Here is a 72089-nt window from a genome sequence, read left to right on the forward strand (position 1 = left end):
TTGGTGGAGAGATAAAGAGAGTTTAAGGTTGAAGACTCTTTATTGGAACTGGAGAAATGAGAAAACATGTTATTCTCAAGTGGTAGATAGGGTGGATAGAGATGGATAAGAGAAAGAGAATATCTTTGATAGGGTGAGGTTAGGGTTGCCATGGTGAAGCGCTGATTATGAAGCCAATTGGTTGATAGATTGGAAGAAAAGCTGTGAAATTCTGGTCAGAGCTGAAACCTAAAGGAAAATGTTGGAAATAGCCAGCAGATCAGGCAGTGTCTGCGAAGAGAGAAAAGTTGAGTTATTCTTACAGATTACAGTTAACTTTACAGCAATGTTGAGTCCAGTAGGCTGTGACATGCTCAGGCAGAAGTGCTGCATTGACTTATATTGACTCCCTCTGTTGTCATCAGTCTCTCAGTAACCAGGGCGGACCTCCTTATGACTGACATCTACCCCCTATTATGGACAGTGGGCTCCCAGTAATTTGTATCTGTTCCCATTGAAATTCCATAAGTATGTCAGGAGCAAATGGGTAGCCAGGGAGTGGGTTCCCTGAGGGATCAAATCTATGTGTGGGGCCAAGGAATGTTGACAAGTTCCTAACTGAATACTTCACACCTATGCTTCACATCTATTCTTGAAGAAGAACGTGAAAGATGGTGAGTTCAGGGAGGGGTGCCTGGATAATCTGGAGCAGGTCACTATTCTGAATGAGGAGATGTTAGTTGTCAAGGTTGAAAAAAATCCCCAGGGCCAGATGAGATCTATCCCAAGTTGCTACAGGAAGGGAGGAGATAGCTGGGGCCCTGACAGAGATTTTTGCATCCTTGTTATGTAGAGGGGTGGTGCCAGAAGATTTGAAGATAGCTAAAGTTGTTTCTTTATTTCAGAAGGGTAACAGAGATGACCCAGGTAATGACAGGCCCATCAGTTAGGGCTTATGTCAGTTGGAGGGAAACTATTGAAGAAAATCCCAACGGATAGGACTTATATACATTTGGAAAGGCAGAGGCTGATCGCAGAGAGTCAGCATGGCTTTGTGTGAGGGAAATCCTGTCTCACTAGTTTGATTGAGACACAAGAAATTCTGCAGATGCTGGAATCTGGAGCAACGCACAAAAAAGTGCTGGTCAGGCAGCATCCATGGAGGGAAATAAACAGTCGACGTTTCGGGCCGAGACCCTTCATCAGGACTGGAAAGGAAGAGGGCAGAAGTCGGAATGAGAAGGTGGGGGGAGGGGGAGCAGCACACGCAGGCAGGGGACAGGTGAGTTCAGGTGAAAGGGGGAAAGTCGTGGGTGGGGGAAGGGGAGAAGATGTAATAAGCTGAGAGGTGATAGGTAGAAGAGGCTGAGGGCTGAAGAAGGAGGAATCCGGTAGGAGAGGGCAGTGGACCATGGAATAAAGGATGGGGGAGAGGAGGAGAGGAGATGGGCAGGTCATTAAGGCGTGGGAAGGGAGCCATGGGAATAAGGCATGACAAAGGAGTTGGGGGGAGGGGGAAAGAAATAGAAGGGGTGGGGTTACCAAAAATTAGAGAAATCGATGTTAGGGCCATCAGTTTGATTGAGTGTTTTGAGGAGGTAATAAATAAAGTTGATGAAGGCAGGGCAGTAGACATTGTCAATATGAACTTTAGTGAGGCATGTGACAAAAGTTCCATATGGTAGGCTGGTCCAGAAGGTTAAGACACATGGGATCCAAGGTAAACTGGCTATCAGAAGGACCTTGAGGTTCAAGTCCATAGTTTCCTGGAAGTGGCAACACATGAAGATAAACTGGCAAAGAAGGCATATGACATGCTTGTCTTCATAGGTCAGGTCATAGAATATAAAAGTTGGAATGTTATGATGCAACTTTACAAAACCTGGATGATTGTGTGCCGTTCTGGTTGCCACACTATAGTAAGGGTGTGTTTGTGCTGGAGAGAGTGCAGAGGAGATTCACCAAGATGTTGTCTTGATTGGAGGACTTTAATTATGGGGAGAGATTTGTTGGGCTTCTTTTCCCTGGAGCGAAGGAGGTTGAGGGGGTGACCTGAGGGAGGTAGATAAAAGAGGCATACAATTATAAGACAGATACTCAGGGTCTCGACCTGAACTGTCGACAGTCCATTTCCCTCCACAGATATTGCCTGACCCACTGAGTTCCTCCAGCATCTTGTCTGTTGCTCCAGATTCCAGCATCTGCAGTGTCTTGTGTCTCCTCGATGCTCAGAATCTTTTTCCCATGCTGGGGTATCAGAACCAAGAAGGCATAGGTTTAAGGTGAGAGGAAGGAGTTTTAATCAGGATTTGAGGGGAGAGATTTTATTTTACACAGAGAGTGATTGACATCTGGAACTCGCTGCCAGAGGGGGTGGTGATGTCAGATAGAATCACTTACGTTGAAGAGACATCTAGGCAGATACTTAAATAGGCAAGGCATAGCAGGACTTAATGCAGGCACAGGGGATTAGTGCAGATGGGCGAAAAAGTCAGTATGAACATGGTGGGCCGAATGGCCCCTTTCTGTGCTGTATGCGCCATGATATTAATTCGTTACTGATATCGGGCCCTAACAGATAATCAATTCCCTGCTGCTGACAGAGGTCTCTCAGAAACAGGTTAACTTACTCCAGTGGCTGGTATCGATTACCAATATCGGTAGTTAAGTAACTGACACCATCCTACCACTGAGTGGCACCCATTTCCGATTATTGAAAGCGATTCCTCGGCGATGGGCATCGATTTCCAGTAACTGACGTCTCTCAGTAACTGATACGGCGATGCTGGGGACTGATATCGATTCCCAAACGCTGATATCGGTCTGTCAGCAGCCGATATCGGTTCCCAATGGCCGATATCGACCCCCGATTAAAGGTATCGGTTGCTCAGGGACAGGTACATCGGGCCACAACGCCTGATATCGGTGACCGATGACTGACATTACCTCAGTAACCGCTTCAATCGCAGCGAGCGATAACCGGCCGCAGTTGCCGATATCGAAGGCCCGGTATCGGCCCCGCCCCCGGACGTGACGTGACGCCACCGGCCCCGGAAGTGCGGTGCGGGCGATGGCGGTTCCCATGGCGATCGGGCCTGGCCCGGGCTGCCGCCTGCTCCTCGCCGCTGGGCTGCTGGCGGCCGCCCGCTCGGCCCTGCCGCCGGGCACCGGGCAGTGCGCGCAGCGGGACCGCTTCGAGGAGGAGCTGGTGCTGAAGCCGCTCAGCTCCGGCGACGTGGCGGCCGGTTTCCAGTTCCGCACCCGCTGGGACGTGGAGCTGGGGCCGGGGGACGGCAGCGGGAGCCGGGGTGAGAGCCGGGGGGCGGGGCAGGAGGGGGGAGGGCACCCACGGGGGGGGGGGGGGGGGGAGGTGGGGGACGGGCACCCACGGGGGGGAGGTGGGGGACGGGCACCCACGGGGGGGAGGTGGGAGGTGGGGGACGGGCACCCACGGGGGGGAGGTGGGAGGTGGGGGACGGGCACCCACGGGGGGGGGCGGTGGGGGACGGGCACCCACGGGGGGGGGCGGTGGGAGGTGGGGGACGGGCACCCACGGCGGGGAGGTGGGGGACGGGCACCCACGGGGGGGAGGTGGGAGGTGGGGGACGGGCACCCACGGGGGGGAGGTGGGAGGTGGGGGACGGGCACCCACGGGGTGGGGGGTGGGAGGTGGGGGACGGGCACCCACGGGGGGGAGGTGGGAGGTGGGGGACGGGCACCCACGGGGGGGAGGTGGGAGGTGGGGGACGGGCACCTACGGGGGGCTGGGAGGTTGGGGATAGGCAAGGTCTGGGGTGCAGGGAAGGACACTTGAGTGTTGTGGAGGGACGGGTACGGGAGGGTCTGGGGTGGAGGGATGGGGTGTTGGGCAGGGTCTGGGGTGGAGGGACGGGTATGGGAGTGTCTGGGGTGGAGGGACGGGGTGTTGGGGGATGGTCTGGGGTGGGGGGACGGGCAGGGTCTGGGGTAGAGGGACGGGTATGGGAGGGTCTGGGGTGGAAGGATAGGGTTTTGGGGAGGATCTAGGGTGGAGGGATGGGTATGGGAGGGTCTGGGGTGGAGGGATGGGGTGTTGGGGAGGGTTTGGGGTGGAGGGATGGGCACTGGAGTGTTGGGTTGCTGACGTAGGCAAGGGTCTAGGGTGGGGGGTGAGTGTTGGGGGAGTGGGAAAGGAGGGTGACAATGGATGAAGGTGGAAGCTTGGTGCTACTCCCACCTCTGTCACTGGAATGGACTACTGGGCTGACAGAGGAACAGATTCAAAGATGTAAACATGGAGAGATAAAAGCCGCCACCCCCCCCCCCCCCCCCCCCCCCCCCCGACAATACTACTCAGCTATATGCTAGGGTAATTCACAATGGCCAATTAACCAACCAGCCCGCACATCTTTAGAGATGCAGGAGGAAATCAGCACCCACAGGAAGCCCACGCAGTCACTAGGAGAGTGTGCTGGAAACTCCACACAGAACCTGGGTCTCTGGTGCTGTGAGGTAGTGGCTCTGCTTGCTGAACCACTGTGCTGCTCGTATGCTCAAAGCCTCCTTGAAGAAATGCAGCGTCCCCACTGACTCCTGGGCACCGCTGACCCGTGACCACTCAAAGTGAAGAGGGAGCTTTTGGTGTGGTATTGGGAACCTTGAGGCCATGCACCAGGAACATATAGGCCTTGTGTAAGTGGTGATAAGAGTGCACCACTCACAAAATACCCACCTGTAGCCACCACTGCTCCATCAGATAAAGAATCTGTGATTTCCCCTCATCAGTCACTTCAGAACCCAAAAAAACCAGAGTGGAACCAAGTTATTCTTGATCCTGAGGGACTGCCTAAAATAATAATTACTAATGGTTACACCATTGCCCCTACTGGTGGGTTGTTCATTTAACTGGCTAAATAAAGATGTTTTCAGTTTGATTTTGTTTCTCCACCTTCCTCTTGTAGGTATATCATAACATTGCACGAAGTGATAATGCTGCATTGCTGTGGTTTTATACTTGTGCACCTGATAATAATATCCGGGTTGTGTCTGCAGTCTCTCATTACAGACTTTTTCCAAAGTCACTGGGGCAAGTACTCTCCAAATTCGCTGTGCGTGAGCTGCACCTTTCTTTCACTCATGGTTTCTGGAGGTGGGCAGTGTGGGGGCAGCCTTTCCTACAGGCCCCACCAGGGGCAGAGCTCTGGGTCTGGTTCCAGCCATCAGTTACAGAGTAAGTGACAAGCTCCTTTCATTTGATAATGTGTTAAACTCTCATGTTTCTGTGTACTTCCTGTTGATTTTCCTTTTTTTTTAAATTTTAAAGTTCAAGTTTGTAATGCAAATTATTAGACTCTTGACCTTTTTGGAGGGACTGTAGTGCCCTCACTAGCTGGAGAATGTCATTTTCACTTCAACTGTTTTCAAAGGAATTTATAATGGGGCTAAAAGAGTAAGGATAGAGTGTTTGAACGAATGCTGAATTCTGTCCATTACCCCGACCTCTAACCCTACTTCAGCTGAAGGTAGTGTCGCTGTCTCCCAGCTCCATTGACCTGGGTTTGATTCTGACTTCCAGTGCTGTCTGTGCGGAGTTTGCACTTTTTTCATGTGACCATGCAAGTTTCCCATATATGTTCCAATTTCCTTCCACTTTTGTATGTTAAATGGCCACTAGTGTACATGGCTGGTGGGGAAATTCTGGAGTTTAAATGGGTTATAGGGAAATAAATGGCTGAGAGCCAGATAAACTCTTAAGTCATATGGAAATGTACAAGTGTATAATGTGTATCCTCAAAAATACATGTATGGGTAAAGCTGCAAATGCAGCTTGTGGCCACAGACAATATTGTAATCCTACTGAATCCATTGACAAGCTATTAGGACCGCCATACAAAATCTGCAGATGTGTATAGTCCTCTTTGCTCGACTAGTTCCTTTCCTCCAGATGTTAACCATCACTGGAAGAACTCAGGCAATCAAGTAGCATATGTGGAGAGAGAAACCAGTTAAGTTTTAGGCTGAAGACCTTCATCAGACCCTTGTTAACCATCACTGAATGTTGATGTGCTCTGATAACTTGCCCAACTAGGTAATTGTCATTGAATAGTCATAACCTATTTTAGGATGGAATTATCAGAAATGAATTTGGTTTTCAATTAGTTGCAGTTGGATATTTAAAATAACAAATTAGGAGCAGAATTGCTGTGTTACTTTTTGAACTCCTTTCACTTGGCCCAGAGATCCTAATTGCAGGAAGCTTTCTTTGACTTAACAGTGTTTTAAAGTTCTAAGCAGTGGTTCATGCTAAATTGAATATTGGTATAACACTGAATAGTACACCAGGACTGCAAATTGTCCTTTTGTTTCTGAATATCAGTTTTGAATTTAGTGCAAATTGATGCATGAATATTTTGACACTTTAAGAGTATGATGTGACATCATTTTGTCTGTTCTTGATGGGCAGAAGCCTGAAGTACGGAGTTTGGTATAAATTGACACTCCTGGTTTGTGCACCATTGGTTTGGCTGTGCATTAAATGTGGTTGTAAGTGGTGTACACAGTAGGGTTTCACTACATACATCATTGCACCCTTAAAATTAATGCCTTAACTTCAAGGGAGTTTAAAAATTAAATGATTTGCAAATGCACTCAAAGGTTCGATTGCAATTTCTTTTCATATGCATTAAGAATTAAATGTACAATTTTAGACCAGTTATATTTAAACCTTTTTCTTACAGTGTTGACACTACCTGGAAGGAACTGACTAATGTTCTCTCAGGCTTATTCTGTGCATCTCTTAATTTCATTGATTCAACGAACACTGTTACTCCAACGGCTTCTTTCAAACCTCTTGGCATCATTAATGGTAAGCTTTAGATTATATTGGCAGGGTATGTATAGTTATTCACTTTTTCTAGGATTCTTTTGTGAATTCCGATAGTTCTTGTCAGCTGTCACATCTTGTAGAACAGCAGTTAAATTACCAGATTAGTAATCCAGTGGCCGGGGCTAATAATTAAGAGACCTGAATTCAAGTCTCACCAAAGCAGCTATGGAATTTAAATTCAATCATCAATCTGGGTGGGGGTGGGGGGGGATGTGGTGGAAACAAGTTGTCTTAGTAACGTTGATTGCAAAAAGTACTAGATTATCTTAATAGTGCATCGGATTCATTAATACACTGCAGGAGATGAACTGTGCCATCTTTTTCCAGTTTGATTTATGTACCATTCCGGTAGCCCCTCCCCTCTTCTCCCCCACTTTTTTACATAGAAAACATAGAAAACCTACAGCATAATTCAGGCCCTTCGGCCCACAAAGCTGTGCCGAACATGTCCCTACCTTAGAAGTTACTAGGCTTACCCATAGCCCTCTATTTCCGTACCAAGGCAGAGGGCTATGGGTAAGCCCTCTTGGTACGATAACTCTGGAAGGTGGAAGCTTTATCTTCCCTCATTCCTGTGGCCCCCTCCCTCCTTCTCTTTCCCCTTCCCCCGCCCTCATGACCTGCCCATCTATTCTCTACCTCCTTCCCTTTATTCCATGGTCCACTGCCCTCTCCTACTGGATTCCTCCTCCTCCAGCCCTTTGCCTCTTCTACCTATCCCCTCTCAGCTTCTTACATCTCCCCCTCCCTTCCCCACCCTCCTACCTTCCCCCTCTCACCTGGATTCGCCTCTCACTTCCCGCACGTGCTCCTCCCCCTCCCCTGACTTTCTTGTTCCGGCCTCTGCCCTCTTCCTTCCCAGTCCTGATGAAGGGTCTCAACCCGAAACGTCGACTGTTTATTTTCCTCCATAGATGCTGCCTGACCTGCTGAGTTCCTCCAGCATTTTGAGTGTGGTGCTCCAGATTTCCAGTGTCTGCAGAATCTCTTGTATCTCCATTTTTTGTTTAAAGAAAGCTGCCCTCTTACTGCACTCTGTTTGTGATTCTCTGCACACACTGGTCTTGCCCTTCTTCCAACACACCAAAGAGTGAAAGTATGTCTCAGGGAATGTGTGGAAGATGGCATTATGTTTTTTTTGGGAGCTGGCACCAGTGGTCAGGATCATGAAAACATAAGCAGCAGGAGCAGGCCAGTTGGCCTTTAGAGCTTACTTCATTCAAAAAAAGTCATCACTGATCCAGCCTCGACCTTGGCACCTTTTTTCAGCACCCTCCCCATATCCGGTGAGTCTCTTGAAGTTTAGGTGCCTGTCAATCTGTGCAGTGAATGTATTCAATGACTCCTCTACAGCTATCTGGAATAGAGGATTCCAGAGATTCATGACCCTCAGAGAAGCAATTCCTTCTTCCATTTCTATGGGCGACTTCTTATTCTGAAACTATGCTCCCTAGTTCTAGATAGGCCTACTTAGGGGAAACATCCTCTCAGCAACCACCTTGTCAATCCTGTTCAGAATCTTATGTTTCAATAAGATCCCCTCTCATTCTAAATTCCAATGAGTACAGGGCCAACCTGCCTTCATTCATCAACTCCTGCATCCCTGAATCTACCTCGTAAAGCTTCTCTGCACTGCCTCCAGTGCTTAAGTATGGAGACCAAACTGTACACAGTACTCGGGTATGGTTTCACCAGCACCCTGTAAACTTGCATCAAAACTACCTTACTTCTATACTCCACACCCCTTGCAATAAAGGCCAGCATCCCATATTGAATAACTAGTGGCACAAATTACATAAATGGATTTTAATTAATTGTCATTGTAGCGACATGGTTGCAAGAGGACTAAGGTTGGGAACTAAGTGTGTAAGGATATGAGATGTTCTGAAAAGACAGGAATAATGTTAGGGGTAGGTGGGTGGTTGGTGGTGTTCTAACCCTGATAATAAAGGGATTATCAAGGGTAATAGGATCATGAACTGTGGGGGAAGGAGGAAAATGATAAAGGGCAGATAACACACGTGGGAATATTTCACAGATATCCAAATAATAGCAATACATTGACCAGTAACAAAAACTTGTAACAAAGTTAATCCAGTAATCTTGAAGAATTACAGCGCCAGCGATCGGGGTTTGATTCCCGTCGCTGTCTGTAAGGAGTTTGTACGTCCTCCCGTGTCTGCGTGGGTTTCCGCCGGGTGCTCCGGTTTCCTCCCACATTCTAAAGACGTACGGGTAGGTTAATTTGGGGATTAAAATGGGCAGTGCGGACTCGTTGGGCCGGAAGGGCCTGTAACCACACTGTAAATAAAATTATAAAAAATTATGAAATTATAAATTTTGTGGTGAGTAGCCAAAACAATTTACTTGGAGAATGCAGTCACATTCCTGGAATGTGTACTAGAACCAAGAAGTGAGCTGGATGTATCTGGCATATAGGGAAATTGAAGGATATGGAGATGAGGCTGTTGAATAGCGAAACAAACCTGAGTGGCCTGCATCTGCTTCTGTTTCTTGTTAGGTAAAAATGACTTGGAAGGCAAACTAGCTTACATGTTTTCCCCTAATTTGCTTTCCTAATTGCTTGCAATACCTACATGTTACCCTTGGTCAATGTACAATGGCCCTCAAATCTCTCACATTTACTAGTGTTGCCTTTTCCAAAATAAATTGTTCTTACCATAGTGGATAATTTCACACTTGCTATCATTATCCTGTATCTGGCACCTTCTTACCCACTTGTAGAATTGACATATGTGTGTATATTGCTTTTCTGTTGAGCTTTGCACCACCTATTTATTCGCACACTTGTCATCTTTTGGTTAACCAGTTCTCTTGACATGCTAATATATTACTCCTAATCCCACAAATCCATGCCTTTTGTGGATGGCCTTCTGAAAATTGAAAAATACTACATCCAATAGTGCTAGTTTATCTTCAATGTTGTTCAAATCCTCAAAAAAAAATTCTTTCAGTTACCATTTCAAAAAACTGTATTGACTCTGCCTGATTATATTTTGATTTGCTAATTTCCTGTCACCAGGTCCTTAGTAATAAATTTTAGCAAAAGAGTATAATTCTGTACCTGGTTGAGGTATCCTTTGGTAAAATAATGGTCTCACTCCATTGTCATCTTTTATCTTGCCTGCTTTACATCTTGCACTGTTCATGGCACAGTATCTTGCTCTGTTTCCCTACAGAAACCAATCATAACTACCTAAGGTATGCGGCACTGCCAAGAGAGATTGTGTGCACTGAAAATCTTACTCCATGGAAAAAGCTCCTGCCTTGTGGTTCAAAGGTAAATCTTGTTAGAGTGAAAATGATGAACAACATTGAAGATACAGAAAATAAAATGACTATGGAAATCCAGACTCAGGAAGAATTAGAAATAATTCAATTGTGGAATAAAAAATGAATTTTCTATGTATACCAATAGAAGTAATTTGAGGTAGACATCGTGTGATAATTCGTAATCATTTATTAAAGCTACTCTGAAGGTGATTGCATTATGAGCATCTGCCTTGTGTAGCTGGTTATCCAGAGGCAGGATAGTATAGTAAGCACAGAATTGAGATGTGAATGGGTTTGGATTTGCTGATGGTTAGCAACAGCAATATCCAGGTTCTAGAGTAGGTGCTGTTTTTTGTCAGACTATGGATGACTATTGATTTGGGAGCTCAGGAAGGGGGCAGGAGCTGCAGAGTTATTTTGGGAATTGAGGGTTATTGGGAGTATTGCTATTGTAATATAGTTGGAGGCTGCACACTGTTGGACAAGTCCCATTATACCAAGCTGTATCTCCATTGATTAGATTTTGATAATATTTAATTGGGTAACCTTCACAAATGTAATTTGGTTATTTTGTTTGGATTGTAATGGTTGATAATAAGTACAAAGGAAAATAACATAAAACTATATTAAAGGTGAAATCTAGTAATCTAGATATTATAAGTTGAACACTTGGGTTATGTTCTAAGTTGACTAGTGATGGAAGATGCAGGGATTATGACGTTTGTGTGACAGACGTGCGCAAAGTTTGATATCTGATGTGTGACAAATGCATGTCAGATGCAGAGTGAGATCTGGGGCATGACAGGCATCTGTTACATTGAACAAATAATATTGAGCGTGTGCTTGATGTGAAGAGTAAGATCCAGTGGGCAGTAGGTTTGTGTGAGATGCACACATCTGTCCCCCCACCAGATACTGGGAGAACAGGTGTGTGCAAGGCGTTATAAATGATAGAGTGTAGAGGTTATGTACTAGATACAATGTGATGTTTGGTGTGTGAGAGGCATGTGTTGACACAGTGAGATAGGTGTGAGGAACAGTATCTATTGAACAATATCTATGCAGAACGCGTATTTGGAGTGTGATATGCATGCTGCTTTAATGTGTGATACCTAGCTTGTTTAATTGTGTTAATTAATAGGTCAAAAATGTTGAGCTTTTTCTCTGCTGCCTCACGTTTTCTTTGCTCTTTAGTAAGGAGGTATTTTGTCTTCAGGCAGGGTTGGGAGTGCTGCTGAAAGCTGAGCGGTTATTTCACACCAGTTATCATTCACAGGCTGTCCACGTCAGACCTGTTTGCCGGGTGAGTGTTAAAAGCTGTCTTGTATTTCGTCTGTCTTGGCACACCCATTTCTGAATTAAGCAGGGTCTTATCTGTTGTGTTTATGTAGAATACATTCATACTCGTTGTGCCAGACATCACCTGCTGCAAGTAGAGTACACCAGTCACCTCCTAGAATATTCAGCGTTGAAAATCTGTATTTCTTCCTGAGGTTGTTTTATTATTATCCAATGTGCTCTGAACTATTTATCAAGCAGTAGAAATTTCACAGAGCATATAGTGATAGAATTTTACACCAGAGGATGACATTTCATTGTATTGGTCCAGCAGTTCGCTGGATCAATCCATAAGTGTCCACACTGTCTTGTTCTTTCCCAGCAGCCATTGATCTTACACTGCCCCTACTATTTATGCAGCTTTTCTACAGGGGGAATACTGGTGCAGTCACATCCAGTGGCAATTCATTCCATTCTTGGTTAGGAAGCTGATTTAACCTCACTTACTCAATTTATGAACATTTAAATTTGACTCCATTGTCACTGACTGCCCAATGAGGGAACTAATCTTTCTCTGTCAAAGCCCAGACGACATTATTATTATGTAAACCTTGTTGATAAGCGGGGTGGAGCTTTTAGTTTGAGGGTTTGACTAGTAGGCTTTGTGGGACAGTGATGATAAATGGGTACAGTGATTAATATTTTGTCATAATTGAGTCAAAAAGTCAAAGGACCCAGTGTGAGTGTGTTTTATGAACTGATCTCAATCTGGGCAGTGATTGGAATGTCCCAAACAGTTGAGCCTTTGACCTGTACTCTTTGTCTGTTACTGTATGTGATGGGCATTAATCTCAGACAGGTCTTTGCCTGGACTGCTTAAACCGCCCTTAGCTCCTGAACTGTATTTTTATTTCCAAAGTTGAAAGTGACAGATAACAAATAGAATTCAATTTGGACCTGAAGGAACCCAATAGCATGTGATTGGTACCACAGTATTTTCAGATTATATGTGCACGGAACATTTCAACCAATTATTTTAAAGCCTGCTGATGCTACATATGCAAATTTGTGTAATTATAAGGGATTTCTCCTGTTTTGATATTTTATACTACCAGCATTTGAATTAGGGTGGCAACATCAGATTTATGGGGCTACAAATATTAAATATTGTCATTCTAATTGCTAGTAATTCATAAAATGCCCTTCAGTGTCTCCCTCTGTACTGCCCTGACCCTGGAGTAGGACCTGAACCTATGATGTTCTGTCTTGGAGATGAGTGTTGCCACTGAGTCAGTGTTAACATCTGAAACATTAGCTTGCCCTTTCTAACAAAGGTATTGGACTAATCTGCTACAGTTTCCAAATTGTTCACATTTTCCACTTGTACTATACAGAATATATTTTTATGCTGTCTGCCTAGGATCAGCTGTGCACCAGTATCTCCTGGGAGCTGACACTGAGCCTGTCTGTCGTGTTTGACCTTCATGCTGCCGGCTCTGGGAAAAGAGGCAAGTATATTAAACATGAAATGAGAAAAGGAAATGCAGGAGCAACAACAGACAGAGCACCATATGAAGAGAATGCAAAGGTTATTGCTTTATGTGTAGACCTTTCATTAAAGGGCCGACTTTATATAATGTATTCCATGAAATGCAGACGCGGTTTTTAACGTCAGAAATGTGGGAGATAGTTGTGCAGAGCTACTCTGTCAGCTCCAGTACAGGTTCCCACTCCAGTCTTCCTCCATCACCAAGACTGCTGAATTCTACCTTGAGAACTCAGCCCATTCCAGCGTTATCAGTTCACTTGCAGCTCATCTGTATCCCATGTCTTTGTCAACCCCTGACCCAACTGTTCTATCTTCCTCTCATCCCGCATCGACCTCAGCTCTTCTAAATTACTGCTGATGATTTTTTTTAGTTCCTCACCGATTCCCATGGCCCCATCACCACTGGTCAGCATTAATTTCTATTTCTCTGATCTTTCCAATTTAATATTCTCGTCGTCATGTTTAAATTCCTTTGTGGCCTTGCTTTGCTCTATCACAGTCCTACCCCAGCATAAAACAATTACCTGCACCCTAGAATAGATGGTAAGGTTAATAGTCATTGATCATCAACCTCTTTCCTTTGATAGTTCACCACAGTGGTCTTCAAGGAACAGATTACTCTATCATTGTCATTTTGCTGTTGAGCTTGCTGAGCGAAAATTGATTGTCATGTTTTGCACATTACAACAGTGTTACATTTAAGAAGTATTTTCTTGGCCTTATAAAGATGTTGGGGTTACCTGAGGTGCTTTCTTTTGAGACTTTAAATAATGGAGTATTTGGAACAGACTTTTTTCAATACTGCTTGAGTGGCCTTCACTTTTTGGTTGTATCTTCCAAATCATGCTGGTGTATGTTGAAGGCAGACCTATGGTAAAGGTGGCTGTCACAGATAAGACTTAATGATAGCTAGTCAACAACAACATCTTGAATTTCTGCCACCACAACTCCCACTGCCACCTGCATAACGTCACTGATGTTACTTCTGCCTCAGCTGATGCTGCAGAAACTCTCATCAATGCCTTTATTTCTTATGGGCCTGACCATTCCAAAGCTCAGCTGCCTATCCTCCATCCATCCTCTGTAAACATTAACTCATCCAAAACTCCACGATCTCTATTGTGATGCTGACTTCAAATCCTGTTCACATGTTCTCCCAGTATTTAATGACCTGCATTTGCTTCGGATCCATCAATGCCCCAGATTAAAAATTTTCAGCCTTGTGTTCAAGTTCTTCCATAGCCTCGTCCCTCCTCTCACTGACCTCCTCCTGCCCTGTCCTGCAATCCGCAATCCCTGTATCCCTCTAGCTTTGGCCTCTTGTTCATCATGCAGTTGTGGGCCGTACCTTCAGCTGGCTTGGCCTTGGGCTCTGGATTTCTCTGCCTTTCCACCTACTGCTCCCTCTGTTAAAGGGTGTGGGGTAATGCCATGTTGTGGATGTTACGTCACAGATCAGCCATGATTTTATTCAATGGTAGAAGAGGCATAAAGGCTATAAAGCTGACTCCTGCTTCTATGTTGCTCCTTCCATTAAGACTGCTGCTAAAACATACCACTTTCACAAACTTTTGAGCATCATTTCTCTAATTTCTTGGCCTGTGTCCATTTTTGTCTGTTTATGCCTTTGTGAAATAGAACCATACAGCACAAAACACCCACCATGTTGTGCCGTCCATCAAACCACCCTCACACTATCTAACCCTTTCCTCCCGCATATCCCTCTATCTCACATTCCTCTATGTGCCTATCCAACAAACTCTTGAACCTGTCCAATGTATCTGCCTCCACCACCACCCCAGGCAGCGCATTCCATGCACCAACCACTCTCTGGGTGAAAAACCTCCCCCTGACATCTCCCCTGAACCTCCCACCCATAACCTTAAAGCCATGCCCTCTCGTCTTGAGCATTGGTGCCCTGGGAAGGAGGCGCTGGCCATCTACTCTATCTATTCCTCTCAATATTTTATATACCTCTATCATGTCTCCTCTCATCCTCCTCCTTTCCAGTGAATAAAGCCCTAGCACCTTAAGCCTGTGCTCATATTCCATACATTCTAATCCAGGCAGCATCCTGGTAAATCTCCTCTGCACCCTCTCCAACGCCTCCACATCCTTCCTATAATGCGGCGACCAAAACTGAACACAGTACTCCAAGTGTGGTCTAACTAGAGTTTTGTAAAGCTGGGATGGGATTTTTTTTTACATTATGATGTTACTAAATGAATGTATGTTGATTGATAGAAATAAAAAGACTTGCATTTAGAACACATCTTTAATAACCTTGGGCCATTCCAAAGTGCCTCATAACTAATGAAGTACTTTACTTGAAGCTGTCAGGCTGTCTGGTTGGAGAGGGTGTACAGTTCCTTGGATGGCAAAATGAGGGGTGTTGTTTCAATGTAGGAATACATAATGAAAATCACAAAACTAGAGATGCTGGTAATCGGAAATAAAAGTAGAGAATGCTGGAAGCACTCGGTACTCACACCTACTGAATGTTTTCTGTTTTTACCTCAGGAAACACATCACCCAATTTGGTGTTAACAAGTTTTTGTAAACACAAATGAGTTAATGACCAGATTTTATTTTATGATGTTGATTGAGGGCTCAATATTGGCCAGGACTCTGGGGATATCTTCCCTGCTCTGCTTTGAAATTGGAGCCACGGGCTTTTTTTGTGGTCACTCAGCAGGGTAGATGAGGCAAGTTTAACATGTTAACTGAAAGATGACATTTCTGACAGTCTGGCACAGTATTAAAGAAGTTGTACTCTGCATGAAATGAACTTGACATCCTTGTGTTTTTTTGACCTCCTCCAGCCACATTGAAGCATTCAGCAGTTTGTCAGGTCAGCATCTGATGTTATGCCCAAGAACCAGTGAATCTCAGCCATGCCATGTAAATGAGTTCAGATAGGAGCCTGTTACAATGATACATTTGCTTTCATTCTCCATACTTGCATCCTCTTGCATGCATGGGCATCAAAGGCACATGTACAAAACTTTTCATTAAAGATGATAATGGCCACATGTCACTGAGCATTATTTACTTACTGTGTTGTTCATGCTTTACAGAGTGGTCCCTGTTTAAGATGTTTTCACGAACACTAACGGAAGTGTGTCCTCTGGCATCACAAAGTACAATTTACGTGGATGTCACCGACAAGGAGAAGGTACTATTCAGATTCACGTTTTAGTTCCCTCACACTGTTCTTCCAAGAAGCTTTTAAAGGGTGGGTTGCAGTGGGAGGTGGGTGTGATCCTCAAGATCGGTAGGCCTTATTTATCCTCATGGTTGTTGGAGATGTATTTATTCTGTGGTGGCAGCTGTTGGAGGGGAAGATCCGTAGGGCATAGGGGAGAGCCACAGATGCCTTGTGACAGTAGGTTGGAGTCTTCATTGATGGTAGAGTTAGTAGTAATGTCCTATACTACTCTTCCAACTCCAGAAAAGACCTGAATTTGCGTTGCCCCATTTGTTTCTTTCAGAACATCCTTCTAGCCAGTTATGTACTTTCAAAATGTAGTTACTTGTAATATAGGATATATGGCAAACAGTTTATAGATAGCAAGTTGCAAACTGCAAATTGATTATGACGTGATGATCTGCGTTTTGGATGTTGGTTGAGGAATGAGGAATAAGCAATAACCATGACACTTGGGGAAAACTTGCCTTCTCTTTTTTATTTGAATAGTGACTGACGATATTTTAGATTCACCTGAGGGGAAGGCTTGATCCTTGGTTAAATTTTGTGAGAGGTGGCAATTTTGATAGTACAGCATACTTTGGAGTATTGGCTTCAGGAATGTTCAAGTTCAACAATGATACAGGTTGAAAATGTAGCAAAAGAAATTGTTTAGTTTCTAACTAAGTAGCTATCCTACAGACCAGAGGTGTCGAGAATGTTCTCAAAATAAAACTTTCTTCCAACTTTTTAGGCTAATGACACCTATGAACTGATGCCACCAGCACCCATGTGGCTTAACACAACAGTACATGGTCAGTGGAGATCCTATGCCATGTACAACTTGCTGAATCCTCAGCTGTACAGTGTATCATCACACTCCTTAAACATAGTGTTAAAATGGAAACCATCCAAACAGTTTGGTGAGTTATATTGTTCTTTTTCAATCTTTTTATTAGTTTTCAAACTAATACAGATTAATATATAACATCAATGTTTGTACATGTAATACAAAGAGATCAGGAGAACAATCGTGGCATAGATAATCATAAAGAACAATAAAATATTTTTTTAAAATCTGTAGATCCAACAATCTCTTAGTAAATGAATGTAATATAAAAGAAAGGAAAGAAAAAGATTTATTATATAAAAAAAGAAAAAAAACAAATCAATAAGAAAAATTATAAACAATATATCAAACCAATCTAAGCTAAACAGAAAAATTTAAAAAAAACAAACAAAAAAAAGACTGGACTAAAATTTCTCAGTAGAAACAGAGCAATATTATGTCGTCAACTCCGTTCCTCTAAGTTGGAAAGTTATTGAAAGGGGATCTATATCATGTGAAAATATTGAATAAATGGACTCCAAATATCTTCAAATTTAAGCGAAGGATCGAGTTATATTGTTATATGTAGTCTGTATTGGAATCTCAGTAGAAGAGCCTAAGTCTTAATCTGGCGACAAAAGACTGCAGATGCTGGAATTTGGAGCAAAAAACAAACGGTTGGAGGAACCAGGTGGGCCAGGCAGCAGAAACTCGGCCAAACCTGCCAAGTTCCTCTGGCAGTTTGTATTTTGCCAAGTCTAAATCTATTATGTGACAATAGTGAAACTGACTCCGAGTACCAGAATGATGCACGAGTTTGTACTGTAACTGCAGAAATTGGGGGCTGGCTATCTTCAAATTCAGGAAAATCGCACTGACAAGGGGGGGGGACAAGAAAGACTTAAGTTACATATACTAAATAATGAACCTCGCATCAACTATACTGTATATCCTATGTGCACATGAATCTTACTGTTATTTAATTATTGGGAGTACAAGGGGAATAGAAACTCCAGAACTAGTGGACTAGGGACAGGGAATTGGGTAAGGTTCCCACTCTTCAATGTGTAAACCTTTTTTGGCAATGTGATTGTGTGAGTGAGGAAAGCTTGGTTGAGTTGTAAATTCGCTGTGTTTGGGTAACTTGTCAATGTTTATACGCGAAGAGAACAAAAGGGAAATAAGAATGTAGCTTATTTAAAATGGGCTTTCAGCACGAGTGATGGTGTGTCACGCCACCAAGAGTGAATGACCCTGAATGATAGAGTGCAAACGTGAAACTACTCTATCAGTTTCCCAATTTCGTCCTGGTGGTTATGGTCGGAGAAGGACAGGAAAATCAGAGACATATGACCACTGTTAAACTCATTGCCAGTGTGGATTAAACAGGGATAGAGTTATTTGAAACAATTGGTGAGATAAATTTAGCCTGGTTTGACCTGCGGCTGGGATATCAGGAAATTATGTTCGATTTGTATCATATGTGCTTATATAGATAAGCATATGTCCTTATATAGATAAGGACTCCTGTTTTTTGGGTTGTTCCAAACTTTTTTAAGAGCCCTCTAACTATTATGGCCAGGTACTATCTGTTACTGTTATTTCTGATTTATTTGCAGCGGTTCCTGAAGTGCCTGTCTTCCATGCAGAGAGGTATGTGAGTGGCTTTGGCCTTTGGACAGGAAAGATCAACACCTTGATCTACAATAATCACCCCTACCGATCATTCCCAGTGTTGCTGATGGAGGTTGTACCATGGTACCTTCGGCTCTATGTCCACACACTCACCATCAACACCAAGGGCAAGGATAACAAACCAAGTAAGAGATTTCCCCCTCCCATCTCTCTTTCTCTCTCCCCATCACATTTCTCTTCTCCCATGTGGCCCCCTTCCTCCTCATCTCTGTAGAATAAAATGATGAGATGGCCTGTATAAAATTATTGTATATCATATGTGTGTTACAAATGTTACCAGCCTGGATGTAGTCCAGATTTTTCTTCAGCTAGGCACAGACTGCTTCATTATTTTAGGAGAAGCAAATGAATTTTGCAATCGATAAGGAACAACCTTTTGACCATATTGGTGGGGTGGTTGTGTGTGTGATGACTAGGCCAAGTGTACTTGCCCTGAAACAATGTCTTGAGGCTGAGATGAATGTCACAACCATTTTCTTTTGTGCAAGATGTTACTAAATTAGAGTCCACTCCCCTAATTCTGATTGACTTCAATTTTACAATGCTTCTTGATGCCTCACTTTTCAAATGTTGCCTTGATGTGAACAGCAGTCACTCACATCTGGGCTCTAAAATTTAGCTCTTTTATCCAGATGCTCTTGACAATACCTACACTGAGCTGCAGAGAAAGGATTCTGGAAATCCCCTTAAATGCAAATGCTAGGATTTGCTCCAGCTAAAGTTCAAGGCAAATGGAGGGTCACTCTTCATTCACTATGGACCTAGTACAATGACAGAGGAAAGTGTTTTGGGGGAATCTTTGTATGAATGTTGGAGATAATTAGGGTGCATAGCTGCACCTCATTCCTAATCTCGTACATTAAGAATTGTGTTATATGAAAGTCCTCGCAGTGGTGTTCTGGAGCAAGGAAAGGTTGTAGTTCTTGTGACTCTATGAACAGCCACTTGGTGGTACTGTAACTCAATTATACTCTATTACCAAGGAGAGGAAAATTGCATTCAAAATGCATTCTTCAAGTCCATTAACTCCCTATCTTGACATCTAATTTGATTTTGATTGGCTACCAAAACTTCTCTCTGTTAACCCATCTGATAAATTATTCCCAATGCTCCAGTAAATATTTGTCCATATAACTAACAAGCTCACAAAATTTTATTTATATCCTCTAATTCTCATTTCCTGATGTGCTTGAAGGGATGTTTATTTTATTTATGCCAGTTAATGCTTTTGTGCCTTCACCGTTTTGCTTTGTTATGTAATTTTCACTTTTACTGGCTGGGCTATAACGTGCAGGGCACATTGTGCCCCTGAGTTCATCTGGGGCAGCATTGGACAAGGTTTACTCCATACATGAAAGCCTAAGCAGTGAAGGGTAGAAACCACCACCCTAACTTGGTTCAAAAATTTATTTCTTTAAGAAGGAGTTATTAGAATAAGGGTGTACCTAGTATCATCCTTAAATGGCCTTGTTAAGATGGTAGTGTGGTGAAGATATTCACATTGCTAATTTCCAGCAGCTGAAAGACTTTGATTTAGTGATGATGAGGAAGCAGAGAAGGGTGGTGTGAACCTGGAGTTGATGGTATTTTCCACAGGCTTCCAACCTTGTCCTAGGGCAGTAGAGATGATGAGATTATGAAGAGCCATCAAAGCAACCATGGCAAGTCACTGTAGTGGAGCCTGTGCTATCATTATACGGGTAGAAATGGGGATGTTGACTGATTGCACAAAGGTTGATTCCATGTGCATTTCCATAACAAATAAGCCATCCATGCCTACGTGACAGCATTCAGGTATGATTGGCAAGTAGGATTCATGCGATGGCTCTCTCTCTACGAAAGAACCTAACCACTTACCCTTGCTATTCAGTGGCATTACCACTGCTGAGTCCCCCACCTTTAATATCCTGGGAGGTCACTATTGATTAGAAACTCAGCTGGACCAGGCACATAAGTAACGTGGCTTCGAGAACAGATCAAAAGCTGAGTATCCTGCTATGAGTGACTCGCCTCTGGATATCCCAACACGTTTCTGCTGTCTACAAGCCACAAGTCAGAAGTGTGATGGAGTACTCAACACTCTCCTGGATGAGTGCAGCTTCAACAGCTGGAAACTCAATATCGTCAAAACACTTGACTGGCACCCCATCCACGATCCTAAACATTCATTCCCTCCACCACCCCGTTCTTACAGTAAGATCGAGGCAATCCCATTCCCTCCTCATTTCTCCTGTAACCTATTCTCCCCCTATTCTCATGACTCTCCCAATTCTATCACTTGCCCCACACACTAGAGGCAATTTACAATGGCCAATTAATCTACTTCTGAGATGTGGGAGGAAACCAGAGTATAGAGAGAGTGTGCAAATTCCATACAGATAGCACCAGAGGTCACAATTGAACCCAGGTCAATCTAGCTGTGCCACTGCGCTACTCCCAACCCCGTCAATGATCTCTACCACCGACAAGGCAGTAGCTGCATGGGTACACCACCACCTACAGGATTCCCTGTGAATTGTACACCATCCTGACTTGGAAATACACGGCTGTTCCTTCAGTGTGATTATAAATCCTGGAACTCCCTTCTCTATAGCACTGTGGGAATACCTTCACCAGAGGGGCTGTGGACTTCCAAGCAGGTGGCTCGCCACCACTTTGAGAGCATTTAGGGATGGGCAATGAATACTGTCTTTGCCATTGATGTCCAGATCTAGAAAATGAATAAAGAAAAATTCTAAAGAGGGAGTGGATGCTTAATCTGATGGATAGGCTATCAGTGAAGTGTGGTACTTTGCACTGGATGATGTTGACCCTCTTGAATATTATTGCAGTTGCACTCATCCAGGTAAGCAATGCACTTAGTCACTGTGGAAAGGCTTTGGAGGGAAGAGGCAAACCATGTGCTTGTGAATACCTGGGGCTCTGAGCTGTTCTTGTAGCCACAGCTGGTATCTAAGTTACTCGAAATAGTAGAGAGCCAAGCATCATGTGCCACTGTGCTCAGCACTGCCCATTGTCACCCTTGCAGGTAGCCTATTATGCTCCTCATGAGAACTTTAGATTTCTGAATTTCAATTTTTTTTCTTGCTTCTCTCCATCTTCTTTTACATTGCTATAGTTAGAAGTCGTGTTCACAATCTTGTCGAGCTTTTTAAAATTTGAGATACGATATATCCTAACGGGCACCAGTGTACTCCATTGAGGCCATCCTTCTAGAAGGCAGGAAGTTTCCTTAGGCAGGATCTTCCCCTTTTAGTCTTGTGTTACCTGATTCTCATTCAGCTTTTTAAACTCTTCCAGCCTCCTTAGCTTGATGCAGTTAGTTTATTTGATGTTTTAAGTTAACCTTATGACCTGTAGATGCTCTGGCTAGTCTTGCTACCATTTTGAAATATCAATATTATTGTTTGCTCCCAAGCCACTGCAGTGCTTAGAGATTCCTTTATGTTTCACTGCAATATCCTGTAGGTTGCTAGCATGCTGGATATATTGGATTTCAATGAATATTCCAGATCATTTATTGAACATTACATGATTAGATTACACTTTTATTGTTTGTGAAATGTATTTGGCAGCATCTTATAATTTCTGATGTATGTAATGGCAGGTTACATTCACTATCAGCCAGCAAAAGACCGAGAGTGTCCTCATCTACTGGAGATGCTAATTCAGTTGCCTGCCAACTCTGTCACTAAGATCGGCATCGAGTTTGAGAGAGCTCTCTTAAAATGGACGGAGTACCCTCCCGATCCCAATCACGGCTTCTACGTTGGGTAAGGAGGTAGAAGTACACTGGAGCCTATAAAGGATGTGGAGGCTGGGAGAGAGTACAGAATTACCAGAGTAGCTTTAGGGATGAGCGACTTGTTGGGAGGAAATTTGGTGAGGATGTACAAATTAATTTAAGTCGAGACAGAATAGATAGGGGGAAACTGTTCCAATGGTGGAAGGGCCCAGATTTAAGACGATTAGCAAAATAACCTAGAATGTATTGAACCTGGTGGAGGGAGCTCTTCTTGCAGAGAGCCAGCTTGGACCCAAAGGAACAAACAACCTTCCGTGCTATGAATGTTGTTCTTAACTTGCATAAAGGATATAATTTCAAATATTATATTGTAAATAGAAGGGAAAGAAACAGGATGGGCAAAATGAAATGCAAATATTAAGAGCTGTGTTCACTGTGTGGAAATCCATCCCCTTTTGGCTCTGGGACAGGACAAACCAGAACAATTGAAAATTAAAATACAATACTGGAATACTCAGATCAGGTAGGATACGTGCAGAAACAGAGTGAACGTTTTGTTTGATGATCTTTCAATTCAGATCCTGCTTAATCTGTTGAGCACTTTCAGCGTTTAGTATTTTATTTTGGACATCCAGCATCTGCAGTTTTTTTTTGCTTTTTGAAACTCGGATATTTATTTAATAGTGAGAGACTGGGGCTGCTGAGACCAAAGGGATTTGGGTGTCCCTGTGCATAGATTGCTAAAAGGTGATAGTTAATGGGGAATTAGAAATGACGTTGGCAAAAAAAACTTAAAAGTTGTGAACTGAGAGCAGTTAGAGAAAACCTTAACAAAGGAATGTAAAAGCTGCAGAATGCAGAGTTGTAGGGAAGATCCAGCAGGTCAGGCCATGCTAATGGAGAGGTAATAGTGCAGGAGGCCACAGAGGGATAGGTCAAGGTGGGAGTGAGATGGAGACTTGGATTGGCAGACAGAAGGAAGCAAAGGAACAGAGAGGCTAATAGAATGTTTGCCTTGTCTCAAGAGTTATGAAAGGGCTGCTGCTTTTGGGCACTGTCTCGGGCTGACCACACGTGTAGTGTTTGAAAAGTCAGGCATTTCACCTTTTCCCCTGAGTGGAAGTCTGAAAATTACAGGCATTTTATGCATCTCTAGTTGACACCAGAAGTTTAACTAAGTAATTGTAATTTGTGGGTCTTGTAAGGGTTTGTTGAACTGTGACTTTGAAGTCATCAGTCGGGGTATTAGTGAAGCATGCAGTCATGCTGCAGAGCCTACCTCTATGGGAGATCTGTTTGATGTTTTCTAACTTTGGTTTTTTACAGCTCATCTGTTCTGAGTGCGCTGGTGCCAAGCAGTGTAACTATGGAAACCAATAACACGAAACCCATGCCTCTTTTCAACAAACTGTAAGTATGAGTGATCTGCACAGTTTTCTGATCTTTGTGCTTATTTCTTCGCAAGGAAGATCTCATGCTCTTGACTCAGCAAATCAAGAGCTAAAAGAAATAGTAGTATAACTATGTTTGGTGGCGCATACATAACAATGGGTAGCATGGTGGCACAGCAGTTAGTGCTGCCGTCTCACAGTTCAAGGGGCCTGGGTTCAATTCTGACCTTCGAGTGTTGACTGTAGAGTTTGCACACTCTCTGTGCGCTTCTGCAGGGAACTCCAGTTTTCTCCCACAAGTGGTAGGTGCTGGTAAGATAATTGGTAATTCTAACAACACTTCAGGTAGTTTAATGTCAAATTAGATTAAGTTTGATAATGTTCAATGCGTGAGAGGAAAAGGTGCAAGGACACAGGGAAATAAGGAAAGGAGGAGTGGGAACCTTGGATGACAAGGGATGTTGTAAATTTAGTCAAAAAGAAAAAGAAAGCATGTGTAAGTTTTAGGAAGCTGAAATCAGATAGGGCCCTTAAGGAATATAAAGAAAGCAGGAAAGAACTCAAGCAGGGTATTAGGAGGGTCAAAAGGGGGCATGAAATGTCCTTGGCAAGCAGGATTAAGGAAAATCCAAAGGCATTTTATACATGCATTTAAAAACAAGAGGGTAGCTAGGGAGAGAGTAGGACCACTGAAGGATAAAGGAAGGAATTTATGCCTGGAGCCAGAGGATGTGGGCGAGATACTTAATGAGTATTCACCAAGGAGAAGGACATGGATGATAGTGAGATGCTGATATTCTAGGGCATGTGGATGTCAAGGAGGAGGAGGTGTTGGGTTTACTGAAGAGCATTAAGGTGGATAAGTCACCAGGGCCTGATGGGATTTATCCCAGGTTATTGAGAGAGGGGCAAGACAGGAAATTGTTGGGGCCTTGACAAAGATCTTTGTGTCCTCTCTAGCTACAGGTGAGGTCCCAGAGGACTGGAGTGTAGCCAGTGTTCTTCCTTTATTTAAGAAGGGCAGTAGGAATAATCAATGAAATTATAGGCTGATGAGCCTCGCATCAGTGGTAGGGAAGCGATTGGAGAGGATTCTTGGGAAAAGGATTCACTCGTACTTGGAAAAGCATGGGCTAGGACAGTCAGCAAAGCTTTGTGAGGGGCAGGCCGTGTCCTACAAACTTGATTGAGTCATTTTTGAGGAGGTGATGAAGAAGATTGATGAGGGTGTAGGGCAGTCGATGTTATCTATGTGAATTTTAGTAAGGCATTTGTCAAGGACCCTCCTGGTAGGCTGATCCAGAAGATGCATGGGATCCAGTGACTTGGTAGATTGGACTCAAAGGTGGCTTGGCCATAGGACACAGAGGGGAGAGGTGGAGGGGTGTTATTCCGACTGGAGGTCTGTGACCAGTAGCGTTCCGCTCTGGTCAGTGCCGGGACCTCAGTTGTTTGTGATATATATAAATAATTTGGACAAAAATGTAGACGGGCTGATCAGTAAGTTTGCAGTGGAGCTGTGGATAGTGAGGAAGGTTGTCAAAGGATACAGCAGGATATGGATCAGTTGCAGATATGGGCGTGGAGTTTAATCTAGGCAAGTATGAGGTCTTTGGGAGGTCAAATGTACACAGTTAATGGCAGGACCCTTAAGAGCATTGATGTACAGAGGGGTCCAAGTCCATAGCTCCCTGAAAGGGGCAATGCAAGTAGATAGGGTGGTTAAGAAGGCATATGGAATGCTTGCCTACATCAGTCGGGGAATTAGGAATCAGAAAGTCATGTTGCAGCTTTATAAAACTCTGGTTAGGCCACATTTGGAGTATTGTGTTTGGTTCTGGTCGCCCTCTTGCAGGAGTAATGTGGAGGCTTTGGAGAGGGTGCATAGGAAGCTCACCAGGATGCTGCCTGGATAAGAGAGTATTATAGGAAGAGGCTGGACAGACTTGGATTGTTTTCTCTGGAGCATTGGAGGCTGAGTGGAAACCTAATAGAAGTTTATAAAATTATGAGAGGCATAGATAAGGTAGATAGTCAGAGTCTGTCCCAGGGTAGAAATGTAAAATACTAGAGGGCATAGCTTTAAGGTGAGAGGGGGGAAGTCTAAGGGAGATGTGCGGGACAGGTTTCTCTTTACATAGAGTGGTAGGTGGCTGGAGCGTGCTGCTAGGGGTGGCAGTGGAGGCAGACGGGGCAGTGACATTTAAGGTGCATTTAGACAGACACATGAACATGAAGGGGACGGAGGGTTATGGATCATGTTCAGGCAGATGGGATTAGTTTTGTTTGGCATCACGGTCAGCACAGACACGTGCCCGGTCCTGTGCTGTACTGTTCTACGGGAGCCAGCATGGAGCCAGTGAGCTGATCAGCTTCTTCATGTGTAGCTGCAGTATAAGAAACTGGGGAGCTTTGAATACTGGGGGAAATGTGTAGGAACATGCCTATTCTGCTCCATGGAAGGTTCAAAGTCCAGTGCTGACACAGGTTTAGGCTTCTGTCCTTTAGAACAGAAGTGCGGGAAATAGAGGATATGCGGGTGGGGGCTCCATCGCCCACAGTGGGGGGAAGGGGGGAGACTACCCTGTTTTCTTTAAAAGAGAAAGGATATCTCAGATATCCTAGAAATGCCCACCCCATCTCCCTTATTCCAAGCTCCACCTTCCTTTCCTATCAGATTCCATCATCTGCAGCCCTCTGTTGCCTCCACCCATCACCTCCTAGCCTCTGTCACATTTCTGCTCTTCCCTCCCCTATCTGCCTATCACCTGCCAGCTCTGGCTCCACCCCTTCTGCTCACCTCTTTATACTGCTATCTCTCTATCTTTCAGTCCAGATGAAGGGTCTCAACCCAAAACGTCGACTGTCTGTCTCCCTCCACAGATGCTGCCTGACCCGCTGAGTTCCTCCAGCTGTTTGTTTTTTGCTCCAGATTCCAGCATCTGCAGTTTCTTGTTTCTCTTTTTGCAAACCTGTTTATTTGATTTAACTCCATTAGTTTAAATGTGTTTAATTGTGAGTGTTCTAGTTTTTAAAATATTTTTAATGATTGGCCTTTTTGAATATTTGTGAATGTTTATTAACATTTATTGTCAGTGACAGCTTTGATTGTTGATGAACTTGAGGCTGGGATCTTGCTGGCTGTCCAAGCCATTCTGTGAGTGCAGCAGGCTGCTTTTGCTGGGGAGACTCTGTGCTGGTTTCCCAGCAGAAGATTGCTCCCAGGGTCACACTGGAAGAAAGTGTATGATCATGGATAGGTGGAAGATTTGTCCCTAGCCTTTATGGTGAACGTGGGCTGGAACGAGAGGTCAGAAGTACTGCCTTTTGACTTGTATACTACAGTATATAGGAATAGGTATCTGACCCCTAGAAAAAGGTTGTACTCTTAAGGGATAAGAGGACCATTTACTAAAGAGATAGTAAGGTTAATTGGGATGTCCTCTAAGTGGGCAGGCAGTGACCTGTTGTAGAGCCTCAGCAGTTCACTGAATTTATAAATGACTTAAATGGTAGGATAAAAGGCCACATATTCAAGTTTGTCAAGGACACAAACTTCTTAAAAATTGTAATTGGAGGCATAAAATTTCAAATCAATTAATCGAATAGATACAACTGGAGTAAATGCAGAATTAGCAAATGTAAGGTCATCTCCGTGGACCCAATAGCAATGTATCAAAGTACTTCCAGATGAAAAGTTGGATGCAGCAGAGGTCAAAAGAGATGTGGGTACACAGAAATGGATTAGCGACATCATGGACAGGTCTAGAAAGTAATCAAAGCAGCCTTTGGAAACCTGATCTGGAGAGATTGGAGGTCTTGCTGCAGCTAGAGAACTTTATTAAGATAATGTATTCAGTTGTGGGCAGCACACCTTCAGGGAATGTGTTGGTGTGGAGTGCAGTATACATTTATTGGAATGATACCTGAACTCCAAGAAGTTAAATTGTGAGATGACACAGACTTGATAATGTTCCCAGAAATTTAGAAAACCAAAGGTGATTTGGGTGAGGTTTATAAGACACTAAAAAGTGATAGGGTAGGTTATGGAAAAATGATTGTAGTTGTACTTAGTTGTATATCTAAAGGTTAGAGCCAGGCTTTTCAGGAATAAAGTTAGGAAACTTATCTCCATGCAAATAATGGTAGAAATTTGGTGTATATGAAATGGGGTCACAATGATATCAATAAATATCAGAGCAGACTCAGAGCAAAATAACTTCTGTTCTTGTTTAAAGAATACAGCGATTTCAGCTGAGAGTAATGTAGAGTGGCATTTACAGTTTGTGGAAGAGGCACAGAATCCACTTGGTGACCAGTAAAGTACGTACTTTGTTGCAGGTTTCCATTCGTCGACCCCTCGGTTTACTTTGTCAGACTCTACACTGAAGCCTTGCTGGTGAACTTACCCACGCCTGATTTCAGCATGCCCTACAATGTCATCTGCTTGACCTGCACTGTGGTTGCAGTTGGTTATGGCTCCTTCTACAACCTGCTCACAAGGACCTTCCAGATTGTCGAGCCCACTGGTGGGGTGGCAAAGAAGATTGCAAATGTAATCCGTAGACTGCGTGGGGTTCCACCCATCTGAAGTTGCCAAATTTATGAATGTGGGGCTGGGAAAAGGACCAGTATCAAAATCAATGACTGCTCCTGAGTTGAGTTATCTGCGTTTCATTGCTGCAGTGGTTTCACATGCTCTTCAGTTGAAATGAATTGGGCACTGGAAAGCTTTGATGTGCTGTGGAGCTACTGTATTCACCAGGTCAGGCACTGTGAACTGCTTGCTGTGAAGTTTGAATAACATGAGTGGGGAGTGTGTATTGAGCTGCCTTCTGTGCAGTATGTGGTGTGGGGGTGGGGGGGGGACTGGCAAAACTGATAAACTACAATATGTGGTGGCAATGCATTTTAAGGTTTCTAGCATAGTTTCTGCTATGTTAGAAACTGTTATCATCTGAATCTCTTTATACACCAGCTTCTTTAGTCCCATTTCATTTTGGGGGGTGGTTTTTATAAATGGACATTATAAATTGAAGAGGGTGGGGTTGGTGAGGAGGGAGTAAATTTTGCTTACTATCCATAGCTTGGTGTGCCCTGCTGAGGCTTACTGCTGGAAGCCCCATTTTGTACCATCATCACTCCTGTTTGCACTGACACCCAGGCAACTAACAACAGACACCTTTTCAGAGCTCGTTGGTCAGTAACATTGCAAGTGTAGACAATGGAGCTTGCAACAGGCATTTGACTCAAACCTCTTTCTCAGTCCAGTCCAGAGTTTCCAGAGGACACTAAGGTGTCCTCAGTCCAGTGACATTAAGCTAAAAATGAAAGGATTGAGTGATACCATTTAAAGCTTGGATTTGATCTTTTCACTGGTAACAAGCTCTTGAAAAGATTTTGCCCTGGTTTAAATGCCGTGATTTTATAGAGACCATCTCACACTTTTAAAGTACCGTTTGCATGGCTCATGGTGCTCCCCCACTTTATACCCTGAACTTCACACATGTTTTCTTCCATTTCCTGTAGCTTGAGGGGTTTGAAATCCTGATTCCAATCTTCCCCCGTGGCATTAAATAACTTTGTCGCCATGACAGAGGTCCTCCTGTGATGAAGGATCCTCCTGTGATGAAGTGGTGCCCGTTCTCAATGTTCAGCCCTAGCTACTGCCAATATGAGTTCATTCTCCTTTAAGTATATTAGGGCTCCTGTAAGCGAACTTATTTCCATTCAGGAAGCACTCCACTGGTTATGAGGAGCTCATTCATCATTTCTAGGCCCAATTATAGTGAGAATTTCAATGTCCTCACTTTTAATCTTGTGGAATAATTGAAATATTATGTTTAAAAGACAATGAACACTGAGTTATGTTGCAATTCCACATGAACGTTTATCACAATGGTTGGGATTATAGATAAATTATCTACAATTTATCATTAAATATCTTTTGTCTGCAGTGAGTAATGGGATTGAAGCTACTCGAAACTGAGGTTAAATGCTATGTTTGCACCCCTAAAACTCTCCTCTTTTGAGTTCATCTGCTAAATAAAATATTGTCTGCTCTTCCTGGGACTATCTGTGTTTCAGTCTGAGTGTTCCTTTCACTAAGAATGTCAACTTTAAAATTACAACCAGCACAGGCAAGTTTTGCAAGTGATACACAAATTGATGGGAGCCAAATGGATAAATGTTTTCCACAGGGATTGAGAATTTGAAGTGAATCATTTCCTAAATGAGCATCAGTTGTTGTGATAACTAAGCAAAAATCAGAATTGATTTTTTAAAAGTGTAGTATGCTTTTGAAAAGGCGGTCCTTCCAGGAATCCACTAGACAACTTGTATGCTTTTATATAGTATCTTTACCAAAATTAAACATTGCAAGATGTTTAGGAGTATTATTAAACAAAAATTCGACACCGAGCCACAGTTGTTAGTGTAAATGATCAAGATCTTGGTCAAAGAGGTAGATTTTTAAGGAATCTAAAGGAGGGGAGAGAGGCAAAGAGGCAGAAAGTTTGAGAGCTTGGTACCAAAGCAGCTGAAATAGCCATGGATAAAGGAGGAATGAAAATTGAGTCTGCAGGTATTAGGGCAACCCAGAGATCTGGAAGGCTTGTTGACCTGAGGAAGTGGTTGCAGAGATGGGCAGGGTTGCAAGATTGCAGAGGCAATCGTAAAGGAGGGTGAGGATTTTAAAAAAGAGGCATTGCTAGTGTGGGTGCCAGTCCAAGCATGGTGGACAACCTTGACAAGCAGAGTTTGTATAGGATAGAAGACTGGCCAGGAGAGCATTGGAATAGACCAGTCTGATGGCAGTAAAGGTATGGATGAGGTTTCAGCAGCAACTGAGTTATGGCAAGAGATGAGCTGGATGATAATATAGGGTGAAAATAAGCACTCTACTATGGAGTGGTTACGTGAATTAAAGCTTGCTTGTATCATACACAATGCCAAGATTACAAGCAAACTTGGCTTAACCATTTTTCCTGAATGTGAATGATGACCAGGGAGAAGGACCTGGGGTATGAAGCCAAGGACTTAAGACTTCACTCTTCCCTGTATTTAGTTGTGGAAAATTTATGTTCAACCATTATTGGATGTCAGATAAACAATGGAGCAAATGTGAGGTGGTGATAGCTGAGGGTCACCAGCACACAAAGAGAACCTGAGATGGATATGAATGCTACCATTACAAGGAATATATAGATGATAAGTACTTTTTTTGCTGCAGGGTGGAATTTGGGTACAGGATTATAGCAGTCAATGATAGATCCTTGGGTTACTTGGGAGGTAAGGGGTGGGAAGAGAAATCACAAGTCATTCTCAAGCTACAATTCAATACATGTGAACAGAACCAAGCCATCTGAATAATGAAGTAATGCAGGAAGATGGAGCAATTGACTTTGAAGCCAATTATTGAGAAAATTGAGGAGGGGATTATTTAAACATGGTCAAGATCACAGAATGTCTTGGTGAAGGGTGTTGCAATGTTTGAATGGAAGTCTGATCGAGGGGATTAAACAACTGATGCAAAGATGGGGATGGATTCAAGAGCTGGTAACAAATTTAAGGGCTTTGGACAGGAGAGGGAGGGTGGAGACTGGATGGTAGTTGGCTCAAACTACGGGATCAAGGGTTTTTCTTTTGAAGAGAATGATGGAAGGTTTAAAGGTGAGGAGAACTGTTCACAGTTAGCAGTGAACATTGGACCCGAGGAAGGGAAGTTGCTAATACTTTGATTTAGAATAGTGCCATTGTACAAGAGGTGGGTCTCGTGGACAAGATTAGTTAGAAAGAGCAAGATAGGAGATGGATTGAATCTAGAGAAGAATGTTATTTCAGCACTGAAGCAGCAGGGAACTTTCGGAGATGGTTGAGCTAATGGACAAACAGGAGGGAATCAGCAGAGGCAGCTGAATGGTGGGGGGGGGGGTGGGGGGGGGGGGGGGGGGGGTGGGAGGTGGGAAGGGGAAGAGTGGAGGGAGAGTCCTCTCTACCAAAGTATCCATGAGCTGCCCTAGATAGTAGTTGGTATGGGAGAGGGTGGGGTGCAGGAACTGGCCATTGATTGAAAGCATAGCCAAAAAGCTCTTAAAGACTGTAAAAGTTAATAAGTAGGGGATTAGGAAGGGGTTTCTGGATGTTGTGCCATGATTTCCTTCAAACCACATTAGCCGTGGCTCTCTTACCGCTTGAATCAGGAGGTCAAGGGTTGAGGTATCATCTTATGAGGATGGGTTGGGCTTTTCTCTTTGGAGCAAAGGAGGATTAGGGATGACTTGATAGAGGTGTGCAAGATGATAGGAGGCATAGATCGAGTGGACGGTCAGAGACTTTTTCCCAGGGTGAGAATGGCTAACACGAGGGGCATATTTAAGGTGATTGGAGGAAGGTATAAGGGGGATGTCGGAGGCAAGTTCTTTTACACAGAGAGTGGTGGGGGCATGGAACGCACTGCTGGCAGAGGTTGTGGAGGCAGATACGTTAGGGACATTTAAGAAAGATAGACACATGAATGATAGAGAAATGGGGAGCTATATGGGAGGGAAGGGTTAGATAGGTCTTAGCAGGATGAAATGTCGGCACAACAGTGTGGGCCGAAGGGCCTGTACTGTGTTGTTATTGTTCTATCTTAGATATTTAAGCACAATGTTCGTGCTGATGTGCAGTGCTACTGATTGTGTCTACTGCTCAACATCCCCTCTTTTGGATGGGACGTTAGACTGTGTTTCCGTGTGCCTCACAGGTGGACGTAAAAGATCTGAATGCACTGTTTCCAAAGGAATTGTCTGGTGTCCTGACCGACCAGGATTTATTCCTTCACTAATGTCATTTCCACGTGTACTCTGCTGCAGAGGAGAGAAAGGAAGATGAGGAAGACTTGTATTTCTGTGGTCCTGTCTGTGACCTCTGGCTTTCCCAAATATGCTTGAGGAGTGGTCACTCGTAATGCTGGAATTGCAGCTTGTGCACAGCAAGATCCCACAAGCAACAATGCGACCAAATAATTTGTCCTTTAGTGATGTCCATGGAGAGATAAAGGATGAGCTCCACTTTCATAAAAGGTGAAGCCTTTTATATCCATCCTCGTTCACGGGTGCACACTTTATTCAAAAGACAACTCTCTGATTGTCCATCATTAGTACTGCAGTGTACCATGTATTATTGGTTCAGACCTTTGGAGTGGGACTTGAAAATAGAGCCAACTGCTTCAGTCTAGAATGCTGACATTTTCTGGACAGATTGGGCAGGGTCCATTAGCAAGCCCAGAGCACATTATCGTTATACATAGAACAGTACAGCCCAATACAGGTTCTTCGGCCCACGTTATCTGTATGTTTCATTGCTCAGGGGTGTAGAAGGAATTGTTTCTGGAGGAAATGAGAAGCATTAAGAAGGTGATTCAAAGCAGATCACAGACAGTACTCTGGAGGAGCTGTAAGATAGCAAATTATTCTCATGTAATCTTCTCACTCAGTTCATCCTCAATTTGACCAATCCTGACACACACCATAATAAACCCTCAATCAAGACAGCTTCATGGTGTTCCTGTAACATCAATAATTTTATGAAGACTGATAATTTCCCCATCAGCAAGGTCCATATCATGATATCTGTTTACAAATCTCCCTTGCACAAAGGAGGTGGTTGCCTGATAGCTACATCTTGGGAGGTGTAAAGCATCCAAACTTCTGTTGTCATTAGTGGGGTCATCCTGAGACAAGAGAGCAGCTGCTTGCCCATGGAGCCAATGCCACTCTCAGCAAGGTTTATCTTTGGCAAGCCACTGTTTTGAGTCTGAACTGATAACGGGTGTGTTGGGAAGTTCTCAAATCCCCCTGTACATACATCCTTTCAGGCTTTGTAAAGTCAAGGAGATGCAGGCCAAGATGCAATAAGCTTTCAATAAACCGTCGAGCTATCAAAGGTTCAGTCACCTCAGGCCCCTCAAGTGGTTAGAGAGCTGACCATCCCCTCTATGATTAACACCATGCATCAATCAGCTTCTGTTCTTTATCCCACACACACAAGGCGGAGTATCTCCAAGTGTGGACCCATTTCGCTAGATTTCTGAGCCACTTGCAGTGCCAGTCCCTGAGCCATTGTCATGAAGGGATGACTCCTTGTGGGGAGAGCTGCCCTCTTTCATCTTTTACTACCCAATGACTGATTGGAGATTCTGAAGCTGAAATGGAAGGCTCAAAGGTAAAATTTGGGTGTGAAAGTCACGCTAACATTAACTCGATTTACTGAACTAAGAGCGCATGTTGGCAAATTCATGTCTGGAGGTCAAGTCAACATTAATTATTCAAAAAGGACAATGAAGTATTTTGCATTAGCTTTACTCCCCAAAAGCAAATGAAGAAGAGGTTGAGGATCCAAATGATGCAGGAGAAGCAGCCGGCAGAGATTATTCTCATCTAAACCCTGTGTGCAGGACATCAACACATCCTCAATTTGACGAATCTGACACGTACCATAATAATCCCCCAAACAGCACATCTTTGTGGATGTCCCTGTTGCATCACTAAAATTATGAAGATGAATATTCTCCCCATCAGCACGTCCCATTCCTGATTTGTTATGATGTCTGTTACAAATCTCCCTTGTATAAATCCCTGTAATTTATGATTCTGAATCTTTTAGAAGGCAGTTTTCAATGACAAGACCTTCCAGGGCCACATGAAAGGTGGCCAAAACCATGGATGTTAGAGGAGAGTGGGGAATGAGATGTTTGTGAGGAAATACAAGATCTTGCCACTTTTGAATTCATTCTTTGGGAATGTGGGCATTCCTGCCAAGCCAAGCATGTTACTAACCATCCCTGGTTGCCCCTGAAGACAGTGAGCCACCTTCTTGGACAAGTCTGTGTAGGTGAGCCCACCATACTGTCGGGTGGGCATCTTCAGGATGAAGACCCAGCGATGATGAAGGGGTGCGACTTGGAGAGGGACCTGCAAGTGGTGGTGTTCCAATGCACCCGCTATCCCCATCTCTCTAGTACGTAGAATATAGAACATAGAACAGTACAGCACAGAACAGGCCCTTCGGCCCGCATGTTTGTGCTGACGTAGCTAATCCCTCCTACCTACAGAATGCCCATAACCCTCCATTTTCCTCTCATTCATGTGCCCATCCAAGCCCCCACTGAATCTGCCTCCACCACCCTATCAGGCAACGCATTCCAGGCATCCACACCTCTCTCAGTAAAAAACGTACCCCTCACATCTGTTCTGAACCTGCCCCCCCCTTCACCTTAGATGCATGCCCTCTGGTATTGCATCGCTCAATAATGGGAAAAAGATATTGCTTGTCCACCCTGTCTATGCCCCTCATAATTTTATCCACTTCCAACGGGTCAGCCCTCAGCCTCTGCCGCTCCAGAGAAAAAAGCCCAAGTTTGTCCAGCCTCTCCTAATAGCACATGCCCTCTGATCCAGGCAGCATCCTAGTAAACCTCCTCTGCACCCTCTCTAAAGCCTCAACATCCTTACTATAGTGAGGTGACCAGAACTGCACGCAATACTCTAAATGCGGCCTAACCAGAGTTCTATAGAGATGCATCGTAACTTCTTGACTCCTGTACTCAATACCTCGATTAATAAATGCAAGCATTCCATAAGCCTTCTTAACCACCCTATCTACCTGTGTAGCCACTTTCAATGAGTCATGGACTTGCACCCCCAAGGTCTCTCTGCTCTTCACACTGGTTACAGGTCTTGCTCTTTGTACTGCCTCTTGACATTAGTAGTAGTGGTAGAAGTTGAGGGTTGTGAGGGGCGTTCTGTTGGAATAACCCAGGTGAGTAAAGGTAGTGTACTTTGAAGTTGTAGTTGCAACAGTGGAGGAGAGAATGAATGTCCAAGGCAGCGAACAGACTGTCAATCAAGCAGGCTGCTTAGTCCTGGGTGGTGTTGATCTCCTTAGAGGTTGATGCTGCAGTCATCTGCCAAGTAGGCATATTCCATCAAGCTCGTCACCTATGTCTTGTAGATGGTGGAAAAGTTTTGGGATGTGAGGAGGTAAGTCAGTGCTGCAGGATACCCAGCCTCTGACCTGGCTCTTTCAGCCACAATACTTATGTGACTGGTCCATTTGAGTTTCTGGTTGGTGGTGACCTCAGGCTATTGATGCTGGGGAATTCAACAAGGGCAATGCCATTGGATGTCAAGGGCAGGCAGTTAGACTCTCTTGTTAGACATGATCATTGTCTGACACTTTGTGGTGCAAATGTTGCTGGTTACTGACCAGCCCATGTCTGGATGTTGTCTATGTTTTGCCACATGCAGGCATGGATCACTACATTTTGTGAACGATTTAAATACCGTGCAATCATCCGTGAACATCTCCACTACTGACCTTATGACTAAAGCAAGGTCATTGCTGAAGCAGCTGAAGATGATTGGGCCTAGGACAACACTCTGAGGAACTCGTGCAGCGATGTTCTGGCGTTGGGTTGATTGACCTCAAACAGCCACGACCATGCTCCAGTTATTGAAGCAGCTTCCCCTTGATACCCACCACCCTCAGTTTTACTGGGGTTCCTCGATCCCACACAAAAGCAGAAAATCCTGGAAGAACTCAGCAGCCTCTGTGGAGGGAGAGGGAGAGAAACAGAGGCAATATTCTAGCTCAATAACTATCAGAACAACCCTTCATTGGATTGAAATTTACAGATCTGCCGATCTTTGCTCCAACTCCTTGATGCTGCACTTGGTCAAAACCTGCCTCGGTGTCAAGGGTAGTCACTCTCACCTCACCTCTGGAGTTCAGCTGGTCCATATAATGAGGTATGGAACCAAGGTGTCCTGACAAAGCCAAAACTGGGCATTTCTGATCAGATTAAGTCAGGATAGCACTGTCAATAACACCTTCCAGGACTTGCTGATGATTGAGGGTAAACTGATTAGACCATACTTAGCCAGACTGGATTTGTCCTGCTTTTGGTTAAGATGACATATCTGGATAACTTCCCACATTTTCGCACAGGTGCCAGTTTTGTACCTGAAACAGCTTGGCTAGAGGTTCAGCTTGTTTTGAAGTGCAGGTCTTCACTACAGTTGCTCTCTAGCCTCATAGCCTTCAGTGTATCCAGTGCTCTCAGCCAATTGCGAATGTCATGTGTCGCGAGTTGCATTCGCTGCAGAGTGGTTTCTGTAATAGTGGGGACCTCAGGAGGAAGACAAGGTAGACCATCCATTCAACACTTCTGGCTGAACAAGGTTGCAAATGCTTCAGCCTTGTCTTGAGCACTCACATTTGTTGGATTCTGCCATTGTTGAGGATGGGAATGTTCTTCGAGTCTTCCCATCTGCTGTTTAATTGCCTACCACCATTCGTGACCAGATGTGACGGGAGCTTCGATCTATCCCAATGGTTGTGGGATTACTTAGCTCCGCCTATTGCATGCTGTTTTTGCAGTTTACATACATGCAGTCGTATGTATTGGCCTCTCTTTTTTATGTATGCATCATGCTACTCTCACCTTGCCCTTCTGTTCTGCTCATTGAAGCAGAATTGATCCACTTGGGCTTGTTAGTAGTGGTACGGTGAAGGATACACCGGGCCATGAGGTTACAGATTGTGGCAGTACATATTTCTGCTGGGGCTGGTAGCCCACAGTTCCCTATGGATGCCCAGCTTTGTGCTGCCAGACCTGGTCTGAGTTCGGCTCATTTAATACGTGATGGGGTTGCCTTTGGTGCGAAGGTAGCCAATAGCCAGCTGAAGGAAATCAGGGAGGCACAATAACCCAGAATAGAGGGAATGCCGAGATTTCGAGGGGTTATAGGACTGCAGGAGATTGCAGAGATGGGAAGGAGTCAGGCCATAAAGAGTACATGATGTTGCCTGAAACCGATGGCTCTTTTACCCTGCCGTTACCTCCAAACAATCCATGCCACCCTAGTCTCTCGCAACAGACCGTCATTTCTGAACTCCTTAAGAATCCGCACTCACCTTTTCCTCCCCTGGTTCCAGACTACGAGGAAGCTCAAGCACGCCCTTTGGACCTGACTCTGCGTCGTATGGTCAGTCATTTGCTTCCTCTAGTGACGGACTCAGAACCACCTGGCCGGTAGGTTTAAGTGAGCTAGAGGGGAAACGTGTTGGGTCTTGTACGAGCTGCTGTGGATCAGTGATGATTTGGTTAACTGGAGAATGAGGCAGGTTCACTCTGGATGGGTCCATAGTTTTTCAAAGAAACTTGGTTGTGCATCAATTGTGGGTGTAAGCCTTGAGGAACATATCCCGTGCTTGCTGACATTATTGGCTCACGTGAAGGAGTCCATTTCATGGGCAAGTGATGACAGATGGGTATCACAGCACTGTAGCATTGACCCTATATGGAGACACAGTGAAGTGGTCACGCAGCCCAGGGATGGCTGCTTTTTCAGGGTGATTGGGATCGGAAATATCAACAGGAACCTCAGAGGCATCGCTCATTGTACAGCTCTTTCTCTCCTGCAGTCAGTGGCCGTACAGTGGCAGTGCCCAGCACAGCAACTCGTCTGCTTCCCGGCCGATGGAGCGTCCTCCCATTAGAGGGTTGTAGTCCACCTGCTGTTCAACCAGCTGCTGGGAACTGAGGGCAGCTTATCTCTCGGGAGGTTGTGTAAGAAGACAACAGGCAGCCAGCTCCTGACAATCAGGTTCTATTCCAAACTCCCTTGCACGTTCCTCAATGAGCGCTCTTGGAAATTCGTGCTCCTAATGCCTCTACACAAGAAGAAACAACATAAATTTGCAAGTGACTGATCAATTTACATGGATAGGAAAGGTTTTGAGGGATATGGGCTAAAGGCCAGCAATGGGACCGCGCTCAATTCAGCAACTTGGACGAGTTTGGGATGAAGGGTCTGTTTCTGTGCTGGATAACTCATGATCCTTAGGGGAATCTCTGTAAACGTGGAAACAGTTGGATTTTGGACTTCAGAGCCTCTTCCCTCCAATCTGGACAAGTCTCTTTTCCATTGGTAATGCAGTCACATTCATACTACGTAGCCTGGTATCACCCCTGACGAGTGGTGGAAACTCTTTGGACAATTTTGTTCTTCCTCTCACCCACGCCTAGTACAGTTTCTGATGAAGATTGCAGTAAAGTAGCCCCGAGTGCAGATCACACTCTTGGCAATGATTTCAAAGTGGCTTCGATGAGGCTGCATAACTGGAAACTATGTGTGCACAGTGAAGTGTCTGTGGCTAGTGGAATATCTGTTCAACACCAGTTGTGCAGTGATCTATGACAGTCAGGAGACAAGAATCCTTTACCCCAGCAACAGATTATCCCCTGTCTGGCCTGTGGATTTCTCTCTCTCCACCTGATGAGGCCCTTGTTCCCTAACTGGTACTTTCTCCTCAGGTCATCCATGAGCAAACTGCATATTACCAGCAATCCGCGTGCCCCTGATTGGGCTTCACTGTAGAACAATGCATCCACATAAGGTGTGGTGAGGGCAAGTCAGCTGTAACTCTTGTGGATAACTGATAAGATAAGATATCTTTATTAGCCGCATGTACATCGAAACACACAGTGAAATGCATCTTTTGCGTAGAGTGTTCTGGGGGCAGCCCGCAAGTGTTGCCACGCTTCTGGCGCCAACGTAACATGCCCACAACTCCCTAACCCTACATCTTTGGATTATGGGAGGAAACCGGAGCACCCGGAGGAAACCTACGCAGACACGGGGAGAACATACAAACTCCTTACAGACAGCGGCCGGAGTTGAATCCGGGCCGCTGGCGCTGTAATAGTGTTACACTAACCGCTACACTACTGTGCCTGCCCCAACTCAGTTGCACTGTTCGGCTAACAAACAATCTGCTGGAGGAACTCAGTGGGTCGAGCAGCATCTGTGGGAGGAAGGGAATTGTCGACGTTTTGAGTCAAGAAAATGCACCAGTCCTGATGCAGGGTTTTGACCCAAAATGTCAACAATTCCTCCCCCCCCCCCCCCCCAAATCTGCTCGAGCTGCTGATTTCCTCAAGCAGATTGTTTGTTGCTGCAGATTCTGGCATCTGCAGTCTCTTGTGTCTCCAATGCACTGTTCAGCAAATGGTTTGTAAGTAGCACATCTACAATGAATAATCCTGAACTGTGGGCTGTACATTAGAACCCGGCTTTTAAAAAGGAAAATTCTTGTTCCTTATCTGGTGTTTGTAAAGGTAACTGAAGTCCAGCACCATCACTGCAATATTGTTTGTACATCATGCAAGTATTTATTTCTCCTTCTCCACTGTCCTGGCCAATAAACTTTATTCCTTGGCGCATAGAAGAATGAGGGGAGATTTGTTAGAGGTTTACAAAATTATGAGGGGTATAGACAGAGTTAATGCGAGGAGGCTCTTTCCACCTAGATTAGGAGAGATAAGTACGAGAGGACATGGCTTTAGGGTGAAAGGGGAAAGGTTTAGGGGGAACATTAGGGGGAACTTCTTCACTCAGAGAGTGTGGAACAGGCCGCCATCTGACGTGGTAAATGCGGGCTCAGTCTAAAGGTTTCAGAATAAATTGGATGAATACATGGACAGGAGAGGTCTGGAGGGTTATGGACTGGGTGCAGGTCAATGGGTCTAGCGGAATAAAGCTTCGGCACAGACTAGAAGGGCCGAATGGCCTGTTTTCCGTGCTGCAGTGTTCTATGGTTCTAAACCCTCCACCCAAGGCATTAAACCAGATTATCTACTGATTTAGCTTACACCTCTTTGCAGTACCTTGCTGCCAATTGATCGGCTGTTGCATTTCTTACAACTCAACTCTCATTATACCTCAAACATGTTGTTTTAGCTGTAAAGTCCTGTAGAACATCCTGAGCTCATGGAACGCTCCTTATAAATGCTAGCTGTTCCTTATAATTTTAAAAGTTAAATATAGACATGAAAGGCACTGCCAAATGCAAATTGTGACAAGAGAATACAGTGGTCAACATGGATCCCAACAGAAGGCAACATCCATCATCAAAGATCCCCACCATCTGGGCCATGCCATCTTCTCGCTGCTACCATCGGGCAGGAGGTACAGAAGCCTGACGTCCCACACCACCAGGTTCAAGAACAGTTACTTCCCTTCAACCATTCTGTTCTTGAACCAACCGGCAAAACTCTAATCACTACAGTATAACAACAGTACGACCACTTTGCACTACAATAGACTTTTTTTTTCTGTTCTAGTTGTGTTCTTCCTCGTGAAAATTGTGTTTAATTTATGTTTTTCTTGTGAATGTTATGTATCTAATGCTATGAGCCTGTGATGCCGCTGCAAGCAAGTTTTGCATTGCACCTGTGCACACATGGACTTATGCATCTGACAATAAACTCAGCTTTGATCTCCACACACAGATTTACCAGCTTGGCCTCTACCCATAAGCAGGTTAAGCATTCTTCAATTAGTCCTTACCCCTTTAAAAGCTCCCCTTGCCTGTCAACCTTAGAACTGTACACTGCAGCTGAGTGCAAACAAGCCAGACCTAATGGAAACTGGGACAGGTGACATCACCACTGATGTCATTTCCTTCTGTGGATCTCCTGGCCCTAAAATTTTGCAGGTGCCTTCAATATCCACTGGAAAATTGGGGAAGCCTGTGAAATCAGTGTGTTGTGTGCGTAGTACACTGTCTGCTGATCATTGTTCATCTCTGTGTCTGGTGGGAACTTTATGTCCCTGCCTCAGCCATCCAGCCTGACCAAGCATTGCACCCCTCAGTGTGAATGAGCTCCCTACCACATCTTTAAGTCTCACTCATCTATTTCCTGTTGGTGTTGTTTTCTGATTTTAAGGTTAAAAGCGCCACTTTTATTTTAAATTCAATCTTCCACCAGCCCCACACATCATTCTAAACATTAGGCTGCAATCACTGTGACACAGTGAGATTCAGCTTCACCTCCCTTCCTTGGAAAGTTTTCGGGATATGACAGCTCTTTAAGAAGTGATATGCTGGACAACTGCTTGCTAATTAACTCCTGGCATTAACTCTCTTGTGCTCGTTGCCTTCAAACTTTTCACAGCTGCTCGTTGGTGAATCTCAACAAAAGATCGTTGGGTTACGCTCTTCCTGAATTTGGGAGGGTCCCCTCATGCACTGGGTTATGATGGCTGCGCCGGTGGCTTCACAGATATCTCTGCAGGAGTTGCTGTCTGTCCAAGGCCAGCCTGTGACTGAGGAGCAGGCGTGGGCTCTGTGTTACCACGGCTGCCACGCTATCCAGCAGCAACGGAGTCAGGCCAGTAACTGGACCGGCTGGTTGATGAATTGGAGGCAGCCTCAGTTTCACATTGTGGACGACTTGATCCTGAATGAAGATGGAACGGTTGTGTGTGTTTCTGCTGGAACTGGTAACTTAGGAGGAAAATTATTGGCGGGGGGTGGTAACAATAGCTTACCCATTCAGCAGGTAGTTTTGTTTTCAGGCTTTTAAACTGTTGTTTGAAATGGAGCATGTACTCCTGGATTAGTGCACCACTACTGCCTGCTCTGTTTCCTTTGTGTTCTTATTCTGGTTGGGACGGGTGAGGTGTTAGTATGGTTAGCATTTACCCACTTCTAGTTGCCCTGGTGAAGATGGTAGTCAGTTGCCTCCTTGAGATACTGAGGTAAGTATAGTAAAAGTACTCCCTGTAGTTCCAGGATATTTGTCCAGTGAAAGACGAGTGGTAAACTTCCAAAGCAGAATGATGACTAACTCGATCGAACAGTTGGGGTTGGTGGTAACACACACGCACAAAACGCTGGAGGAACTCAGCAGGTATGGAGGGAAATAAAGAGTTGAATGTTTTGGGTTGAGACCACTGCCCCCCCCCCCCCCAATCAGTTGGTGGTGTTCCCATACCCCTCCCAAACCTTGTTCTTCTAATTCTTTGAGGTTGCTGGTTTTACTTGTATTGCTGTAGAACATATTCTTGGGGCACATTGGCACCTCTCTGTTTGTGATGGGTCTTTAGGTTGTGGAAAGGACGTTGATCAAATGGTCTGTTTTCCCTGGATAGTGTTTATTTGTAATTGCATCCAGTGGACACGAATGTCCCATCACGCTCTTGACTCGTGCCTCTTCATACCCTTGTGCCTTTTTATACGGTGGAGAAGCTGTGAGAAGTTGTTGAGACACTCACCTCTGATCTGCTCCACTAGTCACTAGGTATTTGTTTGACTGAACTACTGCCCTTGGTGATGTTGTCAGGCAGTACTGTGGACCAACTACTTTTATCTCTGCTCTTGGCTGGAGCAAAAGGGAAAGAGATCTGTCACACTTTGTTCTCTGGTACCTCGTGTTGGCATAATCCTCCATTTTAACTTCTGGTGTACACGAGTGAGGTAACTTGCTCTGCTTTAGAAAAGAGGGGGCGGGAACAGAAGGCTTGGTGGTACAATTTAGAGTCCTGCAATTATCAAAGTTCACTTGGTGTTTTATACAGGCAGTTTTGCAAAAACCCAAAGGTGTAATTTATGTACTGAAACCTTCTTTTGCAGTACGAGAACTCTAGAAACACTGGTACTGGCAAAGCAGTGGGGTCTCTGTTGCTTGCTGCCTCCTTGAGGACCTGCCTCATAGTTCAGCACATTTATTCCCAGTGTGTTCTGTAGGGTTGACATTGCAATTCTTCTTTTATCCAATCAGATCTACTGAAGTTTGTTGTTCCTTTAATTTGTTATTCCAGGTTTTGATTCATGTTGGAGACTGGTAATTCTGAGGTGTGTTAGGGTTGAGTTTGGACGGGGGCTACAGGATTAAAGGTCCTCTATGAGGAGCTGATGTAAGTAAATGTGGGTTTGAACTCATGCTCATCCTAGTGCTGCCTTTCAAGTGAATAAAATGTCCTGGTTTTGCAAGGCAGCAAGTGTGACAAACTATTACCTACAAAGTGTACATGTCCAGCACTTGTGATATCCCAGGCAAATGTCATTCGTGTCCATATAGTTCTGTTCTCTGGGTTCATGGTGTTAATGAGGTAATATTCATGTTTGACTAGCAAATGTTAAGTTTCTATGGAAGTTTGGGTCATTAACAGTTGCCTCTATAAATGTGAAGGCCACTGACTGTGGCAATGTTTAAAACTAAGAACCTCTCGTAAGTATATTCATTGCTTTGTGAGCTTTCTCCCGAGAAGGTGAGGAATACTCTGAATAGCAATGGGTTTGCGTTGTAAAAGAGGAAGGGTATTGGTTTATTATTGTCACGTACCGAGGTACGGAGGAAAAACTTGTCTTGCATACCGATCGTACAGGTCAATTCATTACACAGTGCAGTTACATTGAGTTAGTACAGAAGTCATTTAGGTATAGGACCAGACCACAAAATGATCTGACCTGCTGAGTTCCTCCAGCATTTTGTGTGTTGCTTCAGATTCTAGCCTCTGCAGAATCTCTTGTGTTACAGGATCAGACCACTTGGGTTACTGAAGAGTAAGTGAATTCCACTTTTTGAGTTGTGCAGTTTGAAAGGCGAGAGGTCACGATGACGGGTCAGTATAAAAACTGCAACTTCACTTCAATCTACAGTGTTCTGACATGTTGTAGGAAGAATATTGAGGATGTATCTTGGATTCTTGAGGATGTTTCCTGGTGAGAAGAAGCAAAAATACAGAAAGATGATGAATGGGGCTTTTGTCATCAGAATGTGCAGATACGAACCATTGATGCATATGATTTATTTGGTTAAAATATTGAAGTCCTATGGCAGCAGACTATTTATAGCCATCGAAGGGGGAATTAATTCGTGATTAGATTTGGGATAGGGGTTAGGAGAAGCTCCCTCCCAGTTGAGATGCTTGGCATTCTCTTCTGGGTTAGCAGTTGAGGCAGAAACGCTTCCAACATCAATAAGCTATGAGAAGGAGACCAAAAGACGCAGAAGGGCAAATAAGTGTGAGGTCTCTGCCCTTGAAGGGTGGGGCCAAAGACATAGCATGTGTTGATATTGGATTCTGGGTGGTGTGCTTGTTCTGGATGACGTTTATCTGACTTGCTGCTAAAAACAACTCCTTTAATTTTCAGATGACAAGAAGAATATATGCACAGAAGGGAAGGTAACTGGCTGCTTCTTATCCTGGAATGAGACTTCTAATGGTAGTAGGCAGACTGGTTATTGTGGGACAAGAACAAGTTTTATTTGCACTCTCCATAAATAGGGATAAACTTTATGGTGACTAAGTCAAAATATGGAAAACCAGGAATTCTGTTATTTGGGGAACAGGCTTCTGCATGTGCCCATCCATGTGAAATTCTGTGTTCGTAATCACAGGTTAATTCTGCACGGTAAGGACTGGAAGTTGTGTGGTGCTCAGTTCAACAAAACGTGGATTGCGGTGCCTGGGTCTGAGAGTCATCCCTCTTTTGTGTTCACATACAGTTCCCAGGGGTTTGGTAGAGAATTCCAGGCTGTTGATCCGGGGGCACAAGTTCAAATCCCTCCATGGGAGCTGGGGAATTTAAATAAATCAAATCTGGAATTTTTAATTTAAAATAAAAGTCTTTGTAATGTGGCTGGGAAACAACTGGATTGGTGTAAACCCTCTTTTGATCTGTCCAGGGGTAAATCTGCCGTGCTTGTCCAGTGTAGTCTCAATGACTCCAAGCCCACTCGCATGGTTTACCCTTGACTCTATCTGAGGGCCAATAAATACCAATAACTTCCATGTCCTCTGAACAAACAACTAAAAAGAAATTAGCTCAGAGACAATGCTGGAACCACAAACCAGGCCACAGAAAGTACAGGAATTCCCCCTCAAGTCTACTGGCAGGGGTTTCCTTGCCTGCCTCTATCCTCACTGCCTGTGTTGAATCCCTGAGTTGACGTCGGCACTCTGGCAGTGGCGGCTACAGAGGCAATGCGAGTGCTCAACCGTCCCCAAGGTCTGCCCCTCGGTGGTAGTTTGTGATGGGCTGTGGGCATCTGGCTGTTCCTGCCCTTGTCACCATAGGAAGAGGTTATTCCTGTGGTAGATGCCCATAAGAGTCATACAGCACAGATACAGGTCATTCAGCCCAACTGGTCCATGCCAACCAGGATTCCCGTCTGAGCTAATCCCATTTGCCTGCATTTGGTCCATATCCCTCTTTCCTATCCATGAACCTGTCCAAGTACCCTTTAAATGTTGTTAATGTACCTGCCTCAATGTGCCATTTCTACTACTGTGGGAGAGCTGTGTACATATAGTGGCCACGTGATCTTCACTGTTGGGAGAGGTGAGGTCCTGCGACGGAAAGTCCAAGGTGAATGGAGATCTCCAACTCTTCAGTGTTCTGCTGCCCTCATCCCCTTCTGCAGTAGTAGACCTTCAATGATCCTCCTCCACCAGCGAGGTGTCTAACTTCACTGGAGCCTGGTTTGCTGGCTGCTCTGAGTTTGATGAAAACTTCCCTGATTGGGGCAGGGAATATCCATTGGGAGGGAGAGGGCAACGAAATAACTGAAGTGGGGTTACACCTTGTCCTTGTGCAGCACTTTATCATGGAAACACGTGTCCACTGTGGTCCAAAGAAGGTCTCCACAAGTGGCTGTTGACTCTTTCGCTTTGCCTCAAATTTAATAGATGGATTTAATTAAATTGTAGGGATGTAGTGGGAGGATTTTCCCTTCTGTGCTAGAATGGAGAAGATCAGCATGACATTCTTCCTGCCTTCATGTGGGTTACAGAGTCTGTAATGGTATTGTACTTTGCCCAGGATCTGGACTGGGTTTGCTCAGTATCCTGGTGACACCAGCATTGAATGGAATGGTCACACAGTCATCTGATGTGGCTTCAAACCCAGGGCCAGGGATGGGGAATGATACGGGAATGGAGTCATCCAATCACAGCTTAGGAGGATGGCATTTGCACCATGGTACCCATGTCAGTGGACAGAGCTATTGAGACTAATGCTGCTTCCCAAATCTGACCATAGTCCTGTGGTTATGGCATAATAAAAGCTTATCCATTTCATTTAAAATATGATAAGGGTGTCAGTCTCCATTATTCCAAATAGGACGTTCCAGACCTTCACCAGGTAGAAAAAAAAGTTGTCATCTTGCCTCTTGTCCCTTTCAGTTTGAATCTTGTCCCCTTAATATCTAGCCTACAGCTATCCAAGCTTCTGTAACTTTACATGCCTTGATTTCAGTCTCCCTTGGCTTCCTCTTCTCTAAAGAAAACAATCCCAGTCTAGTTATCTTCGTTGGCAATTAAAGCAACTCTGGTAACAGCCTCACAATTGTGCTCTGTGAAGCTCACATGTCCTCTCTGCATTCAGAGCTGGAATGTGTCACTCCAGCTGAGGTCTAACTTCTCTTCTGCACAACTCTAATGAGAACGCCTTGGCTCTCAAGGTTATGTGGGAATCTCTATCAAATATGACAGGAATCCCTTTGTTTAGTCAGTGTTGGTGGTTGGTTCAGCTTGTGATAACCCCTGATGTTAACTAAATCTGAGCTAATTTCTTGGCATGTCCCTTTTTACCGCCTGCCAGTCTTGTCTACACTGACAGGAAAACTTGTTTGGTTTTTACATTCTTGCATATTTTAATCAAATATTAAAACTGTCTGCTGGAAATGCTCGGTGTTTCAGGTCGATTGCCTTTTATCGGAAACACTGCCTTGGGCTCGGGCTCTCGCTCTCTCCCCACAGATGTTGCCTGATCTGTCGAGTATTTTCATAATTCAGTTTCTGTCTTCCAGCATCTGCAGCATTTTACTTTTTGATTGTGCCCTACATCTGTCATCTTCCATTCTTTCACCCAGAGTTGGACAGTATGAGGCTAGATTTCAGGCTTGCTGTTTGTTTTTAACCTATTGTATAACATTTGGGCCACAAATTCTCTAGTGTATTTTGGGTTACAGCTGGCTTATTAAGCACAGTCAAGTACGAAACTGCTCTCTGGGCTGTGATAGTTGTCCATAGAGACTTGTGGAATTGGTTTGGAGAGCCCCTTTGAATAAATAATAGTGCTACTCTGAGCCTGTTTGGTTTCCTACCCATAAGGTTAAAAAGAACACAGACACTGTAGTTTTTCAATGCTGGGCAGTGAGAATGTATATTTCTTTCACAAATTCTTTTTGAGGTTTCAGTTCTTCAGAAAATTCAGAAAACTGCTGAAGGCAAGAAATAGTGTGTGGGGGTGGGGTGGGGGAAATTAGCAGGAGAATGGGGTTAAACTAGGTAACTTGAGGTAGGAAACTTGTAGATACTTGAGGCTAAGTGGGCCTATTCTTTTATCTAGGCCTTCACCTCATTACTGGTCCTGCAAAGCCTCTGGTTAACTCAGAGGGTGAGAAGCCCCCAGAGAGTACATGCCCTTCCTTTCCCGGGTGCTATCTTTAAGCATGCAGAGAAATCTTCTGTAATTTAGTAGCTCCACAGCATCTGCTACAATAACCTGCAAATAGTTCTTGAATAATCTCATTGATGCTGATCTATTAGCTATTAATATAGGACCTTTTCTAATCCTATGAATTGTATTCAGAGGCCCCAGTAAATATGTTTGCTCTGTCTTTGATTCTTGGCTAATGCTGATTTAAAAAAAAATATTCAGTCATAATTCTTAATGGAATATTGACTCTTTAATCAACAAACATTTTTTAAACAGCTGATGTCAATTGTAAAGCCAGTAGCCCATCAATGCACATTGAAGGGTGCCCCTTGTAGAAGCCTCTGAATATTTGCCTGGCTTTTCTGATTTATAGAGTTATGATGTTAGATGTTCTTCTGATTTCACTACTTGTAAGGAATCAGCACAATTTAAATGGAGCTGTTTCATCATTTGGGTGTTCCTGCTTTACCTAGTTGCTAGTTATGGAGTATGCACTGATCCTTTGCCATTGCCCTTTCAAAGAAAAGATTGGTTGTGTCAGCCACGTTTAGCTGCTGGATACTTAATTGGGACTGGCTCATTTCAGGTCATTGAGTCTCTTGGAGTTCTAATTTATAAGGCTCTCGACTGGAGTCTGAGTGATGATGAAGAAAGAGTTCTCAGCCTGCCTTTGGAACACCTGATACAGCAGACGGTGCTGAGGTCTGAGGATCAGCCACCTGTCACTATTGATGAAATTATTAAGGTAACTTTGGAGTATAGTGTGTTGTAACTGGATTGCTTGGAAGTATTGGCTGCACAAATACATGACTGGCTTTTAGTCTTGGGGGAGGTAAAAAAACCCAAACATTTATATTGGGCTAGCATAATGCATCTTTGTTCTAACTTTGTTTGCTGATCTTTACAAGGGTGGACTCCACATCTGGCGCAAATAGAGTATTTTAGTTTGTGCAAGCCACAGGTTGCTGAAACCCAGGATCATTCACAGAGCCAATCTTGTTTACAGTGCCCTGACCTGTTTTGCCAGAATGTGTTTCTGTCCTGAGATAGGTGTAGAAGCAAGACTATTTATTCAGACTTGCACAGATAGGAAGATCTTATTCACCCTATGTCTGCCCTGATTCTCCTGTTCCCTTCCCCACTGAGTCCACCACCAGCGCATTCTAAACACAAACATAGAAGGCGGCCTGCTCCACCATTTAACGAGATCTCCACAGTCCTGCCTACCCCTGGTTATCTTCACCTCCTCGCTTAACAAGAATTTGCCTGCCTCTTGCCTTAAGAATAAAAGACTCTGCTTCCACTGCCCTTCAAGGAAGTGAGTTCCAAAGACGTTCATCCCACAAAGAGGAGAAGAATTATCTTGTCTGTCTTTAATGGTTGACCCATTTTTATTTAAAAGAACCCCTGGTTCATATTCTCCCACAAGAGGAGATGTCCTGTCCACGTCACCCTGTCAAGGCCCTTCAGGATCTTGTGTTTCTATGCAGTTCCCTCTCATTCTTCTAAGCTCCAGCAGATACAATCTTGGCCTGTCCATCCTCTTGAGGCAAGCTTCCCATTCCAGATATTGGTCTTATAATGAACTGCTTCCAATGCATTTTACCCCACTTAAAGAGACTAATTCTGTACACGGTACCCCAAATATGATCTCACTAATTGCCAGATCTCTTGCTCTACTTTTAATTTTAAAAAAATCCCATCTTGCCTGTTTTTAATTGCCAAATACCTTAAATCCACTTGACCCTGCAACCTGTTTTATTCCAATATTTTATCTTGTCTGCGTGCCCTTGACTTCGGACCTGATGTATAGAATGCCAGTGTTGGAAAGAGAACTTGCCATTTCAGACAGTAATTGACCCAAGTGCTCTGTCATGCAACCCCAGTATGAAACCTTCAACCCATTCTCATTCCAGCCTTTCCATGGCCCCTCCCAGTGGGAGTTTCAATTTGTTACCTATTTGGAAATAATTTTAGTTGAGTCATTCTCCCTAGGCAATGGAATGTGACTTTCCAACATTGCTTGGCATGGAACAATTTTTGTACTTATTGGATGTGTGCATGAGTTGGATCTGAAATTGGGTCCCAGCCTCCTGCAACTCAACCATTACACTCTGGATTCTGGGATGGGGTTGGCCATGATGCCCCCAATGTACAATTTTTGACAAGGGTCAGGAAAGATCAGGGATTTGGTAATGTGTACGGATCTGGGGCCATTGTTCCCACAGTGCCTGAGACGAGGTGAGCTAACTGAAGTGGCTTGATTTGCTCAACTCCCAGATATTGGTGGTTGATAGCTGATGGTAAGTGCTGGGCTTGTCGGGAAGATTTTTCCCCAAACAACCATAAAAGCCCTCACACCTAGATGGGCACAGAAGTTCAAAGTTACAGAACCAAAGCAGTGGATGGTTGAGGTGCAGATGTGACACGATCTGACCAAATGGTGGACTGGGCCTGTAAGGGTGAATGACTTCCTCTCAGTTCTGGTGCATAAATCAAACACTAGGACTTGCTAGCTGTGGGATTTACAACTCACTGACTTGTTGCTCTACGGTTTCATGGTAACACCAGATCACCAAATTGTGGGCAGTGCATGCAGACTGTAGCCAGTATAAAACTGCCAGGACTTGGCAAGACTGGCTAGCATGATGGTAATGTGGTTCTGTTCCCAATGAGTCTTCACTGTTCCATATCCATTTGTACACATGTCCACTGTGGTAAAATGGTCCCACACCAAACTAATTTGGAAAGTCACAATCCAACTCTTATGGGGAATGAATTAAGCTATTCCAAATCAGTAGCAATGTAAATCTCACTGGAAAGGCCATGGGGTGGCTCTCAAGGGAACTGCTAGCAAAACTGCTGCTGCATTTGAATGGTATAGCTATATGAATGAACTTTATTCTAAATAATTTTTGACAAGGATCAGTCAGGAAAGATCTGGAATTTAGTAATGTGTACAGATTTGGGGGCATTGTTCCCATAGTGCCTCAATCAAGGTGAGCTAACTGAAATAGGTTGGTTTGATAATGGGTTGTTTAGATCATCTCCCATATATTGGTGGTTGATGGTTTACTAAGTAAAATTCTATCCCATTCATGAATTAAGGTTTGCTGTGAAATGTTAAGCCAGTAACTTTAACTGTTCTGCTTCAAGGTTAATCTGTTGTCCTGTAATTTCAGATGTGCAGGAATCACCTACAAGACCCCTCTGCAGTATCGGACTTTCGAGCTGTGAACAAGGCTCTGTTTGCAGAGACCATGGAACTGCGCAGAAAATTGAACAGTATCAGGAGTGCAAAAAAGGTAAGGCAACCTTCAAACAACTGCAAGCATTCTGTACACCACCTTCCATCACGTGGTAAAATAGCCCAAGACTCTTCACAGCAGTGCAGTGGAATGTCAAGGGGAGAGAAAGTCAGAAGAGTTTAGGAATTCAAACATCTGGATGTTAGAATATTAAACCACTATCAGCGATGGTGGCAGGGAGGGTGTGCAAAATGAACATGAAATACTTCATTTAGTTGCTTTGCAGAAAGTTCTGAGGCATTCTTGTTGGGAGTTCTTGCATTTTGACCCAGTGGCAATGAGGGAACACTGAACTCTCAAATCGAGATAAAGTGAGACCCAAGGGAAAAGTGTTATTCTCAAGTGTCTGTTGCTTCTGGCTGTCAAGGTGGTGTTGGGTGGAGTTGACAAAGGAAATAGGTGAATTGCTATAGTGTGTCTTGTGGCTGTTGTGTACTGCAGTCAAGGTGTGGTGGTGGGAGTGAATTATTGGGTTAGTGGATCAAGCCAATTGCAGTATGCTAGATATTGTCAAACATCTTGTTAAAGTTTCACTGATCCATGCAACTGAGGAGTATTCCATCTCCCTTCTGATGTGCCTTGTTGATGGAAAGGCTTTGAGGTTCAGTTTTCTCTTTGCAGAAGTCTTGCAGCCACAACATTTTTGGCTGGCCCAGTTAGGTTTCTGGTCAGTGAGGCTCCAGGGTTTTAAGATTAGTGGATTCAACAATAGTAGATGAATGTCAAGGGGAGGCAGTTGGATTCAATCTAATTTCTTGGCACTTGAATGGCATGAAAGCCATTTACCACCAAGTCCTGCTGAATTTTGTTCAGGTTTTTGTTGCGTTCTTCATTATCTGAAGAATTTCAATGGGATCTGAACACTCTCTCGATGATCAGAGAACACTCCAATTCTGATCATTGAATCGGGGAGTGCAGTTGGAGGGAGGACGCTGCCCTGAGGAACAGTGTCCTGGGACTACAATCACTGGCATCCAACAGCTACAATAGTTTCTGTTTATGGGCAATGCTAGCTGATGGTTAAATGATAGACGGCTTAAACTTTTTTTTTTGATTTCAAAGGCACTTGCTATTCTTGGCTTTGGATTTCTGCTTTCTTTTTGTCTCTTGATTGTCTGTAGAGCTGGGTGGTTCTGTCTGAGCATTGTTTAGCAGGTACTAGTGAGGTAGGTGCCAGCTGATAGCACCATGCTGATTGAATAAGCTGAGGGAGCAGTAACCGCATTTGTTCTGCTTTTTGCAAACAGTGAATACTTGGGTATTAAAGAATGTTGTTGGCTCTGTGCCAGAGGTGAAGCTATGGTGAGACCACTTGACCAGAGGCAATGCTGGAGTGCTGAATTTGACTTTTCCATGAATATGAGGCTATTTGCATATCCACAGATGTGTTTTTATTTTAAACCTGTTTGTTAACAATATGGAGCTAGCTTCCACTGACTATACATTGGAGGAAGTTCTGGCTTGCCAACACCTCTAAGGTGGTAATTTCAGGATTACTACCTGTGCCACGTGCCAATGGTAGAAAGAATAGACAGCTCTGGCAGATGAATGCGTGGCTGAGTGACTGGTGCAGGGGGCAGGCCTTCAAATTTCTGGATCACTGGGACCTTTTTTGGGGGAGGCATGACCTATTCACTAAGGATGGGTTACACCTAAACTCCAAAGGGTCCAATATCCTGGTGCGAATGTTTAATTTAGCTGTTGGGGAGGGTTTAAACTAATCTGGCAGGGGGATGGAAACCAGGATGTTAGGATACAAGATGTTAGGGTAAGGGAGGAGGTTTATAGAAACAAGTCCAAGATAGTGTGCAGTGAGGATGGCAAGAAGGACAGGCAGGTGAAAAGTCAGGATAATTTGCTGAACAATAGAAGTACAACAAAATCAGTAGCAGATACTGGACTAAATGTACTATATTTAAATGCACGTAGCATTAGGAATAAAGTGGATGACCTAGTGGCACAACTACAGGTTAATAAATACGACATTGTGGCAATCACCGAGTCATGGCTTTATGACGGATGTGATTGGGAACTGAATGTCCAGGGGTACACAGTGTATAGGAAGGATAGGCGGGTAGGCAGAGGGGGAGGTGTGGCCATGATGGTTAGTAATGATATAAAATCAATAGAAAGGAAGGACATTGGGTCAGAGGAGGTGGAATCCTTATGGGTGGAGCTAAGAAATAGCAAGGGTAAAAGGACAGTAGTAGCAGTTATACATGGGCCCCCTAATAGCAGTCAGGAAGTGGACGATAAATTGCAGTTAGAAATAGAAAAAGCATGCCAGGGTGACAACGTGAAGATAATTATGGGGGATTTTAACATGAAGGTGAACTGGGAAATCCAGCAAGGCGGTAGATCTCAGGAGAGTGAGTTCGTGGAACGTCTACGGGACAGCTTTTTGGAGCAATTTGTTGATGAGCCCACCAGGGGATCGGCTGTTTTGGATTGGGTGCTGTGTAACGAACCGGAGGTGATTAGGGAACTAAAGGTAAAGGAACCATTGGGAACTAGTGATCACAATATGATTGAGTTCAGTTTCAAATTTGAGAAGGAGAAGCTGATAACTGGTGTATCGATATTTCAGTGGAACAAAGGAAATTACAGTGGTATGAGAGAGGAGCTGGCCCAAATTGATTGGAAGAGTAAACTAGCTGGAGGGATGGCGGAGGAGAAATGGAAGGAATTTCTACAAGGAATAAGGAAAATGCAGGATAGATATATTCCAAGGAAAAAGGTTTTGAATGGAAAAAAGGCACAAATGTGGATAACGAGAGGTTAAGGCTAAAATAAAAGCAAAAGAGAGGGCATACAAGGAAGCAAAAATTAGTGGGAAAATAGAAGACTGGGAAACTTAAAAACCTGCAGAAAGAAACTAAAGGTCATTAGGAAAGAAAGGATGAATTATGAAAGGAAGTTGGCAGATAACATTCGAGAGGATACTAAGTTTTTTAAAATATATATAAGGAGTAAAAGAGACACGGGTTGATATAGGACCAATCGGTAACGGTGTGGGAGAGATTATAATGGATGATAAAGAGATGGCAGAAGAACAAAATGAGTATTTTGCATTGGTCTTCACTGTGGAGGACATCAGCAATATACCGGATAGTCGGGGGTCTCAAGGAATGGAACTGAGTTCAGTTAAGATTACTAGAGAGAAGATGCTAGGAAAGTTAAATTGACTAAAGACTAAGTCTCCTGGACCGGATGAGGTGCATCCCCGGGTTCTGAAGGAGGTGGCTTTAGATATTGTGGAGGCACTGGTGATAATTTTCCAGGAATCGATAGACTCCGGCGTGGTTCCAGAGGACTGGAGGGTCACAAATGTAGTTCTGCTGTATAAGAAAGGTGGGAGGCAGCATAAAGGAAATTACAGACCTATTAGTCTGACATCGGTGGTGGGAAAGTTATTAGAATCGATCCTCAAGGATGAGGTTATGGAATACCTAGAGGTGCAAGGCAAGATAGGTCCAAGCCAACATGGTTTCGTGAAGGGAAGATCCTGCCTGACCAACCTACTGGAGTTTTTTGAAGAAATCACAGGTAGGGTGGATAAGGGAGAGACGGTAGATGTTGTGTATTTAGACTTTCAAAAGGCCTTCGACAAGGTGCCACATAAGAGGCTGATTAATAAGATGAGAGGTCATGGAATTACAGGTAGGATAACAGAATGGGTGGAGCATTGGCTGGTTGGCAGAAAGCAAAGGGTGGGAATAAAAGGATCCTGTTCTGGTTGGCTACCGGTTACTAGTGGTGTTCCGCAGGGGTCGATGTTGGGGCCGCTTCTTTTTACCCTGTATATTAAAAATTTGGACGATGGAGTAAATGGTTTTGTGGCTAAGTTTGCAGATGACACCAAGATAGGTGGAGGAGTAGAGAGTATTGAGGAGACAGGAAGGTTGCAGAGACCTAGATAGTTTAGGAGAATGGGCAAGGAAATGGCAGATGAGATTCAATGTTGAGAAATGTGCAGTTGTACACTTTGGAAACAGAAATAAACGGGCAGATTATTATCTAGAAGGGGAGAAAATTCAAAGTACAGAAGTACAAAGGGACTTGGGGGTCATTGTACAGGATACCCTAAAGGTTAACCACCAGGTCGGATCGGTGGTAAAGAAAGCGAATGCTATGTTGGCATTCATTTCAAGAGGGAGAGTGTATAAAAGTAAGGAAGTGTTGATGAGGCTCTACGGGGCACTAGTGAGGCCTCATTTGGAATACTGCGTACAGTTTTGGGCCCCATATCTTAGGAAGGATGTGCTGATGTTGGAGAGGGTTCAGAGGAGATTTATGAGGATGATTCCCGGAATGAAAGGGCTTACGTACGATGAGCATTTGTTGGCTCTTGGACTGTACTCACTGGAGTACAGAAGAATGAGAGGGGACCTCATAGAAACATTTAAAATATTGAAAGGACTAGACAGAGTAGATATGGCCAAGCTGTTTTCCTTGGTGGGTGAGTCCAGGACCAGAGGGCACAGTCTTAGAATTAGAGGGTACAGGTTTAAAACGGATGAGGAGAAATTTCTTTACCCAGAGAATAGTGAATTTATGGAATTCCTTGCCACATACAGCAGTGGAGGCCAGATCATTGGAGGCGTTTAAGGAGGAGATAGATAGATATCTAACTAGTTGGGTTATCAAGGGATATGGGGATAAGGCCAGAAACTGGGGTTAGAATAGTTTTTTTTCTGCTCATGGAGCAGACTCCTCCCTCCCCCCTCCCCCCTCCCCATTTCTCATTTTTCTTTTTCTTTTTCCCTTTTTTCTTTTTTTTTCCCGTTTCTTTGGAGCAGACTCGATGGGCCGAATGGCCTACTTCTGCTCCCTTGTCTTGTGATCTTGTGAACCATGATTCTTTAAAGGTTGAAGTGTGCGGTATAGTTGGTGCAGTGGATTTTAACAAGGCTTTAGGCAAGGTCCAACAGGGCAGGCTGATCGAAAATGTAAGAGCCAATGGGATCCAAGGGAGAGTGGCAAATTGGATCCAAAACTTTCTCAATGAATGTAAGGAAAGAGTAATGGTTGAGATTATTTTTGTCACCAGTGAGGTTCTATAAAAGTTCAGTACTTGCTTTGTAGAGTATATAGTAATGGCTCAGAGCAAAATGTACTGGCCATTGTGTAGATGTTGTATGATATACAAAACTTGGCTGTGTGGCTGATGGCAAGGAAAGCAAGCAGATATAGATGGCCCATCAAAGGGTCTTCGACCTGAAGCACTAACTCTGCTGTCAGCTGAAGCTGTCTGACCTGTTTCCAGCATTTTCTGTTTTTATTTCAGATTTCTACCATCTGCGGTTTTTGATCATTAAATGTTTGGCAAACCAGACTGCTTACACAATGGAATATTTCAGTGGGTCCTTCAGTCCACTGGCTAGGCTTCAGTCTAACGCTGATGCTTCAAGTTTGACTTCGTTGAGTTGTTTAACCTTGTATAATTTTGGCAATTAATTTTTGCAGACTCTGAAAAGACTGCTGGAGGAAGACTTTTTTGATAAAGCAAGGTCGGAGTCTGCTTGTTGGGTGAGGAGTTCTGTAACCAACGCACACTTACTATTCGCTCATAGTTAACTGAAGTATTGGAATCATCTGGTTAGTTTGGTGGTGATGCTATTGGCTCGGTCCTGCTTTAGGGTAAACCCATAGCCCAGCCCCAGGAACGGTTGCATTTTGAATGCACTACTTGAAGGAGCTTTGCTTAGTTCTGAATGAAACTCCAAAAACCTGTCTCTGTGCTGGTGGGTGGTTAATCATCCTAGAGGTCTGCAAAAGGGATTTATCCTGGGATCCAGACATTCGTTTGCGTCTCGGGCAAAGAAGTATTCAGCCAGCCACTTGAGAAATTTACGCCGCAAATGCTTGCTATTCTGTGGGAATCCTGAAAAAGGTCCATCTTTGTCCAAGATGAAGAAAAATACTTAGCTCATCTCTTTGACCCATTGGTGTTGCTTCTTGTTCTTGAGGTGGGATGGCCACTTCATTCCTTTCCCACATCACCACTTTTCCAACTGAGCCAAGAACTAGCCTTAATTTCCAGCAGAAGAAACCCCAATGGATTTCACTAACCCAAGGCAACAGAAAATTCATGGAATATATATTAGATTTTCTCTTTGCAAATGTTTATATTGGTTTATTGCTGAAGACTGCACAAAGAATCAAGTTTCACTAACATCTGGTGAACAACCGTCCTGGATGGTTAATCACCAGCATGGATAAGCAGCCGCTTGCTTGAAATGCAATTATAAAACGGAATAGTTTTTGCTTTTAAAATATATTTTTTAAAATGGGGAATTGGATGGGGGAGGAAGAACAAATCTCTGAAATGGGAGAAACGTCAAAGATGTCTGAGAGTTTGAACTCTAATTTGTCATGAGAGAAAAGCTGCAGCAATGTTACTTTTTACAAAAAAACAAATGTTTGTCTATCAAGATTTTTAACTTGATGTTTACTTTGGACAACTAAAACTAAGATGTTGGTTGTAGCTCAATTCTGAATTAACTTCATGTTTGTTTTAATGGCTGAGCTAGCAACACTGGCATGTAAAGGCCCCCATTATCCCCAAATGTTTTTGTGACCGGTGAGTACAGTCTGATTATCTTTTGGTCTGCCTCATCTCTCTCCTAGAGCAGAGTGTGGTTCCAGTTGATGAAGGAAGTGCGAAGTGGCATAAGGTTAAGGAACACAAGTGAGCGAAGTTACACGCCTCTTCCTGTGAAGCCGGAGCAATCCTCATTTAAGAAAATATTGGATGACATTAAGTACAAGCGATATATCCTTCACCACGTTATGGTGAGTTCTTGCTGAGTGTGCAATGATCTGCAGCCATGCATTTTGGGGCTGGGGTTATGACCTGGGGTTTTGGTGGGAAATGCCATTCCGACGACTCTTGTCACAATGGTTCATTCTCTTTGAATCCTGAACACTCAATTATTAATCTTGCTGGAAGTTGTGCAAATTGGAGTGAAATAAAATCTGACTGTATGCAATTAACATAAATTGGGGACAAGTTATCAGGTCAAACTTTCCTGACTGCTTTCCCCTCTAGTGTTCTGAGGCAGTTTAATGGCTCTTTCAATGCATCTGCTTTTCACGAGCTACCTCCAACGAGCTGCTTGTTCTTCAGGACTTGTGCTTTGGAATAATAACCACAAATTGAATTTGATGTTTTGTATATTTTCTAGCTGTATTGTGCAGCTGGCCTGGGAGTGGACGATATACAAAAGTAGCATTCAGTTACAAATGAATGACTAAAGATCAAATAGTTTCAGTACTTTGGAATTTAACCAAATGATTGAAACTGCACTGGTTAAGGAGCAGTTCAATAGTATCGTAGTTGAGGTTGGGATCTTTCGGTCTCACCTGAAATTGGAACTTGGACACAACATGGGGAACTGGGGAAAATGAATGGAGCAAAGATGAATGTGGGGTATCTGCCAGAGAGCTGTGCAGTCAAGAGTGGGGGCACTTCCCTAGTATGGCAAGGAATGGTAGTAGTGAACAACTGTAAGTGATACTTAATATAAAGTTGTTAATGCTCAATGAGGCTTCAAGCTTCATCAATTAATGCCCATATTTGGGTAATTTCCCATGTGTTCCCAAAACATTAATTGTCATCTGGAAAGTAGAGTTATCTTGCATTCTACATTTGTATTGGCACTTTATCCTCCTATCTGGATGCATCACAGGTTGGTATGGCAACTACTCTGCCCGAGACAGCAAGAAATTGCAGAGTGTTGTAAAAGCAGCCCAGTCTACATGAAAACCAGCCTCCCCTCCATTGACTCTGTCTACACTTCTCACTGCCTGGGTGAAGCAGCCAGCCTAATCAAAGACCCCACCCACCCTGGTCATTCTCTCCTTCCCATCCCCCTTCCATCGAGCAGAAGATGCAAAAGCTTGAGTACATGTACCACCAGGATCAAGGATGGCTTCTATCCTACCGTTATAAGACTCTTGAATGGACCTCTTGTTTGATTAAAAAAATGAGCTCTTAATCTACCTCGTCATGGCCCTTGCACCTTGTTTGTCTACCTGCACTGCGCTTTCTCTAACTGTAACACTATATTCTCTTATTGTTTTTCCTTTGGTACTGCCTCGATGTACTTGTGTTTGGAATGATCTGTATGGATGACATGCAAAACGAAGCTTTTCACTGCACCTCAGGACACGCGACAATAATAAACCAATTACCGATCACCAATACATGGAATTTAAGTAGGCAGATATCTGTTAAGTAACGTATCTGAAGTGGTTTGCCTGACCATGAATAAGACTGGTAGGTAGCTCTGGCTACATCTTAATTGCCTTGTACACTGATTCTTCTACCACAATTGGGATGCTTTTCATCTTTGATTCCCCCCTCTGTCCTCTTCTAATTAAGCAGTAAACTTGCATCAAAAAGCTTCACCAGGTATGTAGATAGTGCCTAAAGAACGTAGTGTGTAGAAATGAGCCTCAAAAACCTTCCTACTACATGTCCTTGTAGAATTTGTGCAATGTTCCAGGGTCTTGCTGAGGGAACCTTCCCACTCTAATGATTAGTAAATATTAATGGAAAACTTTTGCTAAATTTCTGTCCCTGTACAGCCTAGTGTGGCTTTTGTTGAAGTGAATGTAGGCATTTGGCTAAAAGGACTAAGAGTCTTTCAAATCTAACTTTGCTCTTGTGCTCATTTTCAGCTCAATAATAATGAACCCAGGACACCATGTAAAGCCTTGTTAGACTTTGGCCTCCTGAGGTCCCTGCTGAAACCTGTAAGTAATCATTGTTTGCCTGTACACCAATATTCAAAGCTTGATAGTTGAGAATTACCCATGTAGGATCTGACAAATGCAAAGAAATCAAGTTCTTGGGCTGAATTCGCCAGTGAAATTTGGTCCCTATGTTTTTAACACGAGAATAGGAGTGGGAGTAGGTCACTTGGCTCCTCAAGTCTGTCCCGTCAATCAATCTGCTTATGGCTGATCTATGCTGATCTCTTCTGTGTCAGTTGTCCATGACCCTCTAATCCTCAATCTTTGAAATATTTATCTGTCTCTGCCTTAAAGGAATCTAATGGTCCACCCCCCTCCATCCTTTTAGGGTGGAGAGTTCTACATGCCTCTGTTTTTAAATGACTGGCACTTGCTTTGTAACTGTGTCCCCCTTGTTAATGACTCCCACTATTGGAAACCTCTCGACATCTACCCTTGTCGAGAGATTGTGCAAACTCTCACAGGAAGAGTTACCAGCTCTCGGCTCTCATTTGGCTTTGTACATTTGACTCATAGCTATCGTGTTGGTGTACGATACCTTGTGCAATGTGTCCTGTTGAATTTAACCCTCTACCCACATTAGCCAACAGCCTTGCATGCATATGATGAAATGTAAAGAGTGGTTCTCAGTGACCCTGTTTTTGGGGGCTGTGGGATGGAAGTCAAACTTGATTAAGTACACTGGTATGTAACTTACATTTTTTTAACGTATCTACATTGATTCTAAATCTTTTGGGTTACTGGGAAATTTAATCTCACACTCAATCTGTGTACTTATTTTAAACTGGCTGAGTCAATGGTCCACTTCACAGCTGAGTGCTCTCTCTGCTCCTAAATTCAGGTGACTGAAAGGAAGCTCAGAGACCTGCCCTCCTCCAGCCCTTGTTTGCATGAAATGCTGATGAGGGAGATACAATCGGGTGTCAAAAAGCTCAAGCCAGTGTCCTCTGATGGGGAAAATCAGTCGAGTAAGTTCATGAGGGAGTGAAGTATTCCTGAGGTTTTGGTCTGTGGTGAGATTAACACCTTGTCAAGCTGCTGCTGGTTAGCCTTTCCTTTCTAAAGTACAGGCACTTTCTGGGGTTTGGAAGTCTAATCATCCCTAGACCATCCTTGTTGGTTTGGAGGTTCAAGTAAAAGACCTTAAACGTAGTCAGGAAGCAGGAGTAAGCCCGCATAACTATTTTTCTGTTCAGTAAGGTTTATCTTCTATCTCAAATCTGCCTTCCCACATCTCTTCATTTCTCTTGGTATCCAAGAATCCATCTGTCTTGAATATACTCAATGGCTCGGGATCCACAGCTATCCAGTGGTAGGGAACTCCAAAGATTCCACGTGGAGAAGTTTTATTGCACCCAGACCCTCAACTCTGCAGGCAGTGAAACCTCTTTCACGTGCATTCTGTTCAACCCTTCAGAGTTCTCTTTTGATCGGGGTGATACGGCTGATGTGGTATACGTGAACTTCCTGAGGCTTTTGATAAGGTGCCACCTAACAGCTTACTGGCAAACTTGAAGCACACGGCATATAAAGATATGGAGAGCACTGATGTGAAATTGGCTCAATAACAGTCCACAGGGGGTTGTGATGAATGGTGGTTTTTCAAACTGGAGGAAGATGAATAGTAACTTCACACATTGTGTCCTCATGTTGCCCAGCTAAGATCCACTATTACCTGGGTTTATTTAGGATTGTCTCTATTTTTCAATTTGCCTGCCTTTTCTAAAAGTTAAACACCCTGGAATAGTCATTAATTTTAGTTTGTAGCAACATTTTCAGTGGCTGTTAAATCAAATTGATTCACTTCTATTGATGCTGCTAATTCATTTGTATTGTTGTGAATGCTTTTTATATTTCTGTTTTAGTGATGGAGTCTTCCCGTTTTCCCCCAATAATGTCTCTAACCTATTCTCCTCAACCCCTGATTCTATCCCTCGCCTAAGAGAACTTACTGTGCCAATAAACCTACCGACCTGCATATCTTTGGGATGAGGGAGGAAACGGGAGCACCCGGGGAAACCCACGCATCACAGGGAGAACGTGCATACTCCACACAGACAGTGCCGGAGGTCAGGATTGAACCTGGGTCTCTGGCACTGTGAGGCAGTGACTCTACTTGCTGTAACACTGCTACCCCCCGTGCCACCCCATGGTAGTCGTAGTTTTCCCCGATACACTTGCCGTTTATCAGTTTCTGACCTGATTTTTCTCCAGTTTCTTTAACAATGTCATGGGGAAACATTAAGGTGGTTGCTAAGGCCTCTGACTAAGGTTGTTACAATGCTTTCAAAGCTTTAAGAACAGATCTCTTCAATAATGCACCTTGGTTTCTTTCAGTAGAGTTTGCAGTGCCATGAGATGGTTGCTGATCAAGTAGGACCTGTACTATGACTGACTTGCATGATGATATAATGGGCCACTTGTTCCCTGCGATGGCTTGTGCTTGGTTGAAAGCCGTAAACTAATTCTAACCACATAACGGTGTACTCTACTACCGGACCTATCCAAGACTTGTAAGGTTGCAGATGTATGCTGAGAACCCTGCCAAATCTGTATTGTAATGGTTAAGATGCTATGTATATTGGATTTGTTCTGCATTCTGGCAGTACTTGTCAGCTTGTATTGAACTTTTGGAAGTTCTCCTGTTTAAACATCTTTCTTACGCTGCTGCCTGTAAATCAGACCTAGGCTTCCCAAAGTGTCCAATCAAATGGCTGAACACTTGGGTGACATAGCAGGAGGTTCCAATGCAGCATTTGTTTCCCTTCTTCCTAGTGAACAATTCGGGTAGCTCAGTGCAAACTGGGCTCGGTCTACAGTGTCAGGACATTCCTACTGACCACAGGGCAGGAGGGTGGCACCAACAGATGAACAGATGCATGAAGCCAGAATTCCTGGACCTGGAGTCTGAGGTATGAACTGGAGATGTGGTCATTGGGATTGGGACAACCGATGAAATGACTCCCACCCGAGGACTGAGTGTTGTACGTACCTGCCACTTGGTGGATTTATCCAGCTGCTTTACTCCATGATTTTGGTTTTTGTGCTGGAGCCTGAGTCAGTGCATGTGGTTTTGCCGGTTCTGACTGGTGTTTAGAACTCTAAACTCCCATGTCATCCCACTGAATGTAACATTGTACATGAGCTAACCTCAGATAGAAGTTAACAACTCTACCAAGTGTCCAAATGGTGGGAGGAAGACCTACAGTTACAGTGGGGGTAGGACTGAAAGTGGGCACTGCTGAGCAAGTACCTTAATATTTCCCTTGGGAATGAAGCCCATAGTCAAAGGACACCAGAGTTTATATCCTTATAGTAGGTAAAACTGAAACCAGTGTTCCCAATGTATCTCATGAGAGTACAGTGGAGCATCTAATTATGGCTACTGTTTTAAATATTAACTAATATTAAATAATATTAAATATTAACTAATTAAGAATCATAATGGAGTTTGGTGGAATCTGAGAAACTGCAACAGCTTTTGTATAAACTGCCCTTGGTGCCATGAACGCGAATCAAATTGGCTTATCTTCCCTGTAGAGCTTCATTACTAGGTCAGGAGTGGGTAGAGGCAGGAAAGTTTTTGTGCTGGTGTTGAATCACAAACTCCAGCTCATCTTGCTCAATCCCAGTGCTGTCTCCGATTTGGCTGGGTCGGGGATTGCCCATAAACTTGTCAAATGTCATAAAGAGTTTGAAGGCTGGAAATGCATTTCAGGATTTCAGTTTCTCCAATTAACACTTGGGGTTTGGGGAAAGGGGGAACGACATATTGGGCAATGATTGTACTCTAGAAAGTGATGACAAGAGATTTAAAGCCATGCACCATGTAATTGTACATTTGAACTAGCAGGGTGGAGAAGTAGGGATACTGGTAGTGACCTTGTCTCGTCCCTTTGTGTTACAGACTCTGGTGCAGAATTTGTTTCTGTACTTGTGGGTCATTTGGCTCTTTCAGTAACTGGCCTTTCGAGCTTGGGTTCCTGTGGTCGTCCTGAGTTCCTGGAATTAATCACGGGAGGCAGTCCAAGGTGAAAATTACCCTCGTTATTTGACTCATTGATATTAGGGGCTTGCTTTCTGCAATCCCATCATAACAGCAGGGTGGTGTGATGGTGCTGCTGCTTCTACAGATCCATGGACCCAAGTTCAATCCCGACCTCTGGTGCGGTCTGTGTGGAGTTTGCACGTCCTCCCTGTGACTGTGTGGGCTTCCCCCAGGTGCTCCAGTTTCCTCCCACGTCCCATAGACGTGCAGGTTGGTGGGTTCATTGATTATTGTAAATTACCCCCTAGTGTGTAGGTGAGTGGCATAAGATCAAAAGGGGGTAAGTGAGCATGTGAGAGAACAAGTTGAAGGACTACAGGGAAATTGCAAGGGAATTGGCTTGAAAGGATTGTTCTACTCTTGGCTGGCGTGGGGTTGATGGACTGAATGGCTGCCTTCTATATTAAAATGAGTGTGTCAGTGCAATCTGAGCAACTGTAATGGGTGGTTTTGTAGAAAGTGCCCATGTTTATTGAATTAAAATTAAATTAGCATTCTTTCCCTATAGAGTTTCATTATGAGAACCAGGCTTGGTGGTATTAATCTCATAGACTACTTTCTCAATCCCTTGTGGGTACAAATATATTAAGTACTAGTTGGTGAGTTGGGCTGAAGAGCCTGTTTCGTGACTCTCCATGTTGATGTTATGATGTGTTTCCAGGCAGATTGCTCTGGTTTTGAGCAGAACATCGGAAGGGAAGGCCAAACCCTGGATGCGGTCCATAACCGAGCAGGTAGGAGTCCATCTGGTGTTGGACAGGGTGAAGAGGACCATACGTATTCTGGGGCAGGATTTGAAGTCGAGAGGTTTGGATGTGACGAAGTGCTCTTTGAGTGTGTGGAAGTACCAGGGTTGGAGGAAGGGAGACTCTGCAGGTGGACCTTACAGGTCCTAAAGCTAAACTCTTGATCTTTGCCCATTAGCTAATTACAATTTCTCTGCTACTCCACTCCAACCCAAATTCTTTCTACCCTTGCAGGCAGTGTGCTACCTTAACTTGGTCCCTATGTCGCGGGCACAGTTTGGCTTAATGTAAATTTTCCTACACTTATCTTCAGGGTCCGAACATCCCTGACGTCATCCGGTTAGCAGCAATGATTTGAGCGACTCTGTCCTCCCAGACTTTTCACTGCCTCCTGGCGTTTGCATTCCATCTGTCTGGCTGTACATGCTGAAGATTCGGTTTTCCTTTACTGACTCTGGGATTTAAGTAGCATAGATCCATTTGGTTGGTATTCCCAATTTTTCCTTGCACAATCTCATCGCTACATTATCAACATTAACCCACATAACTAATCCTCATCCTTGGTTTCCTATCAATCAATTCACCATCTACAGATATTAGCTCTAAATGTGAGCAACTGGCTCCAAATTACCTGCATATACTAAACAATAGCAATCCTACAATGTTCAAAGCACTCCTCTTGATCAAACTTCGGGCCTGTCTGGTTTAGCCAAATTTCACTCTTCTTGATGGTCTCGCCCCCCCGTTTGTGTGCCTTGTGTAGACTAGTTACCTCACAACACTGCTATATGCCTTACTGAAAATCAAAGTATCACATCCAAAAAACAATTATACCTTTAATATTTTGGCAAGCCTCCCTCCCCATCTAACTGTACTAATCTTTACTACACCTATTATCTAGATACTTTATCTGTTCTCTCTAATAATTTGTCCATGATAGGTACTGAACTTATTGACCTGTAGTTTTGTGTGACCCTTTGTATGTAACTTACTTTCATGCCATAGTTTTTAATTGGACATATCGCCAAGTACCATCAACAAATAGTATTCACATTACACAAGAGGCCGGTATTTACTCGTGGGGTAATCACAATGAAATGGAAGTATCAGATGGTTCGATTGCTCTGGGCAGTGTTAGGCCTTTTCTGTCACTGGCCTTACTTGCTGCACAGGGCTTGCACGCAGTATGAGTCAGCAGGATCTGTAACCAAGTGTGGTATCAAACATTGTGGTGGGCAAAGGGGCAAAACCTTTTAATTTCTCCCAACCCTCAAGCAGCATTGAGTATGATCTGGCAGTCTAATGGTGTGTGGGTGGGGGGGGGGGGGGGGGGGGGGGAGAGGCCTTGTGGTGTGGTTCAGGAGTCTTGTACAAGGATGTGACTGACCCTGCCATTAAAGACTGCCTGAACCAGTAGCATTCAATTAGGTTGTGCCTCCTTTTTTTTAAGGTGACCAATGATCTGGAAGAGTCCTAATCTTGTTGAGTTTAAGACTCTGAAAACAATGCACTTTTAAATCCCACAACGAGTAAAACATTGGCAAACAACTATCAAAGTATGTGGTGGAAACTTCTTTGTAAAGTTTCAGCTCTGAGGAAGCAAGACAGTGGCCCAATTAGTTGTTTATTTTGCTGTTGTTAGTAGCTATTAACAGATGGACAGATTTTGGTAGCTTTTATTCACACCTGACCTAATTCTATTTAAAATGTCACTCCAACTAGTTGGTGTTCTTGTCCAAGGTTCTCAATTAACAGATCTTAAACTTCTGCTTGTTCTCCAGATATGTCAACAGAAAGGGTTTCGCCAAAGCCTTCATCCTGGTTGGATGTGACTAAACTTGTGAAGCATTCAAACATCAAATACAAGTTCCAATATCCTTTACAAATAGGCAAACCTTTGGGTGCAGGTTACGAATTTGTGGAAAATGTAAGTACTAGTTGGCAACGCAATCTTTGCTTTCCAAGAATTCACAAACCTGCTTCATAGAATTGTAAAATTTCTCTCTGGGGTTTGCAAAATTTGTATGGTTTTGACATTTTAATAAGATTCTCTGCCATTGAAAATCAAACTGTAGATGCTGGAAATCTGAAATAAAAACAGAAAATGCTTGAAACACTTGGTCAGGCAGCATCTGCGGAAAGAGAAAAGGAGTTAATGTTTCCAAACTGCAAGGTCTTTATCTGGAAATGTTAACTGTTTCTCTTTCTGCAGATGCTGCCTGGCCTGCTGAGTGTTTGCAGGAGGATATTCTGCCAATTTGAGCAAACAAAATAAGTAATCTGCTCCAGTAATCAACAATAGGCAAGAGGAGAAATGAGTGACACACTGGTTTTTTTTTTGCTTCAGGTTTAGTTTGCTTTTAAAATGGTATCACTAGGGATGCAAAAGTTTCCAAAATAAATTTTGGTTTTAATTTAAAGATGTGTGCCAAATTAATGATCTTTTTTTCAGACACAACTTGGTATCATAAAATAGTTGTGGAGGTTGGAGCTGCAAGTGACCCAATAAACAGGCTTGAAGATTTTCTTGGGTTTGAGGTGAAGAGTGTTTCAACTGGTAGTGAGATGCAACAATTAAGGAGGGGGGGTGGATTTAATAGAAGGGTTAGAATGTTGTATGCAAATTTTTTTTTAAGGAAGGCATAACAACAGGTTAAAGCAAGTTATTTGAAAAACAAACATGGGAAGTAATCAAAAGTGAGATTGGACTGAGTATTTGTGGGGGACGGCACTTGAGTAGCCAGTGTTACCTGGGTTCCTTGGGTCAGTTCTTGCTTAGAAGGTAGACACTTGAGTCTAACGTTAAGATCAGTTTTATCACAACTCTAGTTAATTATACTCCAAGCTTATTATTAGTAAACTAGTGCCTACTCTGAAGCATGGAATGAGAGAGAATAAGTTGGGAGGTGGTCTGTCTTCTCCCAATGTGTGCCCTGTAAATTCCAGTCTTTGGGTTTACTGAACTGTTACTATCCTGTAAGGAGTCAAATGTGGAGCAGGGTGGAAATGGTTAGGGCTTTTGGATGATTCCAGCACAATTTGCATTGTGGAGTTGCTCTGTGTTCTCGGAGGTATGTCCCTATGGAAAATCTTCATGTTGCCATTTCCAGTTCCCTGTTGTGTTGTGGGCTCCACAGCAGACTGGTAAAATCCATCCAAACCTATGCTTCACGTTATCCAATCCTACTTGATTCCATCTTGAAATCTCATTCTAACGGGCACAATGGGACATGTCTGCATAAAGCTTCCTGCTGATCTGGCTTCTTAAACATTAATTATTTTGTTGTATTTAGGCAACAGTTAAATTCTAGGCTCTGTTCTTGTGTGAGATTCAACTATTTATTAATGGAAAGAAAGATCTTGGGTGGTGGGAATTATACATGGGTTGCTTGGTATCCCTGTAATATGTTCTACATTAGTGTACTGAACCCAAGAATCGGTTGTAAAATGGCCAATGTGATTTGTTTGCTCCCCAGCAACAAAGTTTTGAATATTCAAGTCACGTGCTTGACCTCTATTGAAGGGCCACAAAAATGACACTTTCACTAACTCCCCTTCTGTGCCTAGCTGATATGGAGGACAGATTTTTGAATGCTTCATTAAGTTGGTAACTATTATGTGGCTCTAATTTAGTTTTCCTGTCCTAAAGGTCTGAAGCTATTGCACTGATTTGCCGTTCAGCCTCTTTCCTTTCTTGGGGCACCCCACTCCCCTTCGATTTAATCATCAGTGTGTGAAATGCCTGCTGTCGTGTTTCTGGCTGAGCTCGAGCTGCTTTTTTGTCCCCCCCTGTTCAGGAGGAATTCCACTATTCGTCAACCCTCTACGTCAAGGAACTTGCGTGTGTCTGTCAGGCCATCATCAAGAGAGAAGTGAGGAACCGTAAAATGGTGAAAGACAAGGTTAGCACTGGTAGGCCTAATAATACTGAAGTAAGTCCCCGGGCCCTCAAAGTATCTGGGAAAAGCCATGTGAGTGTTCCTGTGGTCCTGTGCAGTTAATTAGTGAACTGTCTTAGTTCTTGCCTTTTGTAGGAAAGGTTGGGTGTTTAAGGACTGAACAGTACTTTGTCTTCATATGGTTTTTATTCATCATTATTTTTATTCCAAATTTTTTTTAATCTTTGATGCAACTCCATAGGAATTGGCTGCTTTCCAATCAGGTTTGGGCAGGGAGATGGTGCGAGTATGTGACATTATGGCAACACAACTCCAGTTTGATGCATTTGCAGAGAACGGGTTTCTATACATTATGAATACTTTTGGAGAAATGGGTGTAATTTACTGTAGCTATGACTGGTTTTCCTTCTGTTTATTTGCTTCATCCTTGAATTAACCACACAAAAAAATAACTGGAGGAAGTGTCTATCTAGAACAAAATCTGGGGGTTGGGGTGGGGGGAGAAACTTAAGCAGCAAGTACTTGGATCTTGTAGTAATGTTTCCCACTGGATGATAGGAATAAGCCACCTGCACTTGTTTTGTGAAGTTTGAGCATCTTATTGTCTTTGACTATCTCTTGGGTTATCTGTGTCCGGGGCATTGGTTGAAGAGGTGCCTTTGTGGTTTTCATCACTGCCCCCGATCGTTTTAGCTTGAGGTGTGAGGATGAACGTTTTCTCTATCACTGAGCCCCAGAGTTGAACGGAACCTGCTGATACTTGACCAACTCTTGAACAAGGTTCTGTGGTGAGGATGATGACACGTGGGTTCCGAGGTTGCCTTCGGTGGGAAGGGCCGAGGTTGGCGCAGCACAGGAGATTAATGGAAAGTGGAAGTAACATCAGAATAAACAAAACATGGGACTGAAAGCCTGTGAATCTCCAGAACCCGATGCCCTGAATCCTTTAGAAGGAGGTTTCTATGGAGGTAGTGAATGCACTAGTTGTAGTTTTCAAAATTCCAAAGATTTTAAAGGTTCCAACGGATTGGAAGGTGGCAAATGTATTCTCCCTCGAGGAAAGAGGGAGGGAGGAAAGTATGCAACTACGGACCCGTTGGCCTGATTTTAGTAGTAGGGGAAATGTTCAAGGTCTAAAAGAAGGTGGCAATGGGGCACCGAGGATTGGGACAAAGCCAGTGCATATATTGAAGGGCAAGTTGCATTACAGCTTCATCAAAAGAGAATAGATTTGTCAAACAAATAGAACTGATAAAGGCAGACCAGTTATGACGTATCTAGACTTCTAGAATGCCTTTAAGTTGCTGCACAAGATGGTTAAACAAATTTGAGCTCACGGAATTGTATGTAATACACAATGAGGATAATTAACAGTCATTTTTGGGTTGGGATTAACCACCTTTGAGGACCTATGGACTTGTATTCCAAGCTCCCACCATTCCACAATATTTTCTAAGACTTCATCGTTCATTTTACATGCCCTAGCTATATTGGTGCTCCTAAAATGCATCACCTTGCATTTGTTTGGAGTAAACTCCATCTGCCACTTTTCAGCCCATTTCACCAATACAGCGATGTCTTTCTGCAGCCTAAGGCTACCTTCCACACACCACCAAACTTTGTGTCACTGGCAAACTTGCTGATTGTGCTTCTCATGTCCCAAGCATTCACGTACGTTTCTCTTAGACATATGAATGATAGAGAAATGGGGTTCTATGTGGGAGGGAAGGGTTAGATAGATCTTAGAGCAGGATAAAATGTCAGCACAACAGTGTGGGCCGAAGGGCCTGTACTGTGCTGTAATGTTCTATTACATAGAACAGGGCCCTACCGCTGATCCTTGGGGGACACCACTAGTCACAGGCATCCAATCACAAAACCTGATCTTTACCGTCGCCCCTTCTCCTATTGCCAAGACAATTTTACATCCAGTTTGCCAACATTGCCCTGGATCCCAAGGGCCCTAACCTTTTGAGTGGGACCTCGTCAAAGGTTACGAAGGTCTGTGTAAAGCACATCTACTACCCTGCCTTCACTGATCCACATTGCTACCTCTTCAAAGAATTCAATCAAATTGGTCAGACAGGATCTGCCCTTGACAAAGCCACGTTGGCAGTCTCTGATTAGTCTCTCACTTCCCAAGTGATCATTATCTCAGAATTTTACCCAGTATTGTCCCTACAACTGATGTTAGGCTCCCAGGTCTATAGTTACTAAGCTTTTCCCTGCTTCTGCTTTTGTTTGCAGTCTTCCAGTTATCTGGTACCATCAGTTATGTCCAGTGACCCAGCAATCTCTTTCCTTGCCTCCCAAACCCCATTTGGTCCTGGGGATTTGACTTGCCTTTCAGGCAACAAGTACCTCCTTTATTTATAGAGACCTACAGTGGACTTTCACTTACCCTTTCACTGAATTCTCCAACTATAAAGTCTGTATCCTTTGTGAATACCAATGAAGTATTTACTTAGGACCTTGCCTATTATACCTGCTGGCTCCATGTACAGATTGCCCACTCTGTCCCTAACAGTCCCTACTTTTTCCCTGGTTATTCTTTTGTCGTTAATACGTTTGTAGAATGCTTTTGGATTAATCTTAATCCTTTCTGCCAGTGATTTCTCATGACCTCTCTTAGCCCTCCTGATTTCCTTTCTAAGTGCCCCCCAACACCTCTTATACTCTTGACGGGGCCTCCCCCATCATTGGTTTTCCTACACCTATTACATGCTTCTTTTTGCTCATTATCCAGCCCTCGGTATCCCTCGACATCCAGGGTTCCTTGTACTTGTTACCCCAGGCTTTTACCCTTGCAGGAACGTGTTGGCCTTGAATTCTTGCTATTTCTCATTTGAATACTTCCCACTGTGCAGGTGTAGACTTGCCTATAGATAGATAAAGATTTCTTTATTAGTCACGTTGTACATCGAACACAAAGTGAAATGCATCTTTTTGGTCGAGTGTTCTGGGGGCAGCCCGCAAGTATCGCCACGCTTCCGCGCCTACATAGCATGCCCACAACTTCCTAACCCGTACGCCTTTGGAATGTGGGAGCAAACCAGAGCATCCGGAGGAAACCCACGCAGACACTTGGAGGATGTACAAACTCCTTACAGACAGCGGCCGGAATTGAACCTGGGTCACTGGTGCAGTAATAGCGTTACGCTAACCGCTACACAACCGTGCCTGCCCTAATCTCCCAATCTACCTTTATGTTAGTGAAATTGGCCTTCTCCTAGTTTA

At 43.8% G+C, this 72089-nt stretch overlaps 1 protein-coding gene across 1 annotated transcript; it reads left to right on the plus strand.

Moving 5' to 3' along the window:
- The first annotated feature begins 3036 nt into the window (after window positions 1–3036).
- Window positions 3037–29884, plus strand: pigt (phosphatidylinositol glycan anchor biosynthesis, class T). Its single transcript, XM_052031205.1, has 12 exons — window positions 3037–3287; window positions 5011–5188; window positions 6696–6823; window positions 10045–10145; window positions 11355–11441; window positions 12837–12924; window positions 16043–16140; window positions 16907–17075; window positions 18601–18801; window positions 22284–22449; window positions 23748–23831; window positions 28154–29884. The coding sequence occupies exons 1-12, from the start codon at window positions 3050–3052 to the stop codon at window positions 28401–28403; spliced, it is 1788 nt and encodes a 595-aa protein (XP_051887165.1). The 5' UTR covers window positions 3037–3049; the 3' UTR covers window positions 28404–29884.
- The last annotated feature ends 42205 nt before the right edge of the window (window positions 29885–72089 follow it).

The sequence above is a fragment of the Pristis pectinata genome, chromosome 16, assembly GCF_009764475.1.
Source record: "Pristis pectinata isolate sPriPec2 chromosome 16, sPriPec2.1.pri, whole genome shotgun sequence".
NCBI lineage: Eukaryota > Metazoa > Chordata > Chondrichthyes > Rhinopristiformes > Pristidae > Pristis > Pristis pectinata.

Excerpts from the sequence above, each read along its gene's own strand:
- pigt (XM_052031205.1), top strand. The coding sequence starts at position 3,050 with ATGGCGGTTCCCATGGCGATCGGGCCTGGCCCGGGCTGCCGCCTGCTC. Across the intron at positions 6,824-10,044 it reads ACCTCTTGGCATCATTAATG|AAACCAATCATAACTACCTA; the intron begins GTAAGCTTTAGA and ends GTTTCCCTACAG. Across the intron at positions 11,442-12,836 it reads ACGTCAGACCTGTTTGCCGG|GATCAGCTGTGCACCAGTAT; the intron begins GTGAGTGTTAAA and ends CTGTCTGCCTAG.